The 72089-nt window shown below is 44.9% G+C and overlaps 1 protein-coding gene across 1 annotated transcript; it reads right to left on the bottom strand.

Annotated features, from left to right (window-relative positions):
• Window positions 1-65971: 65971 nt before the first annotated feature.
• LOC137504841 (oocyte zinc finger protein XlCOF6.1-like) lies at window positions 65972-68756 on the bottom strand. The gene is made up of 2 exons (XM_068233433.1): window positions 68721-68756; window positions 65972-66358 (listed from the first exon to the last, which is right to left on the bottom strand). The coding sequence occupies exons 1-2, from the start codon at window positions 68754-68756 to the stop codon at window positions 65972-65974; spliced, it is 423 nt and encodes a 140-aa protein (XP_068089534.1).
• Between the last annotated feature and the right edge of the window lie 3333 nt (window positions 68757-72089).

Genomic DNA, 72089 nt, shown 5'->3' with positions numbered 1-72089 from the left:
CTGGGAACAGTAGTACACCGCTCGCTCAGCCACACTATATAGCATTGTGTTTACTGCCACTCTGTGTACCTCATTCTGGACAACACCAATTACTGGGTTTATACCCTTCTGGATCCACGGTACAAACACAATGTTCCAAAACTGCTTGAAGAAAGAGTCAGACAGGTCAAAATGGAAGAATACCAGCAGGCCCATGTGGAGACTTTAGAGAGGAGATTGACATCCTCCCCCTCCTCTAGCCAGTTGTACGCCGACAGACTGACTTCCGCAAACCCAGGACGACCAGGAGGGCAGCAAACAACACAAGCCGCAGCTAGTGCCCAAAAGGGAATGGTATCGGCAGTGGGAAAATTTTCTGACACCCATGCAGCAGCAGCCCACAGAACAGCAAGCGTGCAGATCCACCTCCAACACCGATCGCCTGGAGAAGATGGTCAAGGACTACATGTCAGATGGCGTAGCTGTGTTGAACAATCCATCTGCACCCTTCAACTATTGGGTATCGAAGCTAGACACCTGGCACGAACTGGCAATGTACGCAATAGAGGTGCTGGCTTGCCCGGCAGCCAGCGTTATGTCGGAACGCTGTTTCAGTGCTGCCGGAGGCATCGTCACAGATCGGCGTATCCGCCTCTCCACAGAAAATGCAGACCGTCTGACTCAAATTAAAATGAATCAATCCTGGATTGGAAACAACTATGCAACACTCCTGGACCCCAACCAAGTAACATGAACAATGACCATCTGTGATGGGTTAGCGTTGCCGGTCCCTGTTTATTGAACCTCTCATCTTTATTACATTTATGACTGCATGGCGGCAAAAAGCATTGCTATATCCGCACGCTTTTTGTCCTCATGCAAGGCCTGGGTTGCGTCTCAAAAAGCGTGGCCTTCTCCTCCTGCGCCTCCTCCTGTTCCATCACGTGTGCTGCTGCTGCTGCTGCTGCTGGGTTAGCGTTGCCGGTCCCTGTTTATTGAACCTCTCATCTTTATTACATTTATGACTGCATGGCGGCAAAAAGCATTGCTATATCCGCACGCTATTTGTCCTCATGCAAGGCCTGGGATGTTGTGTCTCAAAAAGCGTGGCCTTCTCCTCCTGCGCCTCCTCCTGTTCCATCACGTGTGCTGCTGCTTGTGCTGGGTTAGCGTTACTGGTCCCTTTTCCTGGAACCTCTTCTCTGTATTACATTTATGACTGCATGGCGACAAAAAGCATGTTACCTGTGCAAAGAAACATGACATTTTCCACATTTAAAAGACAGTTTTTCCTTTGAAACTTTACAATCAATTTTCTCAAAAACTATAAGCTCTTTTTCAAATATGTTTTTTCCTTTTGTACCCACTCCCAAGGTGCACATACCCTGCAAATTTGGGGTATGTAGCATGTAAGGAAGCTTTACAAAGCACGAAAGTTCGGGTCCCCATTGGCTTCCATTATGTTCGGAGTTCGGCGCGAACACCCGAACATCGCGGCGATGTTTGGCGAACGTTCATGAACCCGAACATCTAGGTGTTCGCCCAACACTATTGCCCACTGACACTGCATTATATAGCCCTATCTGTTGCAGCTGGACCTTGGTAATCGCTATACTGTGATTAGCACTTGAGAAAGGGCATGTAGCCCGAAACGTTGTGCTTTTTTGTCTGCTGTATAACCGCATACATTATTACAATAAATTCTGAAGATTATTTGTGCAAGGGTTGAGTCCAGAATCGATTGATTGTGTATGGAGTAATCGCTATACTGTGCCAGGCCCTGTCTAACTATCTTTACTGGGACACCTACCTATGCCTAGCAAACTACTGGGGCACGCACCTACCTATACAAGAACACCTACTTATGCCTAGCTAACTACTGGGGCACCACCTACCTATACGGGAATACCTACCTATCCCTAGCTTACTACTGGGGCACCTACCTACCTATACAGGAACAACTACCTATGCCTAGCTAACTACTGGGGCACCCACCTACCTATACGGGAACACCTACCTATGCCTAGCTAACTACTGGGGCACCTACCTACCTATATGGGAACACCTACCTATGCCTAGCTAACTACTGGGGCACCTACCTATGCCTAGCTAACTACTGGGGCACCCAGCTACCTATACGGGAACACCTACCTATGCCTAGCTAACTACTGGGGCACCTACCTACCTATACAGGAACACCTACCTATGCCTAGCTAACTACTGGGGCCCCCACCTACCTATACGGGAACACCTACCTATGCCTAGCTAACTACTGGGGCACCTACCTACCTATACGGGAACACCTACCTATGCCTAGCTAACTACTGTGACACCTACCTACTTATATGGGAACACCTACCTATGCCTAGCTAACTACTGGGACACCTACCTATGCCTAGCTAACTACTGGGGCACCCACCTACCTATACGGGAACCCCTAGCTATGCCCAGCTAACTACTGGGGCACCCACCTACCTATACGGGAACACCTACCTATGCCTAGCAAAATACTCGGGCACCTACCTACCTATACAGGAACACCTACCTATGCCTAGCTAACTACTGGGGCACCTACCTACCTAAAGGGGAGGCACCTACCTACCTAAAGGGGAACACCTACCTATGCCTAGCTAACTACTGGGGCACCCACCTACCTATACGGGAACACCTACCTATGCCTAGCTAACTACTGGGACACCTACCTACCTATACGGGAGCACCTACCAATGCCTAGCTAACTACTGGGGCACCTACCTACCTATACGGGAACACCTACCTATGCCTAGCTAACTACTGGGGCACCTACCTATGCCTAGCTAACTACTGTGACACCTACCTATGCCCAACTACCATATGGGATTGAAAACCGCTATCACCTGCACTCTGTCCATGCTGCGCACCAGTCCAGCACGGCCGTCACTACACAAACAGCTGTTTTCAGTGCGTTACACAGTGAGTTTGGTGTGTCAGTGTAAAGCAGTACACTAATTACACTCCCTGATTGATGTATACACATGCAAGACGTTTTAAAGCACTTTAGGCCTGCAATTTAGCATGCAATGTGATTTCTGCCCTTTAAACACTGCTTCGCATCCAATCTTGATTTTCCCGGGGACTTTTGGCGTGTATCCCACTCCGCCATGTCCCCCTCCAGGTGTCAAACCCCTTGAAACATCTTTTCCATCACTTTTGTGGCCAGCATACGTTGTGCTTTTTTGTCTGCTGTATAACCGCATACATTATTACAATAAATTCTGAAGATTATTTGTGCAAGGGTTGAGTCCAGAATCGATTGATTGTGTATGGACTAATCGCTATACTGTGCCAGGCCCTGTCTAACTATCTATACTGGGACACCTACCTATGCCTAGCAAACTACTGGGGCACGCACCTACCTATACGAGAACACCTACCTATGCCTAGATAACTACTGGGGCACCACCTACCTATACGGGAATACCTACCTATCCCTAGCTTACTACTGGGGCACCTACCTACCTATACGGGAATACCTACCTATCCCTAGCTTACTACTGGGGCACCTACCTACCTATACAGGAACACCTACCTATGCCTAGCTAACTACTGGGGCACCCACCTACCTATACGGGAACACCTACCTATGCCTAGCTAACTACTGGGGCACCTACCTATGCCTAGCTAACTACTGGGGCACCCAGCTACCTATACGGGAACACCTACCTATGCCTAGCTAACTACTGGGGCACCTACCTACCTATACAGGAACACCTACCTATGCCTAGCTAACTACTGGGTCCCCCACCTACCTATACGGGAACACCTACCTATGCCTAGCTAACTACTGGGGAACCTACCTACCTATACGGGAACACCTACCTATGCCTAGCTAACTACTGTGACACCTACCTACTTATAAGAGAACACCTACCTATGCCTAGCTAACTACTGGGACACCTACCTATGCCTAGCTAACTACTGGGGCACCCACCTACCTATACGGGAACCCCTAGCTATGCCTAGCTAACTACTGGGGCACCCACCTACCTATACGGGAACACCTACCTATGCCTAGCAAAATACTCGGGCACCTACCTACCTATACGGGAACACTTACCTATGCCTAGCTAACTACTGGGGCACCTACCTACCTAAAGGGGAGGCACCTACCTACCTAAAGGGGAACACCTACCTATGCCTAGCTAACTACTGGGGCACCCACCTACCTATACGGGAACACCTACCTATGCCTAGCTAACTACTGGGACACCTACCTACCTATACGGGAACACCTACCTATGCCTAGCTAACTACTGGGGCACCTACCTACCTATACGGGAACCCCTACCTATGCCTAGCTAACTACTGGGGCACCTACCTATGCCTAGCTAACTACTGTGACACCTACCTATGCCTAACTACCATATGGGATCGAAAACCGCTATCACCTGCACTCTGTCCATGCTGCGCACCAGTCCAGCACGGCCGTCACTACACAAACAGCTGTTTGCGGTGCGTTACACAGTGAGTTTGGTGTGTCAGTGTGAAGTAGTACACTAATTACACTCCCTGATTGATGTATACACATGCAAGACGTTTTAAAGCACTTTAGGCCTGCAATTTAGCATGCAGTGTGATTTCTGCCCTTTAAACGCTGCTTTGCATCCAATCTTGATTTTCCCGGGGACTTTTGGAGTGTATCCCACTCCGCCATGTCCCCCTCCAGGTGTTAGACCTCTTGAAACATCTTTTCCATCACTTTTGTGGCCAGCATAATTTTTTCTATTTTTCAAAGTTCGCCTCCGCATTGAAGTCTACTGTTGTTCGCAAAAGTTCGCACGGTTCACGAACCGATCTAATTTTCAATCATTGCCCAGAACTGTAGGTGCTAACTTCACAGAAAAGTGACAAAGGAAGTGTGACCTCATTAGAAGTCGCCGATATCTGCAGAACCTTATCTTCATTTTTGGTCCATGGATGATACTGTGTGGCGGTATCATCCATGGACCAAAAATGAAGATAAGGTTCTGTAAACAGTTTATTAAATCTGAATTTATTTTCTTATCACTTCCAGGAATTTAAAAAATGAAAATTAAGCGCTAATTATATTATTCAAAAAGGCAGTGAATGTGATGATGAAGCAATTTGCATCTACTGATGCTTTGACACAGGAGAGTGATTGCTAGTTATGATTTAACCACTTCTGCTGTTCAATTTTCCTTTCATTATATTTGTGAACCTGTGCATAGAGTCTGAAAAAAACTCATTACTCAGAAAGGTTCCCTTTTTTCAGACAAAGCCAGTGATTTTTAAAGGCTGAACTCTAGGGATGCGGTTTAAAAATAATGATAAACATCAACCCATTTTACACACATAATGAGGGTTGATTTACTGAAGCTGGGGAACAATGGAAACCTAAATGCTAAAGCCAACTCAGCTTGGTTGTTTTATGTCTTGTCTATTAAATTTGCAATTAAAGAATTGTATTTCTTGGGGATGGCTGGTACATTGATGATTTAATAATGATTTGGAAGGGTCCCTGACATGAACTATAGGAGCTTTTCTTGTATAAAGGGCTGTACAGCAATCATTAGTAAAAGGTCACCTGAGACGATGAACAATAACTTTAGACAGCCCTGGTTTTAGGCGGTATAGGACCAGCCTTAGGTCTCTAATGACTGTATGAGGACTGTCACCTGTATAAGAATAAGAGGATAGGTATCATAAGAAACCACAATGAAGAATATTAGTTTCCAACTTTATTGTATCAAAAATTACAAAATATTTCTGGTATAAACATTTTGTCAAAACTTCGAAGACAAGAGGTTAAACATTCCAAGAGACGTACAATTTAACAATTTTGGTGGGAAGTAATGTATACTTTGTTTGTACAGTAATTCAGGCAATGGCACTAGTCCATTTTGGGTTTAAAAAACAAAGAATCTCAAAAGATAATAAGAGAGAAAGAGAGAGAAACACCAGTGCAAATTGCAACAATTGGGCCTTCAAAAAACATAGGACATCTTAGCTGACCAAATGCACCACTGCACCATCTTGTGGACCTATGGACTGTTGAGTGAGCTGCAAACAAGGAGTGAGCTCTGCACTCCTCGCTTGCAGCCCACTCAGGATGATGCAACCCACAGGATGGTGCAGTGAAGACTCTTGTTGTGCAATAGATTGGGCAATAGATTCTACATAGATGCAATCAGAGTTATTGAGCCTGCCAGGAATGAAAGAGGAAAATCTATGTATATCAGAGGGTAACAAGAAACTGATGCCCCTCCTATCCCTCCCCCCCCCCCCCCCAGCAAAAATTGTGCCAACCAGGCCCTCCAACAAGATTGCCAATCTGACATATTCCATCCATTGCCACTCTCCCTCGAAGTAACTTGTGTGCATATTCCTCTTCTCCTCCCAGAAGAAGGCCATGTGCTGTGCACATTCCCCCCTCCCCACACCCATAAGCAGTCAGTGTGCATAATTCCCATGACCCCCAGATATAACAGAGTAGTGGCACACAGAGCTTTATACTTTACCTACTGCCAGTGGTGAGACAGCTCCTCACTTCTCTCTTCATCGCAGCCATGTGATGTACAGCCTAACAGCCTATCTTCTTGCTGCTCCTGTCTCTGCTTGTCACATGACATGCATCAGGAGCCACAAGGAGATAGGCTGCATGGTGTGTGGCTACGATAAAGAGAGGAGTGAGGACCTGCAAATAGGTAAAGTATGACACCCCACTGCTGCTACTCTGCAAATCACTGCAGGAGCCAGCCTTGAGTCATGCCCCTGGTGTGTATGGCCTTGATTAATTATTGTCTTGTCTTCAAAGAATGCATGAGCAGAGATTAACAAGTCTGTATGAAAGTCACTCTCTCAGCAAGCAACGCAGCAGTGCTGGAGATTTCGGCACAGCCAGCACCACCATAGGCCATAATAGGGATTACGCCTAAAGCAGTACTCAGACAGTAATTTGGGCGCTGTCAAAAGACGGAGCCTAAATTACTATAAAAACAGCGTAATTCGGCCAACAGCAGTACCTGGCAGCCAAATTACATCTTACCCCTGAGTCCACGGCGACCTTGAGGGGGAATAGTAACGCTGCTGGGACTTTTGCCGAAGCAGGTTTAGACGTTTTTCGGCTTTACCCTACACCCAAATTTCTCGGCGGCTTAATTATAGGTAAGCGTCACTCTGTGCTATCCTCACTTTTAGCCTTTATCAGGTGGTAAGAGGCACAGTTTGAAAGACAGAGGACCATAAACAAAATTCTAGATAACATTAGAAACCGTAACTGATGGAAAGATTGATGCAGCTAATTTAGTGGACAGTTGTGTTGAATTCTAAATAAACGTAAGTCATTCAATTAAAGGGATGCAAAACTATTTGTCTGAGCGATCTTTTAACTTTACTCTGCAATTAACATAAAACTCTTGTTTTGACCATGCAAAGCTCTCTTAATACAACATATCGCATCCGCTTCGGTTTTCAGGGTTGAAAAGGTCACGAAGTACAACAAAAACAACCTTATCAGAGAATTGCAGCGATAATGAACATGATGTAGAGGGTGAAGGTGAAAATTCATATAATTACATGTGAGATGACTCACATATTGAAAACCTTTTTTTTTTTCCTGACTTTAAACTTTGCTACAACGGCTAGGAATGAGCACAAAGAATACTAAATAACATTGCACAAAGTGATCAGCTTCAATCAACATGGGAGTCCTGGAGGTGACACTAGCTTCTGCATTCTGGAGACAGTGCTCATCCCTTTACAGCACAGAATTACCTGTCAGGCGTTGCTGAGGAGGGATGCAGGCTGTGTCAAAAAGATGTGTCATTAATCACCATTTACATTCAATTAGTTGCACTTGGTGTGACAGGAAGCATCTTGGGTAAACAGACTTTCATTTAAAGATGAACCAGAAGGTGAAATCAGGCTCCTCTATAAAATTGTGGGGCTAGAAAATAAGGAAACAGAAGCAATATTCTTTTACTAGTAGACCCAAGCCCATTTAAAAATGGGCTCTAGGTCTTTTTTCTGCCGCCGCCAGTACACATGCGCCCTCGCCCGCCCACCTTGCTCGCCCGCCTCGCTCCCTGGTCCCCTCCAGCTGTCCGGGACAGATACAGCTGGACGCAGCGACACAGGGATTTTATTGTATAGGATTGAGGACCGGTTAAATTGTTTTAATTTGAAAAAAAAAGTATTGCCACTTTTCTGCTGCTTGGATTTCCGCCATAGTGTAGCGAGACTGCGGCGCCCACCATAGCCGCTATTTTATCTCCCATCAAAAATTACCACCCTGACACCCTAGCTGCAATTTCTATGGCGATGCCTACATTATCAGGCGTAATTTGAAGTACCTGCTTTCTGCCCCAGACCAAAATGATTGAAGTCAACTAGCTTTCCTGAACATGGAACTACAGGGAAGTGGACCCTTGCAGGGGGATCTAGAGCTGTGGAGCCCCCAACTACTAACCTTCCCTCCTTCAAATACAGAGGTCCATCCTCCAAATCAAGTATTTTTCTGGCTACACTTGTTGTGAGTATGAGGACCATGATGACCACACTTGATTTATGATCATTGGAAGATTGGCCTAAAGACTGTAAGGGTAACCAAGGTGAGGCAAGGGAAGGAGTGTGAACATTTTAGGCCCATCAAAGTTTTACTGAGAGGGGCCATGATTTGTACTCCTCTAGACTGTGGTAGATACAGTGAGGCTTGTTTCACACTGCTAACCGGTGGTGTTAAAGCGTTGCTAACGATTCACACCCCAATGCTAAAAATAGCCATCAGGCATTACTGCTGCAATGTACGGTAATCCCCCTTCTTGCTGCAAGCCAAGCAGGAAGTGATGCTCTCTAGCGCTTACTTCATGTGGCAGAAAATGGAATTGCAGGGAAGTGTTATAAAAAATATGCTTCCACGCATGCATGCCACAATGCTAATGCCGTACAATTAAAAAAAAATATATGCGTTGACAATTTATTTACATGACTTTCGGTTCGCCTCACGTTGCCCAGCAACACCCTGTTGCTTTTGCGGTGGATCGGGCACTTCCGTCATAGCACATGACACTGCATGAGGTATGAAAATCCCCATAGACTTATTGGCGTAGCGTTGGCCTGTGGCAAAATAGGCCAACGTAACGCGCCAGTGTGAAAGGGGGTCTCAGGGAAATCATTTTTCTGATTTCAGTATTTGCTAGTTTGCCCTCTGACCAAGAAATGACCAGTCTATAATTGTAATGGTAGGTTTATTGTAGCTGTGAGATGCAAAGTAACAACAAAAGAACTCTCAAAACCCCATTGCCCCAAAGTCAGAGCTTCATTTAATGGCATCACATTCTTTTTTTGTTTGTTCCTATACAAATTTGTCTTCAAGATTTGTCTGCATTTTAAATTCATACAGCAGGTTTGCTTTTTTCTTGTGTGATTCGTGTTCCACTGTAAGTCAATATGAATGCAGGAAATCTGCCTTAAAATGCCCATTTTGAAAATGAAAATGCCCATAAAAATGTGCACAGGATTTTGAAGTTGATTATATAGATTTTCATGTAAATTAACTTAATTTGGATTTACAGAAAAATCACAATTCAAAATCTTGCGCATAAGCGCAAATAAAAATTGCAAAAACACGCATAAAAGTTTGCACAAAAAAGAATTAAAAGATCACAAACACAAAATCATGTAGTGTATGTGGAAAATTGTGTGCATAAGACCTAAAAGACAATTGTGAACGCTCCCTGAGTGGTATGAACTGTTTAGCTAATGTGAATCTAGAAAAACAAATCAGCCAGATACCTACCTAAGGAGAGGGAAGGCTCTGGGTCCTATAGAGCCTCCCCTCTCCTCTCACGGTCCCCTCGTTCCAGCACTGGCTCTCCTGTTTGAATCACCCACCGCAGGAGGCTTCAGAAATCTTCGGAAGCCCAAGTGCTCCCAAAGACAGGCGGCTCTGTACTAAGCATGCGGGAGCGTCCAAGAGAGGGCAATCGCATGTGTGCAGTATGGAGAAGCCTTTTTCGGGAGCACTAGGGCTCCTGAAGACTTCAGAAGCCTCCGTCGGTGGCAGAGAGCATTATTTGACCAATTGGTTAAAGTGTACCCGAGGTGACATGTGACATGATGAGATAAACATGTGTTTGTACAGTACTAAACATATTAATAACCAGGGAGTTTTACTTTTTTTATTTAGCTGCCTGAAATAGTTAATTTTTAAGGCTGGAAATGACAGCTTCTGTCTTGTCAGGAGCTTGTCAGGAATATAGTAAACATCACTGATAAGCAAATTACAGCCATAAAAGTTTTTTGTAACAAAATACATTTTCTACATATTTCTGAGAGCAGATGGAGAGAGAAAGGGTCAATATAGTTCATGTATTTTCATTTAGGGACACTTAATAGACTGCAACTGAGCAGAGACAACAAAACATTCAATTGACTTTCTAAATGTTTAAATATAAAATAAAATCCTGGGATGTCTTAAAAAGTCATTTTTAGAAGTAGGAGGATAAATATAATTGTTTATCTCATCAGTTTATTTTCACCTCGGGTTCACTTTAAATACTGCTCCCAGGGGGATCCATTGCTGGAATGTGGGAGGAACAGGAAGGCTCTATAGGACCCATGCCTTCCCTTTCCTTCGAATTAGGTTATTTCGGCACGTGGCGCTGAGCGCCGTGCGCAGAAGATGGGCGCAGTCATAGCAGCAATGCTATGGTGCACCCCATGTATCGGTAATTCAGGGTTATGGTGGCTGCCAGACCCCAAATTACATCTACCTCTGAGTTGCGACAACTTGGAGGGGGAATAGTATTTAACGCCTCCTCTGAGTTTAGCAGCAGCAGGGAGAGCCGTCATTCGGCTCTCGCTGCGCTAAACTGACTGGCGCCGAGATGCCATGTACTCCCTCCCCTTAGCCTTAAATAAGTATCTGGTAAAGTATCTGGTTTATTTATATATAATTTAAAAGTTCTTCATAATATGTCGGGGAAACAAAATGCAAGAAATAAATAGATAAATGAACAATGGGCTATAAACACGTGTATTTTAAATTTTACAATATGTTTCTTTTCACTGGTAATGGAGGTATAAAACAATGGATGCACTTTCCCTACATTTGCTTTTCGAACTATAGAAATAAATTTGTGTTTTGCTCCTGCACACACTAAAATTATTTGTTTAGGCGAATGCTAATTAAAGGTCAAATGCTTATATTTGTTTTCTCAGCGCTGCGTAACAATATCACCTTTTTAATGTAATTCCTTTCTTTAAAAGGTTAACTGTCTTAAAGGCTGAGACTCTATTTAAACTTACATGAATTCTCACAATGAACACAATATAAATAATCACTGATGGATTTAAATATAGTTTGGTATTCGATACTTGAGATCAGAAAGAGCACAATAAAATGTTTGGGAATTGGGATAATGATTAGAGATGGACAATAATATGCTAATGATTCCGACTTGATTTGGCCCAATTTTAAGCTACATGCTACTCACAAATTCCAACACCACACGGACTATCTCTATTCATGATGTTGGCGATGAGGAGGGTCTCTGGGCACAAACAAGATCGGATTTCTGGAAAAGTCACAAAGGCCCGGATCAGGATAGCCAGGCAATTGGTATTGTTAAAAGGAAATAAATGTAGCAGGCTCCATATCTCTCTCATTATGGTTGTCCTTTAAGTAGCTAGAGGTGCCTCTCTGAAGGGACATCTTGCTAGTTGAATGCTTAGACCTGGGTGAGTAACCTCTCATTTAAGCTCCGTTTTGGACTCTGCGTAGAAAGGAAGGCACTCAAGGGAGGGGAGTGAGCCACCTTTCCATCATCAGACGCCTGTACGCATAAGCCTACAGTGCCTTATGGAAAATCTGGCCCTAAGTATGGTTGTTATAACAAGACTGGGTGCACTGTGAATCATGTACTTGGAACAGTGGAATGTACTTATACCGTGAATGACCTTGTAGGCTCAAGAAATAGTTAAGATAAGCATTGCTTGCTTTTACGTGTAGTAATTCTGTATGCAGGAAACAAGTGTGAAGATGCTGTGTCGAAATAATGTCTAACCTTCTTGAAACGTTATTGAGTGTTTGAAATTGTTGCAGAAGGTGTACAACCATAATATGTCACATGCACAAGTGTTCAAAGGGCAATTTTACCAGTATTTATGCACCTGACATATAGTGTGCCGCACATCTAGCAAAACTTGCATTACCTAGGTTATGCAAACTAATGTAACATGCGATACTAGCAAGTGGGGCCGGTTAAAGGGGCCGGGTCACACGTAAGAGGGACCCCCCCTAACTCCTTAAGAGACCGCAACACAGAGATGTGCTGTCTGCAATAACCAGCAGGAACGTGCAAAATCGCCCTTGTATAAAAACCCCTATAGTCTTGAGACTGTTTTGTACATGGTAATCTCTTGCCAGTGATGGGGTTTATATGGGGTGTATATGCAGGGTATATATACTGTATATATATATATATATATATATATATATATATATATATATATATATATATATATATATATTTCAGTGTTTCTGGTTGGGGGGGTGGCACATCCTCCAAAGTCCTTCCAGAGGTGACCTTTATTACCTCAGGGGCGTCAGCTTTGTATATTGCTCTATACCTATAAGAGCGTTCAGGATAAATATTTACAATGTTTGGAATGTTGGCGATTCATTTGCTATAGAAGTGAGGAAATATGTGTTGTACAGATACAGGTATACGTTCTGCTTCAGCTGTGTCCTTATTATACGCCAGCATCCCGTTCATAACTCTTTCCTGCGCTGTCACCAGCCACGCTCCAGACAGTCCTCTGTGAATTCATTTGCTATAGTTTACAGCCTCTTTGACAGCCATTTCTTTTCTCATAAATATAAAGTGCATCTGTGAGTGGACAACAAAATAAGAAAAGTTTCCAAGTAGTTGTTTATTCAGTCCAGCGCACAACAAAGCATCATCAATCAGACTGCGCTGCGCCGAGAGGCAGGAGACCCCTGCTGCAAGTTACAGGATAATAATAGTATTGCTTCATTGTGAAATAGTGATTCTTACACCAGTTCCTAATAAAGATAAGTTTTATTTACAAAAAAAAATCTACAGTGACTAGTTGGAGTCAGGGGAGTAACTATAGGAGAGCAGCCCGTGAAATCGCAGGGGGACCAAGAGCTGTAAGTGGGCCTCAAGTACTACAACACTCCCTCTGATAAAGAGGTCAGTCCACCAGATAAGATGTTGCTGTGGCTACACTTGTTATGGGTGTTAAGATTACGATGTCCATACTTGTTTTATGACCCCTGTAATCCAGGCTGGGAAAGGAGTAGGCAAGGGAAGGGGTGTAAACATTGGGGGCCCCTTCAAAGTTTTGTTGAGGGGGGGGGGCATGATTTGTAGTTACGCCACTGGTTGAAGGCTCCTTTACCTCCGATTAAAAGTAAATACCAATAGTGGTTTATCAGTGCTCCATGGAGTAAATTTAAATGGAAGGGGTTGAGCAAGTATGCTACATCACAGTCTGAAGCATAAGTACAAATTACGAAGCCCCCAACAAAAATTCTGATCTGCCACCCAGTGGTCACCTCCATCACTAACCCACTTCCCTGTAGTGAACCCAAAGCCAAGTTTAATTTTGTCATACAAGAGTGGCCACCATGTCTTTCTCCACTCACAAGTGTGGGCCGGTTCTAGACTTTTTGCACCCTGAGGCAAACTTGTGAGGCTGCACCCCCCCCCCCCTCAAATTTGGAATGATTGACCAGCAGCAACAATTTGCACTGCACATAATAGCTGTGGTGCAACCCTACCCCCCCCCCCCAAAAAAAAAAAACACTCTCAGTATAGGTAGGCAGCCAGGTATAGGTGCCCCCTATATAGGGAGCCAGGTGTAGATGCCCGCACTATAGGATAGCCAGGTAGGTTCCCCAGTATAGGTTAGCCAGGTAGGTTCCCCCAGTATAGGTTAGCCAGGTAGGTTCCTCCAAAATAGGCAGCCTGCCGGCTCCTGCAACCCCCACTCCCTCCCGGCTGAGGTAAGCAGGCAGGCGAGGGGGACCCGTCGACCCTGTCCTGCTGCAGGACTCAGGAGGTGACCGTCTGAAACCAGCAGTGGCCGGGAGGGAGGGGGGTGGGCAGGATGTCGCCTGACGCTGCCTGAGAAAGGGGCATCACCCTGATGCCCTTCCTCCACTCAAAGCCTTGACCATTTAATCTCTTGACCCCTAAATATAACCATGTCCCTCCACTCAAAGCCTTGACCATTTAATCTCTTGACCCCTAAATATAACCATAGTCCCTCCTATAGAGCTATGTCTCTCCCAGTCCCCCTGTATAGTCATGCATCCCCCGCATCCAAAGTATTGCAAAGAAGCAATTATAGCTACCGGTTTCAATCATTGCAGGAGTGTCTGCCTCACCCTTCTAGTGACTGACTCCCTTCTCATTGTGTCTCCATCTCAGTCCTTGCAGGAGTGTCTGCCTCACCCTCCAGTGACTCCCGTCCCATTGTGTCTACATCTCAGTTCTTGTGGGAGTGTGTGCCTCACCCTCCTAGTGACTTCATTCTCATTGTGTCTCCATCTCAGTCTTTGCAGGAGTGTCTGCCTCACCCTCCTAATGACTCCCGTTTCATTGTGTCTACATCTCAGTCCTTGTGGGAGTGTGTGCCTCACCCTCCTAGTGACTCCCTTCCCATTGCGTCTCCATCTCAGTCCTTGTGGGATTGTCTGCCTCACCCTCCTAGTGACTCCCTTCCCATTGCGTCTCCATCTCAGTCCTTGTGGGATTGTCTGCCTCACCCTCCTAGTGACTCCATTCTCATTGTGTCTCCATCTCAGTCCTTGCGGGAGTGTCTGCCTCACCCTCCTAGTGACTCCATTCTCATTGTGTCTCCATCTCAGTCCTTGCAGGAGTGTCTGCCTCACCCTCCTAGTGACTCCCTTCCCATTGTGTTTCCATCTCATGCAAGTGACACATGTGTGATGTCAAAGGGGAGAGATCAAGGGAAATGTCTGCCTCCAAGAGCATGAGGAAGCATCATAAGACAAGGTGCAGCTTTCACCAAGGCAGGTAGCTAAGAAAAACCACCTGATTCTCTGTGCCACTCTTTATGACTGTCATTGGAGGCTACTGGGCTCCAGAGAGAGGGCTCTTGTATCAGAGGGAGGACAAGGGATATCTAACGGACTTGCCTAGGGATCTGTCTGATTTGCCTATGCCTAAAAACGCCCCTGCCCTCACCCATTACAATACAGAACCACCCCTCCAGAGAAGGTGTTTTGGTGACACTTGTTATGGTTGGGCAGTCATGGTCAAAGCTCACTGCCAAACTGCGCCTGACCAGAGCACCACCATAGACATGTTATTACATCTGTAGTGGCGGACCATGGTTTAACCACTTCAGGACCACAGTGCTAAACCCCCCTAAAGACCAGGCTATGTTTAGTTAAATTGGCCACTGCAGCTAAAAGGCCAAGCTGCAGGGCTGCACAACATAGCACACTAGTGATTCCCCCCCCCCCCCTTTCTCCCCACCTGTCTGTTGGTGGGGTCTATCTTTTTTTTCTTTCTAGCCCTGCTCCCTCCCTCCCCCCTCCAGCCAATCAGCGTGATCAGCTGTCATAGGCTTCAGCCTATGACAGCCAATCACTCCTCAGCCTCAGGAGGGGACAGCCGTGTCACAAGGCTGTCCCTAGTACAGCGTTGCTGCTGATCTCAGCCATGTACATGTTAATTAGATGGCGGTTTCACCGTCTGTAAGTCTCCCGAGCGGTGATCGCCGCTCAGAGACTGAAGGCGGGGCGGTGCTCCGATCCACGAGCAGGAGATGCTGAGATGGGAGGCTTTAGTTTGTAGGGAGGCTTTAGTTTGTAGTTATGCACCCAGGCAGCTCCTGAAACTGTTTAGAACTGATTTATTTACTGGTTGGGCATGCAACTCCAAAAATAAGGTTCTCACTGTGCTTCAGTGATTTTCTTTTAACATTCTGATGATCTATTTGATTGCAGCTGTGACTGAATGTATTATCTTTGTTTTCTAACAATCCAATCAAGGCTATGCAAAGCAGTCACACATGACAGAAAGCGCTTAGAAGTACTCAAGGCAGCCATTGAGGCTCTGCTTACTTCAGGCTCAACTGTACCAGAAAACAATTTATTGATCTTTTATGAGCAAACAATGAATCATTAAATCACTCCAAGGGCTCATTTATCATCCATTAATTAAAGCCTTTTAATACCCGAGGGGAGGATTATTGTTTGAGGAATGAAAGCTGCTTCTACATATTTTCAAACGAGATACAAAACAGATGATCTTAAAAATCACTTGCTTGCGATTATATTTTTTTATTATAGTTATTGATTTAAATTGAATATTTTGACTTAATTTGGCCAGCTTAATTAAATAAATTCTAAAAAACAAAGCGAGAGAGAGAAAAGACTATGGGCCTGATTCACTAAGACAAATAGCATGCCTTATCTGAGTTAACACACCATATCAGAGATAGCACGCTTTATCAAAGTTAACAAAGTTATCAGAGTAGCATAGCGAGCGCTACAAACATATGCATGCTAAATGGCAATGACGAGAGCTCCACTCGTCCTGCCCTGAGCCCCTGCGGGTTCGTAGCACTAGCTATGCTACTCTGATAAGGCTTGTTAACTTTGATAAGGCGTGTTATCTCTGATAAGGCGCGTTATCTCCGATAAGGCATGCTATTTGTCTTAGTTAATCAAGCTCTTTGTCTTGAACGGGACAAATGCAGTCTGAGTTTGCTGACCAAGGCGGGATTTCTGCATAGACCACTTAGGACCGAGGCAGGTCATTTTCGGCGCACGGCTTGTGCTGCTTAGTGCCTGAATTGGGTGCCACTATAACCACACTGCTATAGTGCACGGCCTGCATAGTCATAATTCAGGGTTCCGGCGATTGCTGGACCCCAAATGACTTCTCCTTCCAAGTTGTTATGACTCGGAGGTGGAATACACTGCCCAGAATTTCACTAGCAGCGGAGTGAGCCATCATTCGACTCACCGTGTGCCAAGGTGACCGGGCAGCAAACTAACATGTACGCAGTTAGGACACAGTCCTGTCTAGGGTGTCTGCTTTACAAAATAGCAGCTGGGCATAGAAGGGGGTTGCTACTAAAGAGGGAGACTACAAACTGGAAAGGGAGGCTGCAGAGGAACACATTGAACAGGGACAAATGACAAACACAGAGGCACCAACAAAGATTAAGATACGCTCAAACAAATTAAAAGGGAGGAAATGGTGGACTTACCTCCAAGTATTTCAGACACAAATATGCTAATAACTTCTTCTCCTGAGTTTTCTCAGAGGAGATAATTCTTCATCCTTTATTTAAAATAACTTTTCAGCATTTTACAATTGAAAAAGTACCAAAAAGGAAAGGTAATATGAAAATTATGCCGAGTGTTTACTTGCTTACTGGTGGCTTAAAATGCATTTTATTGACAAGCTGTGAAATATCACCTGGGAGGAAACTTAGGAGGAAAAGTGAATTGCATATGGGCCAAGGGCAAATAGCTCTTCAGTACTTTGCAACTGAAAAAGTACCAAAAAGTAAAGTAGCAAAGTACTAGCAAAATTATTTTTTTTCTTGCTTGCTGGTAGTATGAAAGGCATTTTATTGACAAGGTGTAAACATAAGACCTAGAAGAAAACTCATGAGATCAATGTAATTGCATTTGGGCCAATGGTTATAGTTTCAAAACATAAAAAAAAATCCTTGGCCCATGTGCTATGAACTTTTTCTCCTGAGTTTTCTCCTAAGAGATAATTTTTCAACTTCTTTTTAGATTAACTTTTCAGCACTTTGCAATTGAAAAAAGATACCGCCAAAAAAAGGTGAAAACACACTATCAAAATTATTTCGAGTATCTTGTTGTTTGCTGGTGGTGTAAAAGCCATTCTATTGTCAAATTTGTAAACATCACCTTGGAGAAAACTCAGGAGTAAAAGTGAATTGCATATGCGTTTCACAAGTCAACCTGCTTCCTCAGGCTAAAAAAATTGAAGTATCTGTTTTCCAAGGTTAATGAGCTCATACGGAGGCGTCAAGCTCATAATACAGAGTTTTTCATATGCTAAGGCCCTTGAAAGCCAGGGATTGATATGGCTCTATGGGATAGGGCTTGGACCATGTAGGGGCCATCGGGGCTGGGTAGTAGATGGGAGGTACATTTCCCCGGTATTTGGATTATGGTCACTTTAAAACCCTGTGTTTTCCTAGGAAGGGAGTCCGGATTTTAGCAGCAAGCAGTTGCTGCTTGGTTTTTTTCTTCTCAGGGCCGGACTCCTGGGATGGGAGGGAAGGAAGGGCGGGCCTTCCCATCCCACCTAGGTACACACCTGGTTGTCAGTGAGGCTGAGAGCCTCCCTAATTATGGTATTGATGAGATGCAAATTTATGCTTAAGAAGCAGCCTCAGAGGCAGTCTGAGGAGAGGTGTTGAAGGAGTAGCATGTATGCTGTGGAATCTCCTGACAAGAAATATTGGAGTATTTGATGGAAGCCAAACCCTACCCTGCTCTGTTGTTTGTATGGTATTGGCCTGATGAAAACTGAACTTTGTTTGATCCTGCTGGACTTTATATTACCAAGCTGAAGTAAGCTGAACTGTTATTTTCCACTTATTACTGCTGAACTGAAGCTGTTTTCTTCTACTGCACAATAAACGGACTTTGTTTTATACATCTGTGTACTGCGTGCTGGCTGCGACCCCCTCTAAACTTCACAACTGGTGCTCGGATGCGGGCAGCGCAGCACTGCAGGAAAAGAAAAAGTTCCGTTTATAAAAAGTGACATTTAAAGGGCCAGTCTCCTTGTATGCATGATGGAGGAATTGCTGAAACAAATGGCCTTAGCAACTGTGCAGCTACAGCAGAGTATGGTGTCTCAGCAGGCGAGTATGGTGACTCAACAGCAAGCCACGGAAGCCCTGCGAGAGGCCTCAGAGGCGCAAGCCAAATTCCTGCTTGAGGCGGTGCAGAAGCTGGCCCAGGGGAGAGAGACAGCAGGAGCTGCCCCTAGCAACCAGGCGATGGTGAGAGCCAGCCATTTTCTGCAGAAACTAACCCCCACAGATGATGTGGAAGCCTTTCTGAAAACGTTCGAAAGGACAGCAGAGCGGGAAGGATGGCCGAAAGACAAATGGGCTGGTATCCTTGCACCGTTCCTGACGGGAGAACCCCAGAAGGCCTACTACGATCTCAACTCTGCAGACGCCCTCGACTATGATCGACTACAGGCAGAGATCCTGGCCCGACTAGGTGTAACAACAGCGGTCCGGGCACAGAGGGTGTACAGCTGGCAATACCGGATGGATCATCCAGCCAGATCGCAGATGTATGACCTCATCCAACTGGCGACAAAGTGGCTGCAACCAGAGGTACTGACCGGGCCTGAGATGGTGGAGCGATTCGTGCTGGATCGTTTTCTGCGTGCCCTGCCGGTGGGACTACAGCGATGGGTCAGTCATGCGGACCCCAAAAAAGCGGAGCAGCTGGTGAAGTTGGTGGAGAGATATACCGTAGTGGAGGATCTACTCTCTCCAAAGGGCCAGGCGGGCCCCCTCTTACCCCGTGTTGCAAGGTTCCCTGACTCTGGAAAGGGTGCTTCACGGAACCCCGCAACCAGCATCACCAGAAATAGGGAAGTATTCCCAAAAGCCGCTCCGGGGTTGCCACCTGCTATGGCGACACCTCGGAAGGGAGGTGCGATCCAGTGTTGGAGATGTTCTGCTTGGGGCCATACCAGAGCCCAGTGTCCACTGCAGGAGGAACCCATGCAGTGTGACGTGCTACAGAGGGTGTCATTTTTTGCCCAGGTGGTATGCCTGGCAGAGTGCCAGGAGAGCTTTGTGTGTCCCGTTAGTGTGAACCAGGTACCTGCTAAAGCCTTGCTGGACTCAGGCAGTATGGTAACCATAGTGCACGCTGACCTGATTGGAACAATTGACACTGTGCTAAAGCCGCTTAAGGTGGTGTGTATCCATGGAGACACAAAGACTTATCCTGTGGGGCCAGTGTCGATTTCAACTGACTGTGGGACAATCACTCACGACGTCGGAGTGGTAAGAAACCTAATGTGTCAAGTTATATTGGGTCGAGACTTTCCACTGTTTTGGGTACTATGGGAGAATGTCAAAGGGAAGTTATTTAAGGACTCTGATAATAACTTAGCCCCTCCTCCCCCTACCAGAGAACTTGATGCACCAAGTCTGGATACAAATGTTGCAGAAAATGTATTGCCAAATGATCATGTATTATTGCATAATGATGATGTAATGTTGCCAATGGATGAAAATGGGACTGACCATCCTTGTCGGGACCCTGAGCAGGTTACTGAGGGGGGGGGATGATTCCCCATTACAAATTATGTTGGGCGAGGATGATGAGGAATCTTCCCCCCAATCTATGCTCCCTGACCTGGATGTGTCAAAAGGGATTTTTATCACTGCACAGATGCGGGATCCAACCTTATCCCATGCTAGAGAACAGGCATCTGTGGTAAATGGAGTTCCCCAGGAACCTGGGGCAGAGGAGAGATTTCCTCATTTTTCAGTTCATGGGGATATGTTATATCGGGTTGCAAAAATCAGAGAAGAGGTTGTTGAGCAGCTGCTAGTGCCTCAGGAGTTTCGGAGGATGGTACTAGACTTAGCTCACAATGAAGCATTGGGAGGTCACCTGGGTGCCGAGAAAATGGAGGCGCGGATAACTGACAGGTTTTACTGGCCTGGGTTAAAGGCCGAAGTAAAGAATTACTGCGTTTCTTGCCCCACCTGTCAGTTAACCGCGCCAGTGGCCCATTTTCGAAGCCCTTTGGTGCCCTTGCCAATAATCGAGGTGCCATTCGAGCGCATTGCCATGGATATAGTGGGGCCACTGGTAAAGTCTGCCAGGGGGCACCAATATATCCTTGTCATACTCGACTATGCCACTCGCTACCCGGAAGCCTTTCCGTTAAGAAAACCTACGTCCAAAGCTATCGCCCGAGAATTGTTTAATATGTTCACTCGGACGGGTTTTCCTAAGGAAATTCTTACGGACCAAGGAACCCCGTTTATGTCTAAAGTGATGGCTGATGTATGTAAACTGTTCCAGATTAAGCAGATGAGAACCTCTGTTTATCACCCTCAGACCGATGGCCTGGTTGAACGGTTTAATAAGACTTTGAAAATGATGTTAAAAAGAGTGGTTCAAAGGGACGGAAAAGATTGGGATTGTTTATTGCCTGCGGTGATGTTTGCTGTTCGGGAGGTACCTCAAGCCTCCACAGGTTTTTCACCATTTGAACTGGTATATGGGCGCAGACCTCGAGGGTTGCTTGACTTGGTAAAAGAAACCTGGGAAAGTGAGTCCAGTCCCCACAAAAGTGTGGTGGAACACGTTTCCCAGTTGCAAGAACGCATTGCCAAGGTGATGCCCCTTGTCAAGGAACATTTACTGGCAGCCCAAGAAGCGCAGAGTCGGGTATACAACCGCTCCGCGAAAATCAGGCAGTTCCAGGTGGGGGATAGAGTGGCAGTATTGATCCCAACCGTGGAGAGTAAATTCTTGGCCAGGTGGCACGGTCCCTTCGAGATCGTTGAAAAAGTGGGGGAAGTGAATTATAAGGTACATCAGCCAGGGAGACGGAAACCCTATCAACTGTATCACGTCAATTTGTTAAAGCCCTGGAAAGAGAGAGAGACCGCTCCGGTTAGGGTGGGTGTGAGTGTTGTACCCCCACTCTGTCCAAATCCCAGGTCCAACAAGTAAAAGAGTTTCTTCAGAGAAACAAGGGAATATTTTCGGATTTGCCTGGACTCACGGGGATGGTTGAGCACAACATTATTACTGAGCCCCGGGCTAAAGTGTTTGTCAGGCCCTATCGCATCCCGGAGGCCCGCAGAAAGGCGGTGTCAGAGGAAGTAAAACGCATGTTAGAATTGGACGTCATTGAAGAATCGCAGAGTGAATGGTCAAGCCCGATTGTGTTGGTACCCAAGCCAAACGGAACTCTGCGATTCTGTAACGATTTTCGGAAATTAAATGAAATTTCCAAATTTGATGGTTATCCCATGCCCCGTGTGGATGAACTGATAGAGAGGTTAGGCCCAGCCCGCTACATCACCACGTTAGACCTGACCAAAGGATATTGGCAAATACCCTTGGCCAAAGAAGCCAGAGAGAAAACGGCATTTTCTACACCTGAGGGCCACTTTCAGTACAAAAGAATGCCGTTTGGGTTACAGACCGCCCCGGCCACATTTCAGAGAGTTATGGACAGAATGTTGCGTCCACACCAAAGATACGCGTCGGTCTATTTAGACGACATTGTAATCTTCAGTTCAGACTGGGAGTCTCACCTTCCCAAGGTTCAAGCAGGATGCATTAAGGAAGGCGGGTTTTACAGTGAACCCTGAGAAATGTGCCCTAGGTATGGAGGAAGCAAAATACTTGGGGTACATTGTCGGAAGGGGGTTGGTAAAACCCCAAATTAACAAAATTGAGGCAATCCAGGAATGGCCCCGCCCCATCAGTAAGAAACAGGTTCGAGCTTTCTTGGGGATAGTGGGCTACTACAGACGGTTCATTCCCAATTTTTCTACCCTAGCAGCTCCCTTGACTGACTTGACCAAGGGCCGGAAGTCAGTGATGATACAGTGGACGGCAGAGACAGAAAAAGCGTTTTTGGAGCTGAAATCGGCATTGTGTAGTCACCCTGTCCTGGTAGCCCCCGATTTCACTCGAGAATTCGTAGTGCAGACAGATGCCTCAGATGTTGGGTTGGGGGCGGTTCTGTCACAGGTGATTGATGGAGAAGAACATCCCATAGTTTTTCTCAGTCGGAAACTGACGGCCGCTGAGAGAAACTATGCGGTAGTGGAGAGGGAATGCTTGGCCATAAAATGGGCCCTGGACTCCCTGCGCTACTATTTATTGGGTAGGAAGTTCAGGTTGATCTCTGACCATGCCCCGCTAGCGTGGATGAAAAGGAACAAAGGAACGAATGCAAGAGTGTCCCGGTGGTTTCTCTCTCTCCAGGAGTTCAACTATGTGGTGGAACATAGGCCGGGTAAAGTGCACCAGAACGCTGATGCCCTTTCCCGAGTCCACTGTTTAGTGGGTCTATGTGCCTCCACCGCCTCGGGGTTGAGGCAGAGGGGGGGGATATGTAGGGGCCATCGGGGCTGGGTAGTAGATGGGAGGTACATTTCCCCGGTATTTGGATTATGGTCACTTTAAAACCCTGTATGGTCCTAGGAAGGGAGTCCGGATTTTAGCAGCAAGCAGTTGCTGCTTGTTTTTTTTCTTCTCAGGGCCGGACTCCTGGGATGGGAGGGAAGGAAGGGCGGGCCTTCCCATCCCACCTAGGTACACACCTGGTTGTCAGTGAGGCTGAGAGCCTCCCTAATTATGGTATTGATGAGATGCAAATTTATGCTTAAGAAGCAGCCTCAGAGGCAGTCTGAGGAGAGGTGTTGAAGGAGTAGCATGTATGCTGTGGAATCTCCTGACAAGAAATATTGGAGTATTTGATGGAAGCCAAACCATACCCTGCTCTGTTGTTTGAATGGCATTGGCCTGATGAAAACTGAACTTTGTTTGATCCTGCTGGACTTTATATTACCAAGCTGAAGTAAGCTGAACTGTTATTTTCCACTTATTACTGCTGAACTGAAGCTGTTTTCTTCTACTGCACAATAAACGGACTTTGTTTTATACATCTGTGTACTGCGTGCTGGCTGCGACCCCCTCTAAACTTCACAACCAGTACTAATACCCAGATAGCTCATGGAACCACTAGGAACACTAAATTTAGTTTTGCCTTCTGGGTTTCAGGTGCATAAAGAGATGAATTGCCTATTCAGGAGAAATGCATCATGGGAAGCCACAGTTGCTCATTTAAAGGAATCCTGAGCAGTAAAAAAAAATGAAACTGTTATTTACCTGTAGATTTCTCCAGCCAACCGGAGGCTGCGTTGTCCCCTGGTGTCCTCCTGGCTCTTCTCCCGGTCCCACTGGTGGCTCCATTACCAGCGACTTTCTGGCTAAAGGTCGGCCGGATCTTCCTGAATGGGGACGCTCCACATCATCAATCTGGCCACTACACACCATTGCTCCCGCCGGCGTGACAGTCCTGCGCATGCGTGGTTCAAAGTTAGAAAACCGCAATCACAGGATTATTATAGTTAGGTGTTCATAAATGTCAGACTTCAGGTGGCTTTTCAGTTTGGACTTAAATGCTTCCAGGGAGGATAGAGATGTCCTGACTGGGTGTGGCAGGGAGTTCCAAAGTGTAGGGTCAGCATGACATAAGGCTCTGTCTCGAAAGGTCTTGAGGTCGACTCTAGGGGTGACTAAGTTATTAAATCCTTTTGATCTAAGATTGCCGGGGGTGGGGGGGGGGGGGTGTTAGCAAGTCCTTTATGTATCCAAGGCCCAGATTGTGCAAGGATTTTGATGTCAATAAGCCATGTAGATATCAACTATGACCTATGTAATGGCACCTTTTTTCACACAAAGTTCCACTTTAACATATCCTTTAATCTTGCTGTACAATTGTAACGATCGGTGTCAGCAGCCAGAGAGAGAATCTGATCCTTGGCGATCCGCAGTATCCCCAAGAATACAGATATACCCGATTATTGAGGATCTGCGGAATCGTCAATAATCAGATATGTCTAACCTCTAGACACCAGGGAGAGTGTAAGTGTTTGGTGCAACAGTAACAACTCTGAGTAAAGACCACCAGAGGAGCTGGTGGCCTATACTCCCGAGGAATTCACCCCTGAGCGGTGGGTGAGATTCCTGTAGCCTGTGGACCCCTGAGCGAGGGACCAAGGCTGGGGCGCAGGAAGCCCTGCTGCTAATATGTAAGGCTTTGCCCTGAACTGGGCTAACGTAACACAGTAATAACACAACCTAGTCTGGGTGTGAGGTCCGTATTCACAACACCCTGGAACTAGTCTGGAGTATAACATAAATGATAATACAGTTCCCCAGTCTTGGGTGTGAGGTCCGTATTCACAACACCCTGGAACTAGTCTGGAGCATAACATAAAAGATAATACAGTTCCCTAGTCTTGGGTGTGAGGTCCGTATTCACAACACCCTGGAACTAGTCTAGAGCATAACATAAAAGATAATACAGTTCCCTAGTCTTGGGTGTGAGGTCCGTATTCACAACACCCTGGAACTAGTCTAGAGAATACACAGAGGATACACAGTATTCCTAGTCTGGGGTGTGAGGGCCTTGATCTCAACACCCTGGAACTGGTCTAAGAAATAATACCATACAATTAGTACTTAAAGCTATCAAGAATCTGACTCAGTGTGGATTCCCAGCTCCAGCCGGTTCTAGCACACTGTCGGGTCTAGCTAAGGTCTGAGTGCCTTCACGCAAGTGTTAGCAATGGCAGACAACCAGCAACTGACAAGCAGCAGAATATATAGTTGCTGGACTCTGCTGCCCCGCCCGAACCATTCAGCCAATCAAGAGTCCTACAGGAGTCAGCTGACCTTCCTGATCAGCTGACACTTCCCCTGCTGGTATAAAGGTCCTGCATTCAGGCCCGCGCGTGCATAGCTCTCCATCTGTCTAGGTGCACTAACAGACCCAGCCACACCAAGCACACGCCGCCGCATGCAAGCAGCCGCTTTGCTGTCAGGACATGCGGCGGCCTTTCCGCATTCCGCCATACTACCAGACGCGTGTCCATGCGTGCAAACCGCCACTTTGGACGCGGAATCAGCCGCCTCGTTCTTGGCATATGCGGCGGCTTTTCCGCGTTTTCTCACAGTACCCCCCCCTGAGGAGTGGACTCCGGACATCTCCTTCCTGGCTTTCCAGGACGTAAGTTAGAGAATTTTCCTTTTATCTCATACTCAGGCCGGCCATCAATCCACCCAGGGAGGGAGGGAGTGGAATCCACCTGCAGCGCTGCCCCGGGCGGGGACACAGGAAATGATTTTTTGTCAGCCTGTTTTTTTGGTGGTAGAATGGTTTTGGGCCAAAAACCCCTGTCTAAAGTGTCTGCTTTGGGGCTTTTGCTATCAGATTTATGCATGAGAGGAAACCGTGAGGAACAGGAACCATTAGAAATAACTGTACACTGTCCTGCCTTTCCTGCGACCTGTATCCTGGTTTTATCCACCTCACCCTTCTTTAAACAGTGCTCATGACAATGAGCTGACCAGTTCAGTAACTGTCCTGAAGCCCAGTCAATCAGTGGAGAGTGGAGTTGCAACCAGGGCATACCGAGAACAACAGCAGACCCTTTCATCGGCAGGACCAGGAACTGTAAACTCTCTTCATGCACTGTCCCTAAACAACATGACAGTAGGGGGGTTTGGGAAAGAAATTGGGCACTGCGCAATGGAGAGTTGTCCACTGCAGTGACCGAAATCTGCCGGTCGGGTGCAGATAACGGTATCCCCAGACTTTTGGCAAAATCGTAATCGATGAGGTTCGCTGACGAACCCGAGTCCACCATGGCTTCTGCGGACTTGGTCTGACCTTCCCACGTAACCGAACAAGGAAGGATCAGCCGACCATCGTTCAGGGATGAACCCTGCTCACCTATGATTTTGACTAATCCTAGGCGATAGCTTTTGTCTGGCCTAGTGGAACCATGTAAAGCGTTCTTCTTTGGGCTCCTGCAACTCTTTTCCCCCAGATTCAACCTTGTGTACCCAATTTGCATAGGTTCGCCTGGAGGTGAGGGAGACCGAGAAGAGTCGTGTAAGATAGACCTTCTGGCTGTTATAAACTGTTCTTATCACCTTGCTTCGACACCATCGTCTCACAGACTGTGAGATCACTTGACTCTCCACACAGCAAACAGGAAATAGACTTTCTCAGGCTTCTCCAATGTTTACGTTATTTATTCAGGAAACAGGAATACAGATAGATACATTCATCTCCTGGCCAAGCAGACTTCCATGTTGCGTTACAGCTGCTTGAGTATCTTCCTACTGAAGATACCCAGGTCTTCTTGTATCTACTCTATGTTACAGCTAGACTACCTATGTACAGCATACATTATATCAGATTACAGAAAGGAATAACATGCTTAGAGGTCCAAGTCGGCCTTGCGAGCTAGTGCAGAAGGAAGAAGCAGAAGTGCGTTCTCCATTGCTCGCTCCAGATTTAATACCGACTAGGAAAGAGTTAAATATGACATCATCTTCGCCACCCCCTATATCAGTCTATTGGTGGACCCACTCATGGTGTCATCATACCCGCCTACTCGATTAATAATCAATGAGGCACTTGACCCAGATGCAGGCATGTAGATGTTTAGTAAACATGGCCAATGTTTACTGTTCCTGTCCTGTAAGTGGAGGTCAGAGTAAACCGATGGCCTTCTTTAGGAACATGTTCTCAGTATCTGCGTGTATCTTCTGCTACACGCAGACCCTGAGATGCCTCTGCCTGCATCACCAAACCTCTATCTATTTTAAAGGCATACACTGCGGACAAGCCTTTTACATAAAACTCAGGCCAAGTAACTGAGGCCTACTTAAATTATAACAATCCCCCCTAAAACGGCTTGACCCGCAGATCCCAGCGTCTGAACCTCCTAGTACCTGGTTTCTTTCTTGTATGTTTCACTTTTCGATGTTCGTGCTCACACAACTTCTCTGCTCTAGGCGGTTACCCCTGGAAGAGAGAGAGCAAGACCTCTTGGTCTTCCTGTAACCAGGCTCTCTGGGGAGGCCCTACTTCTAAGTCCCTCAATACCACATGCTCAGCATTTGCGTCACTTGCGTATCACTCACAAACTTGCATGACCACAGAAAAGTGAAACTCGTTTGTTTGTTACTCGATGGAGCAGTGCCAGGTGCCTTCTAAAAGAGCGCCTTTATACAATCAGCTCCATCACAGGTACTACTAAACCTATACCCGTAACCCTGTAGATCCCTTAATTTAAACTATTGGTTCAGTAGATTGTTTATGAGGCACCAATCTCTGGACCAGGTTAATTTATTTTACGTAATTTTAACCCGCAACCTCACCTGGACAATGATGCCTAAAGTTGTCATCCCCATCCAGACGACCAGTGGGTGTAGAAAGAACTTTGGAACTGCAGATGCCCCGTCCGAGTGTCCCTGGAACATCACCGGAACCTTTGTCCACCAGGGCAGACTGGAACTCACCTGCTCATTTTTGTGTTCTACCTCGTTAAGATCACCTGTATCATGGTGAAATCTTACCTCTAACTTAGTGTACTGTTTGTTTAACCTTTGTAACAAAATGTGGTCGTCTTGGATCAAACCCTGTTCCCCTTTGTCCCATGTCGGGTTCTCTTTCAGGACGGGAACTACCCGTGAAACTTTGACCTTTAGAGTTCTCTTAACAATTTGAGAAACAACGTCATCAAACCTGGATGACAGGATCCATACGGGATCTCCACTCACACAATATGTTCCCCTTGGAAACTCCCCCTTATCGGAACAATTATTAGAATATACCTTGAATGTATCATTAGACCTTATGTTAAAAAACCAAACCTTTCCTTCAGCCACCGGAACTATCGGTTGGGCTTCAGGGTGGATCTTTTGAATGGTAGCCTCGCACTCTGCGTTATTGAGCCTGCAGGCATCTTCACTAAATTTGACTTGCCCCGGCCAACGCAGGTACTTCTGCAAGAATTGCCCACATGAGGACAACTCTACTTGCTTCACCTTCCCGTCTAGCACCAAAAAAGGTTGACCTCTCAGGTCCTGGTGTAAGACCCGGGTTGAGGTGGGAACTAAGGAAGTGGCGGTGCCTACAGGAATGTTGCACCGTTTCCATTTGTTCACCCAAACATCTCGAAGCTGCCATGCAAAAGATCCTTCTCCAGAAAAATTAATATACCTCCCCTTGTCCAATCTCTCGCTGACAAAATATGTCCCCAGCTGTCCTGATTGGACCTCTTCCCCCCTTATGTCCAGAGGCACACTATGTACCTGAGGTCGGGAAGACGGTACTCTCTGCAACCGTTCGATTAAGAGTACCTCTTCACTTACCCAATTATCATGAGGATAAGCTGCTGCATATGGACTGTGTAATATCGTCCCCTGTTGTGACCCGTGTGGTGTGGATGGGGTTCCCTGTGTGGGCTTTCCCTCCCCCGGGACCGCTCTCTCCACCCTCTTTGTCACCTGGAAATGTGGCTTGATCTCGATTTTTACTTCTTGTTTCGAGAACCACCCACCCTTGGCTTTCCAGCCTTTACGTGTGTATAGTTGTTTCAGAGGCACTCTCTGTTGGTAGCTCCAGAGTGTGATGTTGTCCCCTGCGTCTCTCTGGTAAGAGAATTGACGCCTCCTGCTCGTTCCTCTCCAATCTGGAACCATCTCACTCTGCATAACCAAGACAAGGTACCCCTGAATCACACACTCCACCTTTTGCATGTACCCATTGTACTGCAATGTACCTTTTAACAAACCTTTGGATCGGTGCATCGATTCTGGGAGTGTGGCATTCAATAGCAGATTTACACTGCCATTAAATTCCCACTGCCCGCACACTTGACCCTTCAGACCTTTCACCCACCTTGTGCCATGAAATTTGCTTTCTCCTGGCACAAGTGCTCTTTTCCTCCGTCCCTGCATGGTCCGTCTGTGCCAAGCGGAGGGAGGTGTGAAAGGATTAGTACCTTTGTCACCAAACATTAACATGCTTGGGCCTTGCATTCTCATTAACCCCTTATTATACATGAGAATGTCCTCTCTTCGTTCTCCTAGGACGAAATGGCAACCTAGGATCACCATCAGCACGGTACTCCTCATTATAAAAGCACCACCTTGGGAAAGAAAAACATTAGCAATTTGCACTATGCTTTGCTCCGACAGTTTTGTTAGTCTCTTTCCGATCTCCGAAATCTCGTGTTTTAGTCTCTTTCCGATTTCAGGAATCTCGTGTTTTAGTCTCTTTCCAATTTCCGGAATCTCGTGTTCCTCCAAACTTAGATTGGCATCTGGAACCTTTCGCTTATCCGACTGACATCTCCATCTTTGCTGCCAGCACTGCAGCTGTCTCAATTCCATATTGCCAAACACCTGAAATCGAAATACAAACAAATCAATTCTTATTAATGATTTGGGATTCGCCCTGCGGCTTGTACTCTTTACACTTTAAATTGATCAATATATACCGTAATTGATCTCGTTGCTTTATGGTTCTCATGAACTCTGTTTACTCTTATTGGTAGATTGGAGTTAAACTTCACCCCCCCTACCTCAGTACTATCCTCAGTACTTACCTGTTTACAATATGCTCCCGCGGACTTCACCTATGGAAGCTCGCTTCACCTTTGGAAGCTCTCACCCCATTGCAGCTCACTCCACATCCCCCCTTATCTGTCCATGCGCGGCCGTCGCATGCACAGATTACGGATGCCACACCTGATGCTGCTTTGCAGGTGAGCCTGCAATGCTCTTACTCATTATCGCATTTACTTATCTAGAACTTCATCGCGATACCAGCTCTGCTAGAAGTTCTGTGTGTTGTACCCTCTGACCAATGTTTGCCGTGCCACCACCCCCAGACTTCACAAAAAAACGGCTGCCTCCCTGTAGGAAGGAGCACTTTGCACTTAAACTACACAGGGTGCAGGGCTAAGCATACCAGCGTCGCATGCCTGTATGCAGATCCCTGAATGCCCACATGGTAGGTAGTCACATGGCAAACAGCGTACTGATACACTGTCACTCTGTAAACGGCAATTCTATCATCTGTATAATTGCCCCATGAACTGCTGTCAGTCCTAGTTCATTGTGCTACAAATGATAGGAGCTGGAAAAAACATATTTGACCAATCAGTGGACGAAAAAAAACGCACAAAAAAACCGCTCCGGCCCAGCATAGACCTCCCAGTCCAGCTCTGGCTCTGTCCACGACAAAACCGGAAAAAACGTTACCGCTCTGCAACAGCGGCGACGGAAACCCGTATTGGTCAACTCCCTTTTTTCCACCTCCGGCACCCCCCCCTGATGCGCTGTCCCCCCTTTTCTATTGAGAACTTATGCTGCACCACCCATTAAGGTGCCCCACTTACAGGAATAATCCCATAAGGAACCCAGTACAGACCCTTTCCTGATCTGCACTGCTACGTGTGTCCCTGCACCTAGCTGGGAAACACTTCCTATTCTGGCATTCCTGTCCATGGACCCAGGGAAAATCTCTGGGGAAATACTTTGAGAACCGAGACACACAGGAGAATGTCTCTGTATTTCTACCCCCCTCCCTTTTAGCTGCTCTGCCCGGAGCCGCGAGCACAGCCTGACGGGACGTGGATCCCCCAGCCCCTCCTCCCCCCCCTGCCATGACGTGTGGGGGCCATGACTCTCGGGGGCGGGCTCTCTCCACTGCCGCCATTTTGAGTCCTGGACTGCCAGCTAAGATGGCTGCTCCCATAACAGCCTCTCGTTCCTATACCTTAGGAAAGAAAACAAACTCAAATAGAACATGCATTTTTTTTATGCATAGTTACACACAGCATCTATCCACAGTGCACAAAAATCAGCCTCAGCATTCCTTCACGTCTCAGCTGTAATCCGAACTGCAATCAGACATACGGATCCCCAGAGACGTAGGAATCTTTCTCACTCTATCACAGACATAACTAAGAACCGCCCGAGCGAGCTATACGACTCCAAACCACTGTAACTGTTTTAACTGTTAACATCCCAGCTCGAACTTCAACACAATACAGACATTGAAAAAACATGTTAGCAGCAGCACCTACTGGAAATGCGAGAAACGTGCAGAACATCTCACAAACAGAAAGACACTCGCTTTCCTCCTCTCTCCCTCTATCCCCTCTCTCCACAACTCATCTGCAGCTTATCTCAGCCATAACTCAGAACTATTACAGCGCTATTACTGAGACGAACAACAGACGAGCTGGCTGAACAACATAACAGATGCAGATATTTACAAGCATGTTAGCAACTCTGACTGGAAACGCGCGGAGGAAAGACAAACAAAAACCTCACCCATTATCTCAGCTGTCCCTCTGCGAACTTCCACAGCTACCCAGAGACAAGGGCTGTCCACCCAGCTCTCCGAGAAAAACTTACTTCTAAGTTTTACAACTGTTCTCTCCTGTCTACTCTGCTACCTCTCCCCCCCGTCCACCACCAACACTGTTGGTTTCCCTCTGCCGCGGGGGACCACCCCCCTTATCTATCATCCTGCCCAGTCTCTGGACAGGGAGAGAAAAACAAAACAAAACACAGAGAGAGAGAAAACAAAACATCTGCCACACAGGAACATCGAATCCTAAGAAACAATCAAAGCGCATAAACTCTGAAAACACGTTCTGTATTTACATCGGAGCTGCACCTCTCCTCACCCCTCCCTTCACGCACAGGAGAGATGAGAAGCCCGCAGCCTCCACTCTGCAATTAACACAGAATGTACACATTAACACAGATAACGCCATATAACAACGTAAAACATACTTGCCTGAGCAGAAGACTTTGTAAGCCTGCGAATTCGACCAGCTTTTGGCAACTTTCCACGACACTGAGTGGATCTCTGGAACTACTGAGCGTCAGCTCTGTGTACCCACACTGGCTCAGCGGATCAATCTCCAGCAGCAGCTGCCAGCCGGCCTCGGAGCCTTCCAGTCACCTGTGATCCGGTTTAGGCTGTGACTGATGTGCACTGTCAGTCAAAGTTTAACATCCACGAGTGTCGCCGCTGGTGTCCCCGAATTGCAGCCCGTGCCCGTGTGTGCTCGGCTCCCACACACTACTCACACCAGCTTATCAGTCTCAGCTTGATAAGCTTTACAGTCCGTGTCCGTCTATTCCGCTTGTTTTGCTGTGGAATATCTTGAAACCATTTTCCTTCGGCCCCGGCCCCGTCTGCCTGTTTTGCTAGGCAGGGAAGGATTTCAGGCACCACTGTTATAAACTGTTCTTATCACCTTGCTTCGACACCATCGTCTCACAGACTGTGAGATCACTTGACTCTCCACACAGCAAACAGGAAATAGACTTTCTCAGGCTTCTCCAATGTTTACGTTATTTATTCAGGAAACAGGAATACAGATAGATACATTCATCTCCTGGCCAAGCAGACTTCCATGTTGCGTTACAGCTGCTTGAGTATCTTCCTACTGAAGATACCCAGGTCTTCTTGTATCTACTCTATGTTACAGCTAGACTACCTATGTACAGCATACATTATATCAGATTACAGAAAGGAATAACATGCTTAGAGGTCCAAGTCGGCCTTGCGAGCTAGTGCAGAAGGAAGAAGCAGAAGTGCGTTCTCCATTGCTCGCTCCAGATTTAATACCGACTAGGAAAGAGTTAAATATGACATCATCTTCGCCACCCCCTATATCAGTCTATTGGTGGACCCACTCATGGTGTCATCATACCCGCCTACTCGATTAATAATCAATGAGGCACTTGACCCAGATGCAGGCATGTAGATGTTTAGTAAACATGGCCAATGTTTACTGTTCCTGTCCTGTAAGTGGAGGTCAGAGTAAACCGATGGCCTTCTTTAGGAACATGTTCTCAGTATCTGCGTGTATCTTCTGCTACACGCAGACCCTGAGATGCCTCTGCCTGCATCACCAAACCTCTATCTATTTTAAAGGCATACACTGCGGACAAGCCTTTTACATAAAACTCAGGCCAAGTAACTGAGGCCTACTTAAATTATAACACTGGCCACTCTACCATGAATCTGTCTCTGGTGGCGCAAACGGCGATCTATCTGTATGGCCAAAGAGATTGCCTCATCCAATGATTCGGGCTCAGGATGGCCTATCATTACCTCATGAATATTATCTGACAATCCGGCCAAAAAACAGTCTAGGAGGGCGAATGCGTCCCATCTAGCCGAGACTGCCCACCTCCTAAACTCCGCAGCATAATTTTCCACCGGACCTTTGCCCTGACGCAGAAGCTTGAGCTTCCGTTCAGAAGTCGAGGCGATGTCTGGGTCATCGTAAATCATAGCCATAGCCTCAAAAAATTCATCGACCGAGGTCAGGGCCTGATGCCCAATAGGAAGACCATATGCCCAGGTCTGGGAATCCCCTGACAACAGAGTCTTAATGAACGTAATTCTCTGTGCCTCAGTTCCAGACGAATTAGGCCTTAACTCAAAGTATGATAACACTCTATTTCTAAAGTTCCGAAAATCAGATCTGTCGCCAGAAAATTTTTCAGGTACAGGCATACGTATGTCTGTGCTAAGAGGAGATCGCACTGATTGAAGTCCTGAAATAGCCCCAAATATCTGACATATCTGGGTCTGTTGGTTCAAAACTGCCGCGGAAAGTTGGTTTACCGTGGTGGTCAGGACTTCAACATGGCTATACAGTGCGTCCATTTGGGTTCGGTCTGCCATTCTGTAACGATCGGTGTCAGCAGCCAGAGAGAGAATCTGATCCTTGGCGATCCGCAGTATCCCCAAGAATACAGATATACCCGATTATTGAGGATCTGCGGAATCGTCAATAATCAGATATGTCTAACCTCTAGACACCAGGGAGAGTGTAAGTGTTTGGTGCAACAGTAACAACTCTGAGTAAAGACCACCAGAGGAGCTGGTGGCCTATACTCCCGAGGAATTCACCCCTGAGCGGTGGGTGAGATTCCTGTAGCCTGTGGACCCCTGAGCGAGGGACCAAGGCTGGGGCGCAGGAAGCCCTGCTGCTAATATGTAAGGCTTTGCCCTGAACTGGGCTAACATAACACAGTAATAACACAACCTAGTCTGGGTGTGAGGTCCGTATTCACAACACCCTGGAACTAGTCTGGAGTATAACATAAATGATAATACAGTTCCCCAGTCTTGGGTGTGAGGTCCGTATTCACAACACCCTGGAACTAGTCTGGAGCATAACATAAAAGATAATGCAGTTCCCTAGTCTTGGGTGTGAGGTCCGTATTCACAACACCCTGGAACTAGTCTAGAGCATAACATAAAAGATAATACAGTTCCCTAGTCTTGGATGTGAGGTCCGTATTCACAACACCCGAACTAGTCTAGAGAATACACAGAGGATACACAGTATTCCTAGTCTGGGGTGTGAGGGCCTTGATCTCAACACCCTGGAACTGGTCTAAGAAATAATACCATACAATTAGTACTTAAAGCTATCAAGAATCTGACTCAGTGTGGATTCCCAGCTCCAGCCGGTTCTAGCACACTGTCGGGTCTAGCTAAGGTCTGAGTGCCTTCACGCAAGTGTTAGCAATGGCAGACAACCAGCAACTGACAAGCAGCAGAATATATAGTTGCTGGACTCTGCTGCCCCGCCCGAACCATTCAGCCAATCAAGAGTCCTACAGGAGTCAGCTGACCTTCCTGATCAGCTGACACTTCCCCTGCTGGTATAAAGGTCCTGCATTCAGGCCCGCGCGTGCATAGCTCTCCATCTGTCTAGGTGCACTAACAGACCCAGCCACACCAAGCACACGCCGCCGCATGCAAGCAGCCGCTTTGCTGTCAGGACATGCGGCGGCCTTTCTGCATTCCGCCATACTACCAGACGCGTGTCCATGCGTGCAAACCGCCACTTTGGACGCGGAATCAGCCGCCTCGTTCTTGGCATATGCGGCGGCTTTTCCGCGTTTTCTCACAACAATCCATTTTTTTTCTCTCTCTCTCTTTTATAAGTTCTTTCTGAAATGTAGGAAGCAGGTGGAAATGCACTCCACTTGCATGTCAGTTCTTGACTTCCTGAACCTATTTACAAAGGGCAAGAGCACTAAAGGGCTCCCAGCCATAAAACATTTTGCTGCCAGCAATTTTCTTGTCAGGACGTATGAACTGTAAAAATTGTGTGCTTTTAAAGTCATATATTTATCTTTTTTTTTTTTTTTTTCAATTCATCTCATCTCAAGCCGTTGTTTAAAAAAACAAAAGCAAACAACAAAAAACGAACACAGACCTCTATTGGTCTGCCGTAGGCTGTTGTAATGAGCAGTCCTGAAAGCGAAATGCCAATACAGGGCCAGAGATTCTACAAGAGAAATAAATGTGTAGTGCAGAAGGAGAAAATCAATTTAATTGTATTTTATTTTTTTTCCTGCAGTGTTATAATGAGTTTGATTTACAGTTCAGCTCTGCAATGCGGCGATTTATGAGCGTTTTGGGCCTTTGGGGAGGGAAATGAACATTTTGCAAGTGCTAAATGTGTAGCGGTACCTTTTTACCATCTATTATAAAATATTGCTGCCCAGAACAGATCTTATTCCAAATGCTCTGACATGCCGGGAGAGGGAGAGAGAAATCAGAGGCATGATTCACGGCAGCAGACTCCAAAGCAAGACATCCTATTCAAACCATATTTTTTTGTTAGTGCAAACGTTTTCTCCATATTTTTCAGCAGAATCAAAATTATCATTTGCAGAGGTTTTTTTTTTTTCCTTCCTGAACATATTCTGCGCTTCTACCATCCAAAAAATAACCGTGTCTTAAAGTGGACCTGAGCTTTTGCACAGGACACAAGGGGCCATATGCAATTCACTTTTTCACCTGAATTTTCTGCTAGGAGATAATTTTTCATCTTCGATTTATAATACCTTCTTAGCATTTTGCAATGGAAAAAGTACTGAAAAGTACATGAAAAAGTACTATCAAAATTATTTTGAACATTTGTTTGCTTTCTGGTGGTATAAAGTGCATTATATTGACAAGTTTGAAAATATCACCTAGGAGAAAACTCAGGTGAAAAAGTGAATTGCATATCTCCTAGGTGATATTTTTACAACTTCTCATAAAATGCCTTTTGAGCCCCCAACAAGCAAGAAAATATGAAAAATAAATTTGTTGGTGCCTTTTTGCCAACTTTTGGGTACTTTTTCAATTGTAAAATGCTGAAACTTAAGTTTAAAGAAAATATGAAAATTATCTCCTAGGAGATAACTCAGGTGAAAAAATGAATTGCATATGGGACAAGGAGAGAAAAAACTTTCTGCTCTCTGCACAATTGTTCTAATGAGTGCATCTGCTCAGCCACTGATTAGGAATCATACAAAGTTTTGCAGACAAAGATTTGTAGACAGTCCCTATTCAGAGTTCAGCCGGGTCTTGTGTATAGCACTGTTGTACTCCGAGCCTTTCTATCGCTCTCCAAGTGCTGTGTCCTGTAGTAATGCTTGAGGAGTCTGGGCACAGAGAGAAAACACTTTCTGTTCTCTGCACAATTGTTCTAATGACTGCATCTCAGTTTAACTGTGCATTGGTTCTCAGATTACCTGTGCTGAAGGTGTATGTGTGTGTGTGTGTGTGTGTGTGTGAGGGGGGGTTGGAGATATTAGGGGCCCCATTCAAAGTTTCGCAGGGGGCCCAGTGATTTCTAGTTACGCCCCTGCCTGTATGTATTTAGAGAATTTAGCCTGTCTAATTCCCCCTCATCTGTGACTAATCACCACTGTACTTTGATCTCTCAGCTGTGTCAGCTCAGGAATCCCCTCTGCCACAGTCGAGCAGCTAATTGCTAAACAAAGGATGGTAACAATATTCCTGCTTCCATGAAAGCAGGAAGTAGACACATTGCAGATTGTATTGCAGGATTTATATCAGCTGTAACAAAGAAAAAGGCGTGTGACACCACCATGCTCCCTAGGGGACTAGAGAAGCAGTCCCCCATAGGTAAGTAATGCCTAAGTAATCATCTCAACTAATGACACACACACACACAAATACACACACACACACACACACACACACACACACACACACACACACACACACACACACACACACACACACACACACACACACACACACACACACACACACACCTAACTTATGGGGGAGGTTAATTTTATATGTTTTAATGTACAGGCGCTTGGGACCCTTTAAATGTTCTATACTTGCATTACTGATTTTAGCCCTATTTTATAATACTAGCATGTCACCGACAGCATGTACAGGATAAGCTAACTGTGTTTACATTGATGGATACAGTGCACTCTAGTATTTTCACTTCCCCTCCACTGTTTATCATGCTTGTGCAGATGTCATATCAGCACTTCAGCATGCACCGAGTATGGAGGAGTAAGGGCCAGTGATGAGTAGAGAGGGTCAGTGAGATGCAAATAATTCAATTCTTGCAGGCAAATGTATTGCAAATTGTATACGGCATTGGACTGGGCCAAGCAAGACTAAATTCTAAGTGACTAAATGGCTAAATTCCAAGCTGCATACAATTAAGGGCCCATTCACACTAGAGCGTTTTGCCACGATTTTGGCAAAACGCTAGCGCTTTTTAAAAGCGCTAGTGTAATGAAACCCTATGGGCCCGTTCTTACTTGGGCGATTTGCGCTAATCGCCGCAAATCGGCCAAAAACGCTAAACACAAACTCGTAGCCTGCACCATTTTCAGGCCATTTTCTGACGATCGCGTTTCAGTGCTATAGAACCACTAAACGCGATTGTGGGAAAAATCGCAGTGTTCAGTGATTTTTCTGCATGAAATCGCGGGAAAATCACTCCTGCAAAACGCCCGCAACAATCGCCGTCGTTTTGCGTTTCTAAGTGTGAATGGGCCATCAATGTGCAAGAAGGCTGGTATTCTTAGCATCTCATTCACCATCCCCATAGGTACCCATTAATAATGGCGAAGGAGGTGGTTATAGCGCACGGCCAAGCACCAAAACTAGGTGTTATACAGTAATGTTATACTGGGCGGGGCACAAAGGGTAATGTGGGGCTCCAGCGACCACCAGAACCTGATTTACATCTCACTCTGACTCAGAGGGGGAAAGTATTTTACGCCGCTGGGGATTTGAGCGGCAGCAGAGTAAGCTGCTATTTGGCTCACCCTGCACCCAGCCCGCCATATATATATGTACGTCATTCATATATCACACTGCGGAGAGACCTGCAGCAGCTCCTGCACTTACTCACTTCCCTGGGATCCAGCGCTGCAGTTCTCCCTCTGTCCTCCGAGTGGCACTGTAACACTGGAGTGAGATCGCTGTCTATCGTCATGACGCATAGACTCAGGGACGGGAAGGAGAATGGCTGCCGGTGCTTGGATCCCCCACTTAAGATTGGAGCTCCCCCTCTGGTCAGGACACTAACTGCATGAAAACTGTCGGGGGGCTGCAGGGGGTTAGTTCAAACTAGAGGGTGACAGGCAAGTGGAGAGGAATGCACCCTCCAGCTTACTCATGATCGAGCTCCAGCAGACACAATTCAGCGGGGGGGTCGAACTTTGGAACTCTTCAGAACTTGTCCCGGCACTGCTCCCGAGTCCCGGCAGCTACCATGAGTCAGGCTCGGGATAACCACTCCTGGCTGTTTTTTTCCACCCGAGCCTGACTCGTAATAACCACCAAGGAGGTTAATCAATAGACAGCATTAACTGCTTTGGGAAAGCCCATAGTAAAATCTACACTGCATTTGTGGCTGATTAAGATTGATGAGGCATTGATTTTACTACCCCAGCTCTGTCACATCGAACACAATAAAGCTTACGACAGCTGAGCTCTGTACCATGGCCAGGAGCCAACTTCATTGGCTCCTGACCCTGTGATCACTGTGAGCCAAACATCGTGATCACAAAGGAAAAAAAAAAGGCCGTAGTCTTGAGCCAGATTCACATGGTCTCCAATTAGTTTAAGATTCCAAACTATTCACAAATATCTAAAGTTTAAACCGGGTTGTGATTGTACCTATGAAGAAATCCACTATGCCGATCAACTAGTTTTCTAAAGTAACAATCGATAATACGATCATTCAGGATCGATGGGCCCACCAGCTTCTCAGTTTTCATACAATATGATCTGAATAACCTGATTGATAATGCAATTGTTCACCAAAATTATACTGTTAATGGGCACGTTATTCTGTACTCTGTTCTGCACAGTAGATTACCAGCACAGTGACTGATCAAGCTTCAGAGGAAAATGAAAGTAAGTCCATTAACCCTTTCAGTTCCTATTCTTCAAGAAGGAGTTGGCTCGCAGAAAAGATAATGGTGTTGCCGCTAACCTGTTGGTGCAGATGGGAAAATTTTGACTTAAATTTCACTTTAAACTGGGAGAGCTAGTAAATAAATAACGCATGTTCTGTACTCTCCCCTGTCACAGGTACTGTAGGCTGCTACACCTGCTACACCTTGCATTTAGTCAGACAACCAACAATCCTACAACACAAGCATTATAAAAATGGCTTTTTTCGGGCTAGTTCTTAAATGTTAGAACTACTTCAATATTTGTTTTTTCTGCTGCTGGAAATCCCTGGCTACTCTATTGGCCACTAGTGAGAAATGACTGTGGCAGAGATTACAATTGGCCCTGCCCCCATAGCCTCAGTGCCATTGTCATGTGACTCATGGAGGGCTGGGGTTTTTCTGAAAGGAGCATGCAAGCTGTTCACAGATGTACATGCAAGATGGACGCCACAAAAATGTGATCCCCAAAAATAGGTGCTAACAGAATATCAGTAAAATTACCAATGTTCTACTATTGGGCAGTGGTAATTTCAATAGTAAAATATCAGTAACATTTACAAATATTTGACTATAACTCAACCTAACACTATTCTCACCATACATGAGCCCTCCCTCTTTCCATGCCTAACCCTAACTGACCACCCCCCACCAATGCCTAACCATAACCAATCCCCACATCGATACCCAACTGTAACTGACACCCCTACTGATGCCTTACCCTAACCGACCCACCGGTGCCTAGCCCTAACCTACCCCATCGATGCCTGACCCTAGCCACCTCCCCCCAACCGCTAACCATCCAATAACCATGACGTTGGCACCAATGTACGTGATGGGCCAACCAAACGTACGCGGCTCCTCTGCCATTGAAATTTCCCATCACCTTTCACAGAGTGGGCCTGTCCAATGCTTCCAGCCTGGTTTATATTGCAAGAACTAAATGTTTATTAATATTTATATTTAAATTATATTTTTAAAATATAATTTTAATGCACACAACACATATTATTATTGCATTTCTGTGAAATTATAAAAAGACAATTTGAACTGAGGCTTTATCTGTTTTCGGTGGCAGGCTGAAGTAACACATAGAGCAACTGGCTAAAATGTCTTGTATTCTCCCTGTTCTGTGCATTGTATTGACATCACTAGCAAAGCTAGCAAAGCAACGGTTCCCATGCATGGAACTATGGCCTAGTAGACAAAACAAATAACATTTATATTGGGCTTTTCTCCTGGCCGACTCAAAGTGCTAGATCTGCAGCCACTAGAGCACACTCAGTAGGCAGGAGCAGTCTAGCCCAAGGACTTACTGAACAGGTGCTGGCTTACTGAACAGGAACATTTGAAGCCATGTTCCCTATGTCAGAAGCAGAGCTCTTAACCATTATGGCCCATACTCACGAGGGACTTTTGTCGCCTCAACACGCGGCACGCGCGTGTTGCGGCGACAGGTCGCCCGTGAGTATGGGCCGTTGCACGCGCGCGCACCCCGAACTGTAGCCCGTCGCTCTTGTCGCCATGCGATTGAAAGTTTCAATCGCAGCGCAACAGTCGCCGCCGCAACTGTCGCTAGGCCGCGTGAGTACGCGGACTAGCGACAGCAACCTCCATAGAGGTAAATGGAGCTTCCGGCGGGGGGAGGAGGAACGTCGGCAACAGCTTCCGTCTCGCCGCTGGTCCCTCTTCCGCGTGTGTACGCGGAGGGACCTGGAGAGAAGCTGTCGCCGGCCTGTCGCTAGCACGCTCACGTGTGCTGGCGACAGGCCACTTCTGCAGCCCGTGAGTACGGGCCATTACACTATCCAGCCACTGCTATTAGTAGTGTGAGTGAGATTCTGGTCTGTCTCACCCCTACATTTCAATGAGTAATATGGAATGCCTAAATTACCAAATAAATAACACATATACTCATCAGCACGCAGCTAGTACACACATAAAATTCAGAAAAGTTATGTCAACAGAAGGGAAGCTTATGTGAACAGATGGAACTGTTTATACTACTTTACATTTCAAACTTCAAGGCAGCTGACTGATCCAAAGCAGTGGGAGGCTGTTAAAAGGGAAAAAAATTAAAATGCATTTTTCATTGCCCATAAAGAGTGAAGAAAATAGTTTTATATGAGGATTTAGCAGCTAGATGTTTTAATGTGATCTCACTGAACAGTATGTGGTTAGTCTTTAGTCTGGATATGCATGTACACAGGCAGCGTTATACGTCACTATAAATACCGCTACTATAATGTTATGTTTAACATTTATCTTTTATCTTTACATCTGTGTCTAACATTCATCTTTTTATAGCAACTTCCTGTAATCCAGGCCATAACACATTGGGTGGTGATAAAAACCCAATATACCACTATGATTAAGGACACAGTCATTGACGAAAGGAGACCACTAACAATTTGCAATCAAACGATTGTTCACAAACTATTTGTATTACCAATCGGATATGATCATTTGGGACCACTAATGGACAAAAATCCCATAACCAATCCAATCAGATTCATTAAATCAATCTGATTTTCAACTCTGTTTAACCACTCTGCGACCACCTAACGCCGATTGGCGGCTGCAGAGTGGCTCCCTCAGGAAAGGTACTGGGGGAAGAGATTAGCGGGGATCAGGCATCCCCACTTGAGTGACAGAGCGGTGCAGACTATAAAAAAAAGAAACTGCCATTGTTTTCTATTGTACAGCGCTGTGGTCTATTGCAGCGCTGTACTGGGGCCAGCCCTGTCACTTGGCTGTCCCCTGGAGTGGCTCCGAACGTGATCCCCTCTCATTGGCTGATGCCTATGAGAGAGGATCGCCCTGATTGGTCATTGGGGGAGAGAAAAAAACTAGACACATTTATTTAAAATTAAATAAGAAATAAATTAATAAAAAAAACAGCCTGCAGCAGCGATCAGAGCCCACCAACAGAAAGCTCTGTTGATGGGCAAAAAAGGAGCCAAGATTAATTTGTGTTCTAAGTTGTATTAAGGTCTTTTAGGGTTAAGCATAGGTGGGCTTTTTTTTAAAGGTTAGGTATTGGGAGTGGGGTGGTTGGGGTTATACACTGGCAGAAAGAGGGTTCTGTGTGAGATTAGGAATAAGCAAAATAGTAGAATATCGCTAAATTTACTGATATTCTATTAGCCTTTTTTTTGGGGTGCCTAAATTTCAGAAGGTGCTGAATGGGCAGAGAAAAGAAGCGGCATCCTGACGAGTCATCACTGTGATCCCTCCTGTTCACAGTGTAAAAGTTGCATCGCTACTTTAGATCTTCCTGTACGAAAACAACCATTCCTTATTGCATCTTCTGGAAAGCTGATGTGCGCACAGATGTCTTCCGACGCTGCTGGCCTTCCATCCTGCCTGGTTGTATATCTCTCTCCCAATACCAATTTAATCAAGTTTTTTCTATTACACAGCTTGAATAGGAACTCCACTAAAACAGCAACAGGAACTCCACTAGAAGCTGCAAAATGCATACAAATTGACTTTACCTCCAGGTACAGGCAGGTCTTAAACTGATCGGTAAATTATGTGCTAACATCCCCACTAATTTCCATGAGAATAGCTATTTTCGGTAAATTACCTCATGAATTACCTCATAATTTACCTCATGAGGTAAAACATGACTAAAACCTACCAAATTGCTAAATGTCATTACCTCATGAGGTAAATCACCTCTCATGAGTTAATTTGTTTGATAACCCTACCAGAAGTGAGGCCATTTAATGTCATTTCTTTCAGCAGCAGGGCAGGGCTACATGAAGGTAATGGAGCAGAGTGGTCTGTACACGCAGATAGGCACTCAGTATAACAAGTTAGAAATCTTTACTGAAGAAAAACATGAGGAGATAAAACATACACAACCATCAGGTAATGCAGCTTACTTAGAACAGAGAAGATCCCAGAGTGAGTATACAGGAAATAACAGTCCCATAAAGATCATCATCATCACATTTTACACACAGTGACATATTAGGGGTTGTTTTACTATACTGCAGTTTAAGGTAATAATGTTAAATCTCTAACAGAAGGCAGCCGGTGGCAATGTGGCTCAGGGAGGTTTTGGGAGTAACAGAGCCTGCAGGTGATTAGTTTTATGTGACAATAGGATAAGACATGAAAATGTCATTTCAGGCTCTACAGTCTCTTTAAACACTAAAAATAAATATAGGCTTTTGACATTTTCTTTGGCTTTGCACGGCTTTATTAGAACTAACAGAAATAAATAAAATATGGGGGCACACGTTATTCCCTGTGATGTTCTGTCATTAGACGCAGATGCTCATGAAACATTAAGCAGCCTTGGTTATTCAATTACCTATGAAATGCTCAATAATCAACCTTATAAAAACCTAATCTGCTCTGACTTTTACTGCACTTATAAACACTTTTATATGACATAATGATACCAGTCCTTTTTACCTTGGAAAATTACTCCGAGCCGGTTTATGTATCTAAAATGTCACAGTAACTTAAAGGGTAAGTGCATTTATAAATTAAAGTGCACTTATCCATTGCTCTCAGTGCACTTATCCATTGCCCTCTACCCCAAAGCCTGTTAAAATGTAATTTGGCTGTGCTGATAATATGCTAAGCTCTGTGGTGCCCCCTCCTTCAGCTGTCGTCCTAAGCATGTGCTTGCTTTGTCTACGCCTAAAAATGGCCCAGTGTACATCCCTGGTGGGAAGTGCCACAGTCATCTTTTGAAAAATAGGGAAACAAATTGATAAGTGCAATTAAGTTTATGAGTGAACTGTTTTGTTTTTTAAACTAAACACTTTTTTTTTTACAGCAAACCTGAACTGAAAATTAATAGTCAAAATCAACATACACACATCCTACTTACCTCCTGTCTAGTCTACTCATCAATCTCTGTCTCCTCTGCCTTGTCCTGTTTGTCCACTGATCAACGGAATTCTTCTTCCTCCATTTTTAAAATGGCCATTACCCTGTAACAGCTTTCAGGTCAGCACACTGTTATCAAACTACTTTTGTTCTTGAAACAAACCAAAAAAGTTGTTTGCTACTGTTCAAACAACTGATAAGACGCAGATCAAGTCAATCCAACTGTTGAACAATAGCAAACTACTTTTTTTGGTTTGTTTCGACAACAAAAGTTGTTTGATAATTGTGCATTTAAAAGACTTTTGTTGAGCGTGTGTATGAGCCTTTAAACTGTAATGTCGCCAACTTGAGCCATAGGGAAACATGACATTACCTTGCTTATCAGTTGTCCTTCCAGATATAACTGACAGCAACTGATATATAACTGACTGCAACTGATATATTTCAGTTCTGACAAAATTTTGCAGTACTGGAAGGAATCGTTGTAAGAAGAAAATGGTGAGCTACTGAGAGGAACTGACGGCAAGCTAAGTTTGTAATATTCATTTGCAGGTACGTCATGTGTTTATTTTAAATAATTGTGTTCAGTTCCGGTTCCCTTTAAAAAAAAACTCCCAGATCAGAAGTTTTTGTAGCTACACTTGTTATGGGTGTGAAAATCCTGATGGCCTTGTAAGATGGGCCCCAAGGCCATGAGGGTCATGAACAAGAGGCAAAGAAAGGGTTGTGAACATTAAGAGTCCCCCGCGTGACAGGCCGTTCGGGCCATCTCTAGTGGCAAGTAAAACAGCAAATTCAAAAATGAACTTCCGCACACTCTTGCAAATCCTCATGCAAATCCATTCATAAAAATTATGCAGCAATCAATGCTGTCCCTGCAGCTAAGTTAAAAGCTGGGATCTTCGTTACAAGAATAAAATCTATTGCGTAATCACATACACCGTGTAGGAGCCTGGATTTTGTGTGTTTTTTTAACTGTATTTGATCCTTTGTGGCTAGGATTTTATCTAGTGCTCTGCCTCTTCCCCTATTAGTGATCTTAACACACACACAGCTTACTGGTGTGTTCGCATGGTACATATGTAGGTACTAGCAGCTCCCTTGCATTATTAGTTAGATGCACTATCTGTCTCAGGGAGGACGTTATGGATATGTGCTCCTATTCCCTAGATAGCTTTTGATGCACTGAATGCGTGCATGTTTGTGCTATGCATGTTACAGGGCCAGAGTTAGGACACATACACATTCTTGTAACGAAGATCCCAGCTTTTAACTTTAGCTTGCTGCATAATTTTTATGAATGGATTCGCATGGGGATTAGCATGAGTGTGCGGAAGTTCATTTTTGAATTTGCAGTCCCAGAATTAAGTCTCCTTTCAGTAGGAAGACACTCTCGCTAGGGATCGTCAGAAAACCCCATTTCCGACTCCGTGGAGATTCCGATTTTCGCCAATGCCGATTTTCTGATTTCCAGGAAGTATTTTATTTGTCATTTTTTGCATCAGAGAGTGCAAAAAAAAAAAAAATGGAAATTGGAAATCCAGAAAATCTTGAAATCTTGTGATTGTTCTAAAATTACTGCAGTAATCCGATTTTTGTGATACAATTCTGCATTCTCAGATTGGTCCAATGCTTGTGAGTTCTGTGATTGGGCTAAATATACAGAGTTGCGGTAATTCGGATGTCCGATGAATTCCGATTTCTGATCGGAAATGTGTACATTTCAATTCCGCGGAACCCAAAGGAGCATCCCTAACTCTCGCATACTATACGGAGATGGCATTGGAAGAATGCTACATTCCGATCATATTTACTTCCCCTTGTGGGATAATTTATTGGATTTTCCTGCCGAGTGCCTTTAACTCAGGAATGGAGACATAATATATACATCCTCGCTCTGCATCATCACATTTCCCTGACTATTGAAATAAAAAATGTTCTGTAGCTAAAAGTTGAGAACAGCATTTCCTTCTAAAGCTGCCAGATTCAACGTTCGGCCTTGAAGGAATACAAAAGCTAAACTTCAAAAATCTCATTTATTTTACTACTGGTCCCAGCACTCTCGTTCTTGGGGGAAAAAATATATAAAATAAAAAGATTTTATCAGGATCTAGAAAGCTGATTCTGCTTTTCTTTTCATGGGTGATACATCAAGATCAGACGCTGAAAGGACTCTAAAGTTGAACAGGAGATCTATAAAGCGTTCCGCTCATTGCCAGAGTCAATGAAGCTATTTCTTTGTACCATTGTCGTCTACAGATTTTATCCTCCTAAAAAATTTGAATCGGTAATAGGCAAGTCTGTCCCCACAGCTTACGGGAGACAGTAATGTCGGAAACAATGGCCTTTATTCATCGAATTTCTTTTATGTGCTACAGTATCTCACCTTATCCTTTTGTCTCTTTATCTGTTTAATACCTTTATAAGCATCTAGACAGTAGAAGCGTTCTTACAGTGGAATTTAATATTAAATATATTAACACATAGGGTAACGCAATGGCAAGGCAATGAGACCTAGCAAACTTACCGTGTTGCATTGCAAAGGAAGTGGCCGGTCCGCCACTAAATCAACAGCACATTATCGGTGGACCTCCACAGTAAAGTAAGTCAATGAGCAATGCATACCTTTTAAAAAGGTTGGTGGCTGTGTTGCGGTGTGCATGACAACGCAAACACACACCTTAAGTGTTCAAGTGTAAAGCCGCATGGTTGGTGCCCTCTGGCCTGGATATACAGTATATCCTCTTGGGTGCCTTGTGGCCGCGCTAGACTGGGACCCAGAGTGCTGTACACATGCACTCCTGCACCGAGACGTACCCGGCACACGCAAGCTCCACCCTAGACCGCTGTGCATGTGTGGAGTCGCACGGCCTGGAGGACAACAGGACTAGGCAGCATTATTTGTCAGCACAGGAGCTGGCAGGTATGTCTGGCTCAGAGGGCACCGACTGTGCCGACCAGGACCCTCACAACGAGAGACAGAACTTGAGAATGGAGTCAGACGCTGGGCCATGGAAGGTGCAGTAAGCCTATGCACACCTTCCCACACACACAGGCCTTCAATTAGAGGATTGATTTAGGACCAAGCTATCCTTTAACCACTTCCATATCAGCAGTCTCTGCCCCCTTAAGTACCAGAGACTGCTGGTACGATAAAAATCCGCCTAACGAAGAATCGTCGCACATACGCTCTCGCCGGTCATGCCGCTGCCCCATCACCGCAGGCTCCTCTCTCTGGCGTCTCTATGATGGCAGTGTGTTGACAGCTGGTCAGGAACCACTTTCGTTGGCTCCTGACGCTGTCTATCAATGGGAGCCAATGTGATTGGCTATATGTGATCACGCAGCCAAGAGCCAATGAAAGCGGCCCCTGACCTGCTTACAGAGCTCTGCCGTAAACGAATTGCAGCGAGTGCAGAGAAGCAAGATCGGCGGTAACAGGGGAGACACACAATTCATTGTGACGTTGAATCTACGTCCAGTCAGAGCCGCAGCACCACCTGCTGGATGTAGTACTGTGTTGGTTAAAGAACCTGCTGCTAATTTCACACATCACCCTCAAAGTTCTTGTGAATTCCATGCCTTGATGGGTCAGAGCTATTCTGTTGTCCTGGTGGCAGAAGGAGGACCCACAGTATCAAGCTGGCTGTAAAAAAATAAAATAATATAACATATACTATATATATATATATATATATATATATATATATATATATATATATATATATATATATATATATATATGTACTGTATGAACTCAGTGTAGGTGTAAGTGGAGGTGATTATCCTGGGCTGTTGCTAGGAGCGTGGCATGTCAGTGTGGTACTTTTTCGGTATTTATCAGCTCTCCAGAAATCTTTGAAATGTCAATGATAATGATCATGTATTTTGTAGAAGTTATGCACGAGGCATGTGAGCCATCAAATTATCATGTGTGGAACATTTCCGTACAATGCCCTGCATGCTTGTTGTTATGCTTCAGCTTTTTCTAATTATGTTCCAGCTTCTCTGACAGATGGGAGAAAAGCATCAGAGATGCTACAACATCCAAGAACCAATTTGCATCGTCTGTCCTCCCACTCTTCATCAGGTTGGATGGCTGAACCTCGGTCACTTTGCTAGAAAGAAATTCCCAGCACTATGCATTATTAGATTTAGACTGGAAAAGAATTAAATCTCCTTTGATTGCATGTATTGATCTGAATCTCTCAACAAGAGCAATGCCATGATTAAAGGTGTTGACCAAAGTGCTGGTGCTAATTGAAGTTCTCTGAAAAGTTCTGTTTGCACAGGAGAGTGGAGAGATTAATTAGAAGTGCAGATAGACAGGACAATTCAAAGACTAAAAAAAAAGGAAAATACAAGTTAATTACAAAGTATTCTAAACTTTAAGGCTCACAACTACCATACACCCCCCAAGTGTTGTTGGACTACAAATCAGAGAATAGAATGCTTAGAACTTTACCTTATTTGTTCATTGGCATTAAAGATGGATTAACCATTTCATCCCGCGGGGATTTTTCACCTTATGCATCAGAGCAATTTTCACCTCCCATTCATTCGCTAATAACTTTATCACTACTTAGCACAATGTATTGATCTATATCTTGTTTCTTCCACCACTAATTAGGCTTTCTTTGGGTGGTACATGTTGCTAAGAATTATTTTTTTTATAAATGCATTTTAACAGAATTAATAAGAATAAAATGGAAAAAAATTCACGATTTCTCAGTTTTCACCCATTATAGCTCTAAAATAATCCATGCTACCATAATTAAAACCTATGTATTTTATTTGCCCATTTGTCTCGGTTATGACACCATTTAAATTTTGTCCCTATCACAATTAGAGTTGGGCCGAACGGTTCGCCGGCGAACGTGGTTCGCGCGAACGTAGGTGGTTCGCGTGCGGGTACCGCACGCGAACCTTTTGCGGAAGAAGTTCGGTTCGCCCCATAATGCACTGAGGGTCAACTTTGACCCTCTACATCACAGTCAGCAGGCCCAGTGTAGCCAATTAGGCTACACTAGCCCCTGGAGCCCCACCCCCCCTTATATAAGGCAGGCAGCGGCGGCCATTACGGCCACTCGTGTGCCTGCATTAGTGAGAGTAGGGCGAGCTGCTGCAGTCTCTCATATAGGGAAAGATTAGTTAGGCTTAACTTCTTCCTGGCTGCATACCTGTTCTGTTCAGTGAGCCCTCAGCCCACTGCATACCTGTACTGTGATCCTGCCACTGCATACCTGTTCAGTGATCCTGCCACTGCGTACCTGTTCAGTGATCCTGCCACTGCATACCTGTTCTGTTCAGTGAGCCCTCAGCCCACTGCATACCTGTACTGTGATCCTGCCACTCCATACCTGTTCAGTGATCCTGCCACTGCATACCTGTTCTGTTCAGTGAGCCCTCAGCCCACTGCATACCTGTACTGTGATCCTGCCACTGCATACCTGTTCAGTGATCCTGCCACTGCATACCTGTTCAGTGATCCTGCCACTGCATACCTGTTCTGTTCAGTGAGCCCTCAGCCCACTGCATACCTGTACTGTGATCCTGCCACTCCATACCTGTTCAGTGATCCTGCCACTGCATACCTGTTCTGTTCAGTGAGCCCTCAGCCCACTGCATACCTGTACTGTGATCCTGCCACTCCATACCTGTTCAGTGATCCTGCCACTGCATACCTGTTCAGTGATCCTGCCACTGCATACCTGTTCTGTGAACCCGCCACTGTATACCTGTTCTGTTCAGTGGACCCGCCACTGTATACCTGTTCTGTGAACCCGCCACTGTATACCTGTTCTGTTCAGTGGACCCGCCACTGTATACCTGTTCTGTTCAGTGGACCCGCCACTGTATACCTGTTCTGTTCAGTGGACCCGCCACTGTATACCTGTTCAGTGAACCCGCCACTGCATACCTGTTGTGTTCAGTGAACCTGCCACTGCATACCTGTTGTGTTCAGTGAACCTGCCACTGCATACCTGTTCTGTGAACCCGCCACTGTATACCTGTTCTGTTCAGTGGACCCGCCACTGTATACCTGTTCAGTGAACCCGCCACTGCATACCTGTTCTGTTCAGTGGACCCGCCACTGTATACCTGTTCAGTGAACCCGCCACTGCATACCTGTTGTGTTCAGTGAACCTGCCACTGCATACCTGTTGTGTTCAGTGAACCTGCCACTGCATACCTGTTCTGTGAACCCGCCACTGTATACCTGTTCTGTTCAGTGGACCCGCCACTGTATACCTGTTCAGTGAACCCGCCACTGTATACCTGTTCTGTTCAGTGGACCCGCCACTGTATACCTGTTTAGTGAACACGCCACTGCATACCTATTGTGTTCAGTGATCCTGCCACTGCATACCTGTTCTGTGAACCCGCCACTGTATACCTGTTCTGTTCAGTGGACCCGCCACTGTATACCTGTTCTGTGAACCCGCCACTGTATACCTGTTCTGTTCAGTGGACCCGCCACTGTATACCTGTTCTGTTCAGTGGACCCGCCACTGTATACCTGTTCTGTTCAGTGGACCCGCCACTGTATACCTGTTCTGTTCAGTGGACCCGCCACTGTATACCTGCTCTGTTCAGTGGACCCGCCACTGTATACCTGTTCTGTTCAGTGGACCCGCCACTGTATACCTGTTTAGTGAACACGCCGCTGCATACCTGTTCTGTTCAGTGATCCTGCCACTGCATACCTGTTCTGTGAACCCGCCACTGTATACCTGTTCTGTTCAGTGGACCCGCCACTGTATACCTGTTCTGTGAACCCGCCACTGTATACCTGTTCTGTTCAGTGGACCCGCCACTGTATACCTGTTCTGTTCAGTGGACCCGCCACTGTATACCTGTTCTGTTCAGTGGACCCGCCACTGTATACCTGTTCTGTTCAGTGGACCCGCCACTGTATACCTGTTCTGTGAACCCGCCACTGTATACCTGTTCTGTTCAGTGGACCCGCCACTGTATACCTGTTTAGTGAACACGCCACTGCATACCTATTGTGTTCAGTGATCCTGCCACTGCATACCTGTTCTGTGAACCCGCCACTGTATACCTGTTCTGTTCAGTGAACCCACCGCATCAGTGCGCATACCTGTGCAGTTAAGTGAACCCACCTACCTACGTGAGTGCACGCAGTGTGATATACCACTCCGTGCATACCCAATATGGACAAAACAGGTAGAGGAAGAGGAAGAGGTAGTGGCAGAGGCAGAGGAAGGCCACCCGGCAGGTCTGCGCGAGGTCGTGTAAATGTAATTTCGTGTGGACCTGGCCCACAGTACAGTGCTCGGAAGAAGGCACGTCCCATCACCTCCCAAGATTGTCAGGACGTGGTTGAGTATTTAGCGACACAGAACACCTCATCTTGCTCAGCCACCAGCGCTACTACTAGCACCACTTCCGCTGCATTTGACACTTCGCAAGAATTATTTAGTGTTGAAATCACTGATGCACAGCCATTGTTGTTACAGCCAGATGAATTTTCACCAGCTAATATGTCTGAGTTACGCGGCAACACTATGGATGTAACGTGTCAGGAGGATGAAGGACCTACTGATGGTGCAAGTTTGGATTTGTCTGAGGCAAGCGAAGCTGGGCAGGATGACTACGATGATGACGGTAATAGGGATCCTCTGTATGTTCCCAATAGAGGAGATGAAGAGGGGGACAGTTCAGAGGGGGAGTCAGAGAGTAGTAGGAGGAGAGAAGTTGCTGAAAGAAGCTGGGGCAGCTCTTCGTCAGAAACAGCTGGTGGCAGAGTCCGGCACCATGTATCACCACCTATGTACAGCCAGCCAACTTGCCCTTCAGCATCAGCTGCTGAGGTCCCCATAGTGCCCACATCCCAGGGTGGCTCAGCGGTGTGGAAATTTTTTAATGTGTGTGCCTCAGATCGGACCAAAGCCATCTGTTCGCTCTGCCAACAAAAATTGAGCCGTGGAAAGGCCAACACTCACGTAGGGACAAGTGCCTTACGAAGGCACCTGGAGAAAAGGCACAAACAGCAATGGGATGGCCACCTGAGCAAAAGCAGCAGCAGCACACAAAAGAAAAGTCACCCTCCTTCTCCTCTTCCTCCTTCAGGTGCATCATCTGCTTCTGCCGCTTTCTCCCTTGCACCTTCACAGGCACCCTCCTCCACTCCGCCTCTGCCCTTGAGCGGTTCCTGCTCCTCTGCCCACAGCAGCAGTCAGGTGTCCGTGAAGGAAATGTTTGAGCGGAAGAAGCCACTTTTGGCCAGTCACCCCCTTGCCCGGCATCTGACAGCTGGCGTGGCGGAACTGTTAGCTCGCCAGCTGTTACCATACCGGCTGGTGGACTCTGAGGCCTTCCGTAAATTTGTGGCCATCGGAACACCGCAGTGGAAGATGCCAGGCCGCACTTATTTTTCGAGAAAGGCCATACCCCAACTGCACCGTGAAGTTGAGAGGCAAGTGGTGTCATCTCTTGCGAAGAGCGTTGGGTCAAGGGTACACCTGACCACGGATGGCTGGTCTGCCAAGCACGGGCAGGGCCGCTACATTACCTACACAGCCCATTGGGTGAACCTGGTGGTGAACGATGGCAAGCAGAAAGCGGCGGACCAAATTGTGACACCTCCACGGCTTGCAGGCAGGCCTCCTGCCACCTCCTCTCCTCCTGCTACATGCTCTTCGCTGTCCTCCTCCTCCTCCTTGGCTGAGTGGCAGTTCTCCTCTCCAGCTACACAGCCCCAGCTCCGCAGGGCCTATGCTGCATGCCAGGTACGACGGTGTCACGCCATCTTAGACATGGCTTGTCTCAAAGCGGAGAGTCACACTGGAGCAGCTCTCCTGGCTGCTCTTAAGAAACAGGTGGATGAGTGGCTGACCCCGCACCACCTGGAGATAGGCAACGTGGTGTGCGACAACGGCAGCAATCTGCTTGCCGCTTTGCATATGGGGAAGCTGACACACATACCCTGCATGGCACATGTCATGAATCTAGTGGTTCAAAGATTTGTGGCAAAGTACCCTGGCTTAGCGGATGTCCTGAAGCAGGCCAGGAAGTTCTGTGGGCATTTGAGGCGCTCTTACACAGCCATGGCACGATTTGCAGAAATTCAGCGTAAAAACAACATGCCGGTGAGACGCCTCATTTGCGATAGCCCCACTCGCTGGAACTCGACCCTGCTCATGTTCTCCCGCCTGCTAGAACAGAAGAAAGCCGTCACCCAGTACCTCTACAACTGGAGTAGAACGAAACAGTCTGGGAAGATGGGGATGTTCTGGCCCGACAACTGGACACTGATGAAAAATGCATGCAGGCTCATGCGGCCGTTTGAGGAGGTGACCAACCTGGTGAGCCGCAGCGAGGGCACCATCAGCGACTTAATTCCCTACGCGTACTTCTTGGAGCGTGCTGTGCGTAGAGTGGCGGATGAAGCTGCAAATGAGCGTGACCAGGAACCGTTACGGCAGGAACAGGCATGGGACCAATTTTCATCAGACCCAGCTGTTTCCTCAACACCTGCGGCAGCACAGAGGGGGGAGGAGGAGGAAGAAGAGAGGTCGTGTGCAGAAGACGAGTCAGACTCAGCGGATGATGAGCAAGGTGTTTCTTTGGGGGAGGAGGAGGAGGAGGAGGAGGGGACAGCGGCAGGAGAACAACCGCAGCAGGCGTCGCAGGGGGCTTGTGCTGCTCAACCTTCCCGTGGTATTGTTCGCGGCTGGGGGGAGGAGGTTGACTTACCTGACGTCACTGAGGAAGAGCAAGAGGAGATGGAGGGTACTGGATCCGACTTTGTGCAGATGTCGTCTTTTATGCTGTCCTGCCTGTTGAGGGACCCCCGTATAAAAAACCTCAAGGGGAATGAGCTGTACTGGGTGGCCACACTACTAGACCCTCGGTACAGGCACAAAGTGGCGGACCTGTTACCAACTCACCGGAAGGTGGAAAGGATGCAGCACATGCAGAACCAGCTGTCAACTATGCTTTACAATGCCTTTAAGGGTGATGTGACGGCACAACGCCAGCAAGGTACCACTGCCACTAATCCTCCTCCCGTGTCCACGCAGTCAAAGACAGGACGCTCCAGCGATCTCATGGTGATGTCGGACATGCGGACGTTCTTTAGTCCAACGCCTCGCCGTAGCCCTTCCGGATCCACCCTCCACCAACGCCTCGACCGGCAGGTAGCCGACTACCTGGCCTTAAGTGTGGATGTAGACACTGCTGTGAACAGCGATGAGGAACCCTTGAACTACTGGGTGCGCAGGCTTGACCTGTGGCCAGAGCTGTCCCAATTTGCCATCCAACTTCTCTCCTGCCCTGCCGCAAGCGTCCTCTCAGAAAGGACCTTCAGCGCAGCTGGAGGCATTGTCACAGAGAAGAGAAGTCGCCTAAGTCACAAAAGTGTTAAGTACCTCACCTTTATCAAAATGAATGAGGCATGGATCCCGGAGGGCTGCTGCCCGCCCCAAGACTAAGTCAGTCCCCGCACACACAGCATCTCTGCCTGCACGCCGTGTGACTGGCTGCCTGGCCTGCCCCAAAAAGACTAAGTCGCTCCCAGTCCCTCCACACAGCATGTCTGCCTGCAGGCCGCTTGACTACCTTCTCCGCCACCACCAACAGGGTCCGGGACTCCAGGCGGATTGCTGAATTTTTTAGGCCGCTGCTAGCAGCGGCCGCTGTAATAATTTTTATGGTGCGTGTACATGACTGCCTAATTTTTCTGGCTGCACTGAGGGCAGCTGCAACAACAAAAGAAAAGGCATGTACATGCGCCCATTCCCCTTCGTGATCATTACCTTGCCGTGGTGAAGGGGCTTGCGTATCACAATGAAGCAATGACCGGCGCCTAGATGAGTGTCTCGGGGGGCACACAAAAGATAATAAGGTCGTTGCTTCATTGTGGTCAGACCAAATTTGATCAGCTGGACAGTCACTGGTCTGTCATTCAGCTACATCAGCCAGGCCGACCATATGGGCTGTAAAGCCACCAAAACCTGCACTCTCGCCATGGTGCGCACCAGTCCAGCACGGCCGTCACTAGTACAAACAGCTGTTTGCGGTGCGTTACACGGTGAGTTTGGTGTGTCAGTGTGAAGCAGTACCTTAATTACACTACCTGATTGATGTATACACATGCAAGATGTTTTAAAGCACTTTAGGCCTGTCATTTAGCATTCAATGTGATTTCTGCCCTTAAAACGCTGCTTTGCGTCAAATCCAGATTTTTCCCGGGGACTTTTGGCGTGTATCCCACTCCGCCATGCCCCCCTCCAGGTGTTAGACCCCTTGAAACATCTTTTCCATCACTTTTGTGGCCAGCATAATTATTTTTTTTTTTCAAAGTTCGCATCCCCATTGAAGTCTATTGCGGTTCGCGAACTTTAACGCGAACCGAACGTTCCGCGAAAGTTCGCGAACCCGGTTCGCGAACCTAAAATCGGAGGTTCGGCCCAACTCTAATCACAATGTATGGCACCAATATTTTATTTGGAAATAAAGGTGCATTTTTTCCATTTTGTGTCCATCACTATTTACAAGCTTATAATTTAAAAAATGTTCGTAGTATACCCCCTTCAAATGCATATTTAAAAAGTCCAGACCCTTAGGTAACTATTTATGTCTTTTTTTTTGTATTGTAATTTTTTTTTCCATTAAACATTTTATTTGGGTAATATTTTGGTGTGGGAAATAAACAGTTAATTTTTAATGTTATTATATGTGTAAATTGTAATGTAAAAAATATGTAGATGTACTTTTACTATTTGGCCACAAGATGGCCACCTTGAATTTTTTTCCCTCCTTGTGCTTCTCGCTAAGCGGAAGCACAAGGGGTATGCAGAAATTTTTACGGGCAGAAAGACTGAAGCCTCTTGTAAGAGCGCTTCGGTTTTTCTGCTGGAGAGACGGATCGGTGATCGGGAACCATGTTCCCATTCACTGATCCCAGGGCTACCAGGTGACAACACGGGGGCATGGGGGCGCACCAGCGATCGCAGGCGGGAGCGCACCGAAGTGCGGCACAGCAGCAGAGCAGCCGCCCGGACGTGAGCTTCACGTCCGGGCGGCAGAAATAGTTAAAGGAAACCAGAGATGAACGCTTTGGCACAAAATAAACATATCCCCCGATAGATTTTACAAAATAAATACTATACCTGCTCCCTAATATATACCTCCTCCCATCTCATCACAGCTCTCTGTGATGTTGCAAGTATACAGAAAGGGGAAAGCAGAGCCAGAAGGGGGCAGGCTTGGGATTGAAAAGACATCATAGAAGACAGACTCAGCTATAATGATTCCTGAGCAAAGCCACACTGAATGCTCAGTGGGGGATTTTATCAGGGCTGATAACAAGCAGACTGAGCAGTGAAGAATGAAACAGAGAGCAGGGTAGGTGTTTTCTCTAATGTTCCCACTGATATATATGGTAAAATGCATGAGGGTGCTTTGTCTCTGGTTCACTTTAAGGTCCGGTTCACATCTGCGTTTGCCAATGGAACCGGCCGTACGGTTCCATGGTCCGTTTCTCTGAACGGACAAAAAAATGCTGCAGGTCTTAATTTTCCGGACCGTTTTGCTCAAGAGAATGGAAATGGAAGGTTTTGCAGCTACATAGTAACAAATAGAAAACTGACAGTTTACAGCACACTGGTTGTAAAAACGGACAGTTTTTCCTGATCCTGATGGCCAGATCCGTATGGCCGGCTCTGCAAAAAAATGCTAATGTGCACCGCACCGAAGTTGGAATGGGGCCCTAGGCAAGGTAGTGGCTTTGGTTCATTCTTATGGTTCTTTTGGTAACCTGAGGTGGAAGAGGGGTCAGAGAAAGTGGCACCTGGGCCGCGTGACACCCAGTAGGCCCCGGGCACCTTTTTGCTTTCAAAACTGTCATTATAAAGGGTCCAAGACATTTGTACTGCTTTAGCAGTGTGCACACAGAGTGCTGTGTGTGTATTTTATCATGATTCCCATTATTGTGTACTGACATCTTCCGTAGAACGTACATAGTGTATACAGTATAGTCATGTCACTAAATGTCCCTCAAATATGCAACAATGGAGTGGAGATGGCATTAGACACACTTTGGAGTTATGCACATAGTAGTGTTACTATAAAGCTGTTTGAATGATGCTAAAGTCATTAATGCAAATGTGTTTCAAGCAGCAGGGACAGCCATTTTATTCCAGGAAAAAAACACATATATAAGTAGATAAATACTTCTTCTACTTACACAAACACTTCTGACTGAAGCCAATCCTGATGTAATTTCCTCCCTTTTTGTTTTTCTCCTAGAAACTGCACTGTCATATCTAGCTTGCTTTGTAAACACATGCGAGCACGGCATAGATCATATTTCAGCAGATTCTCCCTTCTCAGCCTTGTGTCACACTGAACTGCCCTCAGTCAATCAGTGAGGAGCAGGAATGTGGGAGGGGAAATAACACGCTTCCCTCTCTTGGGCAATGTATTAAATAAAGCCAGGCTGACTGAGTTAAGATTTATCACAGCAGAAACATGTATGATTAGATTGGAATGCTCACAATGCAGGGTCAGGTTGCAATCTGCATAATAAACACAGAGCAGTGAGTAAATGGAATTTGATTCTGTGGCTGACAATCCCACTTTAAGTAATTTGATCCAGGTTTATGTGTAATTGCAGCTATACTTCACTCCGTATTGAAAAAAATACATCAGAGTTCAGAAAGATGAGTTTTCTGCTGGATGATCCAGGGGCGTAACTACAGAGGAGCAGCCCCTGTGACCGCAGGGGGTCCAGAGCTGTTAAGGGGGCCCCAACTATTACTTCACTCCCTCTGATAAAGGGGTCCAGCCTTCAGATCAAGTGTTTAGTGGCTATACTTGTTATGGGTGGGAAAATTACAAAGCCCACACTTGTTTTTAAAGTGGCACTATGGAAAAAAAATTAAAATTTTAAATATGTGCAAACATATACAAATAAAAAGTACATTTTTCCAGAGTAAAATGAGCCATAAAGTAGGTAGTTGAGATCTGACAGAAGCGACAGGTTTTGGACTAGTCCATCTCTTCATGGGGGATTCTCAGGGATTTATTTATTTTCAAAAGTACTTAGTGAATGGCAGTTGCTCTGTCCAACTACCAAAAAAAAAACTGTGTAGCGAGCAGGGAAGCTGGCCAGCATCATTGTTTAAATCCTTTTTGGGGAATATCTTTATAAAGAATAAAAGCCTTGCAGAGAATCCCCTATGAAGAGATGGACTAGTCCAAAACCTGTCGCTTCTGCCAGATTTCTACTACCTACTGTAAGTGACAGCAACATAAGAAAAAAAATCATGTATGGCTCATTTTACTCTGGAAAAAACATACTTTTTATTTGCCTGTGTTTGGACATATTTTAAATTTATTTTTAATTTCTTCGCAATGGTGCCCCTTTAAGGCATCGTAATGGCATGTATTTATGTTTACTAAAAATTCATGTACCCCATAGCCAATAAATGGTATCATCCTGATTCAAAACTAGAAGAAGAGAATTAAATAAAATGGCAACCTTTCATATTTTCCACTTTAACAGAAAATCTGTTTGAAATAATTTCAAAGCAACAGCAGCAGCAGCAAAGCCCAGGCATATTTTCATGTGAATTCAGGAAGAATCACACGGATGAATGGAGGATTTAACTAGATTATTACTTCGCTGTATCAAAGGGAGAGCGTCAGCCCTGGCTAGAGTATCAGGAAAGCCCAGAGCAGGTTACAGAGGTGAAGCTGTCGGAACATTCTGTTCAAGATCTCTGTGTGGAAGTAAACTTTGTTAGAACTGAACTGTGTATATTGATTTCTCTGTGGCGCTTTCTTGCGGCTTGTGATAATGCTGCCAGACCTTAAAGAACACCCGTCACAGGATTTTAAAACAATCAAATTGGGTGTAAGGCGAGATAATATGTATACCTCTGATGCCTGGATATCTATATTGGGGGCACCTATGCCTGGATACCTATACGGGGGGAACCTATACCTGGATACCTACAGTAGGGGCACCTATACCTGGCTAGGACAGGTCAGGGGGACAAGAGGTGACACCGGGGGACATAGAAAGGGACAAAAGAGGCACAAGGGGAACAGCCCAAAAAGCAACATCGAGTTCCTAAACACCCTAGCAGCCACTGGCATAGGGCCTGCAGTCGCTACTGGGCCCCTGCTCTTAAGGGGGCCTCTGCGTGCCCAAGACACTATAATTACTATGCCTCCTCCTTCCTCCCAATTTTACAATGGGCAAACACTGACTAAATAATTTATAAACAAATACTGTAAAAAAAAAAAATAAAAAAAAAAAAAATGTTATTTTATCAATTACATCTTTTTAACTATAGTGCCCCTTTAATCGCGCATCTTAACCCTTTCCAATCATAGGTCCAATGTCGGACATAAGAAAAATGGCTGCCGAAAGGGGGCATTGTTGCCCAATAAAATCTGGTACAGTATCAGCCCCTTTAGCTATTATGCAATACTATGGTGTACCCGCGTAATAGCGTTATTAAGCGTGCAGTAGGGGTGGAGCATGTGAACTTGTGCTCACCTCCGCCCTTTCCCCCTACAGATGCTGGGTTGCCTCCTCATTCTAATATGAGGCTATAGAGACCTGGCTGGCTCCACATGCAGCAGCACTTTCACGGTTGTTTATGTTCATTTGGTAGGGATGTAGTAACATATAATTGTTATTTATAAAATTCTGAGGGGCCCAGTGATAAATTTGCTCTGGTGCCTGTGGCTCTGAAGCTACCTCTGGCTATATGGAAGAGTTTAGTTGGTGACAGGGACAGATTTACTATAAGGCACTTTAGGCAAGTACCTACAGGTGCCTGATGAGGGAAAGGCTGCTCACTCCCCTCCCCGAGTGCTTTTCTACCTCCTTTCCAGAGTCCCAAGCTGAGTGTAATGAAAGGTTACTAACCCAGGTATCGGCATTCCACCGACGAGATCTCCCCTCAGTTAGGGGGTCCTCTAGCTACTTAATACTGATGTTTCTCAAGCTACCTAATACTAAGGGACACCTATGTCAGGCAAGGGAAGTAAGGGACAAGTGACATCTGGACTAGTCTGCACACATACGGTGCGGTTCTGCATCTGCAGGGGGTTGTAGGTTCATGGAGGGTGGAGTCTAGGGTGCCAGGACATCTGTGCCTATAGGCTCCTGTGATGGAAATCCGGGCCTGGTTGGGGGCATGCTGAGACTTCCACTACTCAAAGGTCTTTATACATTCTGGACTCCGCTGAATCCTCCTGGAGCCGTAAGGAAATCTGCAGTTTCCTGTTTATCTGCTGTTTTCATTGTGATTCAGCACAAGATTGGATGTGGATCCACTGGGCACCAGCTCTTGTCTCTTTGCAGTTCCTGGTGCATAATTAAGCTTAGTCTGCTACCAATCATTGGAAGGCCTTATTTTCCAACAAAAGCCTCTAAGGTGTCCATTAACGTTACAATATTTTCCTTAGATCAGTCAGATTTTTACAATCGAATTGTACAAAACACCATGTAGTAAGTGGAGAAAAAAAATCGACGTGAAATGATTCTATGGGTGATTGGAATACAGAAATGAGTTAATCCACATGTTGGATTTTGCAATCATATCTAAACAGAGAAAGTACCCTAATCGAACCATGGGAACAATCGATAATTACCGATTACTTACGAGAAATATGTTTGAATTATTGCAGCTGAGAAAAATATTGTACCATTAATGGGCATCTTTTTATGTTGTCTTAGCATTCAGTTTGTTCATCTGTTACTTTGCTACACTCTTTCTTGCTAGTCTAGCTTTAGTCCTGGTCCCGCTCAAAAGGGATGACAAGAACAGTTAGCCAGGTGAACAGTTCCTGACAGTCACCGTTCGCCTGTTCCCATTTAAAGAGAATCTGTATTGTTAAAATCGCACAAAAGCAAACATACACATTGCTTAGATGACAGAGGCCTATATTGATGTATAATTATCAATATGTACCGATTTTTCTGTTTCTTTCTCTCTTTTGTTTTTGTTTTAGGTATATACAAAAATGTTATGCACTCCTAGTATTTGTATTATATAACAAACACTAATAAGGAATTTTAGCTTTACATATATTGTCATTTCTGTATATTAAGCGTCCTCTAGCACACCTTTTCCTTTGTGTTTTTTTTTCCCTCAGTGTTTCTCCTATCTGATTGCCTGATGAAGCGGGAGTTTTGCCCGTGAAACGCGTTGCATTTTTGGAGAATCCCCAATAAATTTTACTGTTATTTATTAATGGCTTATTGGCTGGTCTATTTTTACCTGAGTGGTGTATCCACCTGCACCCCTCCTTTTAAGCGGGTTTTAATCATTTTATACTTGTTGGCGCCTCTGTCACCCTTGCTTTATCACTGAACAGTCCACCCCAGGTGGAGGGGGTTTTCCCCATTTTTCCGTCTACAGAGAGCGACATTTTTAAACACCTGAGTGGGGTCAGGTTCTAATCGTCCCCACCTGCAGTTACAGTGGTTGCCTTTGAGGTAACCCAGACTTGTGAGTACATCCATCATTTACTTTCATTTTGTCTCCATCTGATTGTTGACATACTACACCATATTTGGCTCTCGGTCTCTGTGTTCTTTCTTTTAAAGCTATACCAGTGTGTTAGGGGACATCTCCTATTACCCTCTGTCACAATTTCACCGCTCCTCGCCGCATTAAAAGTGGTTAAAAACAGTTTTAAAAAGTTTATTTATAAACAAACAAAATGGCCACCAAAACAGGAAGTAGGTTGATGTACAGTATGTCCACACATAGAAAATACATCCATACACAAGCAGGCTGTATACAGCCTTCCTTTTGAATCTCAAGAGATCATTTGTGTGTTTCTTTCCCACTGTAGCTATCTTCCACTGAAGTGTCAGGCTGTTTCTTCCTGCAGAGTGCAGACAGCTGTGCCTGTATGTAATTCCTCAGTATGTGAAAGCCCAGCCAGCTCAGAGGAGGATTTATCCAGCTTGTAAAAGATAAGAGAGAAGAGAGAAGCTGCCCTTATCTAAATAATACACAGGCAGTGTGCAGAGAGGGGCCTGGAGGGGGGAGATGCATCACAGAACCACAACACTGAAGAACTTGGCAGCCTTCCAGACACAGGCTGACAAGTCTGACAAGAGAGAGATAAGTTGATTTATTACAGAGATGGTTATAGTAGAACGTGCTGCAGTAAGCCAGAACACATTAGAATAGCTTTTGGAACTTGTAGGATGATAAAAAACAGGATGCAATTTTTGTTACGGAGTCTCTTTAACACAAATGTACGCGTCAAAAGTTTGCGTTTGCATTTAACATTAAAGTCAATAGTTGATGACTTTAGCGGTTAATAGCAAAGCCCTGATACATGCTAGAATCACTACATTTTCAGAGTATGTAAAGGAGAAGTGTGGGTGCAAGTGTTTTTTGTTTTTTTTTCAAAAAGACCTTGTAGTTTTTGAGAAAATTGATTTTGAATACTTCAAAGAAATGTTCAGACTGTGGGAAATATTTTGAAGATAAAGGGCATTTGTGCAGCCACAATTTCTTTAAAAAGGTGTACAAAGTGCCTAAAAACTTGGACAGCGGCATGGCGGAGGGGGATCAATGCAAAATGTTCTGCAAAAAATATGTATGTTAGGCAAACGCCTTTCAAGTGGTTTTTAAAGGAATGCCAAAGGCAGCAAAATTTAGCAGCTAATTGCAAAGCCCCCATATATGTCAGAATCACCCAATTTGCATGGTTTGTTACGAAGTAATTTGGAAACAAGAAGAATTTTTTTTTTCAAAAAGACCTTGTAGTTTTTGAGAAAAGTCAGCAAAATGACATTTTTTAACAGAATTCAAAGTATGTTGGTACTTTATAAATCAATAATAATAATAATGCTCTGGGGCTTGCTATATTTAGTATAACAAGTCTAAAAAAGGGAATGGGATCGACATGTGTGGCGCTGATCGTTGGTCATCAAGGCAGAGATTGAAGCATGTGGCATTCTCCATCGAGAATATATGGTGCTGGATCATTTCCAAGGACTCAGTCGTGGGAGTAACAAAAAGGTAAGTACTTTATTTATGGTTAATTAAGATCATTAAAGGACTTTTTCTTGGCTGTGTTTTTATTTAGTTTTAGGACTTTGTGGAAATGTTCAGACTGTGGGAAGTATGACGATTAAGGAAACCTTGTCAAACATGAGTGAATCTGAAGGATTCCCATTAGTCTCTTAATGGACCAATAGGGTTTCCTGGTGGGTAGAGATGGCTGAACTGTTCGACCATCGGACCTGTTCACCAGTGGTGGGCCAAAATTTCGCATGTGCAATATTTCGCATCGAAATTCGCAATTACGCATCGTAATTGTAATGCGAAATTTCAGAGGAAAATCGTAATTAATTTCATATATAATAGTAGTATTTCAAAATTTTGCGTAATTTTCACGAAATTTCACATAGTTTTATGCCGACTTTCTCGAGAAAGCCCTAATCGAGGGGCGAAACGGCTGTCGACTCTCCTCCGCTCCTCATACTACGCATGTGCCTGATAAGTATCACAATTATTATTGCTACAATTGTATGTCAGCATTTTTATAATGGGTTTCAGAACTTTGCCCTGCCATTAAAGTCAATAGGGCTCGCCGGTTTGTGTTCGATCCGCTAATGTTTATGTTGAAATTTGCGTACCCCAAATTTTGATATTCAGCCATGCCTCCTGGTAGGACTTTTAAATATGCTTAAAGAGACACTGAAGCGAGAAAAAAAATTATGATATTAGGATTTGTATGTGTAGTACAGCTAAGAAATAAAACATTAAGATCAGATACATCAGTCTAACTGTTTCCAGTACAGGAAGAGTTAAGAAACTCCAGTTGTTATCTATATGCAAAAAAGCAATTAAGCTCTGCGACTTTCAAAGTCGTGGAAAGGGCTGTTATCTGACTTTTATTATCTCAAGTGTTATTGAACTATTTACTTTTTCTCTTCCAGAAGAGAGGTCATTAGTTCACAGACTGCTCTGAAAGAATAATTTTGAATGCTGAGTGTTGTGTAATCTACACATATTATAGAATGATGCAATGTTAGAAAAAACACTATGTACCTGAAAATAAAAATATGAGAATATTTTCTTTGCTGCTAAACTTCTAGTAATTATTCATAGTACACAACCAATTCATTATATCATATTTTTTTTCCGCTTCAGTGTCTCTTTAAGGCTCTCAGTTGTACTAAGTATATCTGAGAGCTCGGTCCATCACTGCTGTCACCATGGCTTTTGCTATTCCTCCGCCCACCCACACCTATTGCACTCACCCACACTGGTGCCCTAGGGCACCCAAAGCGCCAGAGATCTCACACTGGTGAGAAGCCCTTTTTCATGTATGGTACATCAAAATAAACCAGGCAACTGTATCCTTGTTCCGCTTTCTTATTTATTGTATCTTGATGCCAAACATATTACAAGCATACATACAGTCTTGATCCGTCAAACCTGTTGCAGATGTCAGCGCTGAGGTGTGCCAGGGTGTGGGTGACCAGGGTAAGGGGACTGCACAACGCCGTTTCTCGCCTGACTGGCGCTTGTTCACGTGCTGGTATCCTGTGTTCACGTGCTGGTATCTAGCCCTTTTTCATGTGCTGAGTGTGGGAAATGTTTTGCATACAAATCAGAGCTTGTTTCACATGGCGGCTTTCACCAGGAAAATAAGCCCTATTCATGTCCTGTGTGTGGGAAATGTGTTGGGCATAAATGGCTGCTTGTCAGACATGAGAGTGGTCTCACACATGAGCACATGCCTAGGGTTTCTCACCAGTGAATGACATCTCATGTGTGACAAGAACTGATTTCTGTGCCCACACTCACCACATAAATAGGATTTCTCACTGTTTGTCACGTCTGACAAGCAGTGATTTAGGCCCAACACATTTCCCACACTCAGAACATGAACAGAGCTTATTTACAGTGTGAAACCTGCCATGTAAAACCAGCTCTGAATGATGTGCAAACCATTTCCCACACTCAGCACATGAAAAGAGCTTCTCACCAGTGTGAGATCTCTGATGTGTGATAAGTTGTGATTTCTGTGCAAAACATTTCTCCCACTCAGCACGTGAATACAAATTTTCACAAGTGTGAGATCGCTTAGGCCTGACAAGAAGTGAACAAAACATTTCCCACACTCAGCACACGAACATGGATCATCACCAGTGCGAGATCTTTCATTTTTACCAAGCTATAATTTCTGTACAAAACATTTCCCACATTCAGCACATGAATATGGCTTCTCACCAGTGTGAGATCTTTCATTTCTAACTAGCTGTAATTTCTGTACAAACCATTTCCCACACTCAGTACATGAATATGGCTTCTCACCAGTGTGAGATCTTTCATTTCTAACAAGCTGTAATGTATGTACAAAACATTTCCCACACTCAGCACATAAATATGGATTCTCATCAGTGTGAGATCTTTCATTTCTAACAAGCTGTAATTTCTGTATAAAACATTTCCCACACTCAGCACATGAATGTTGTTTCACACCAGCATGAGTTCTTTCACATTTGACAAGGTTTCCTTTATTGCTAAAATATTTCCCACAGTCTGAACATTTCCACGAAGACTTAAAATGAAATAAAAATGTGACCATGAAAAAAATCCTTTATTGATCTTAATTAACCATAAATGATTACCTTATGTTACTCCCACAGCTGTATCTTCAGAAATCAACCAGCACCATATCTTCTCGATACCCGATGAACAACGCAGAATGCCAAGCGTGTCGATCCCTGCCCTGACGTGCAATGAACAGTTCCACACACGTGAATCCCATTCACAGCCCTGGACTTGCTATACTAAGTACAGCAAGGCCCAAAGCAATGATCATGCGTTCTGATGCAGAATGTCATTTTGCTGACTATAAAAAACATTTTTTTTCTTTGAAATATTTAAAATCCATTTTCGCAAAGACTACAAGGTCTTTTTGAAAAATGTTTTTCCTCTTGTTCCCACAGTTCATACCATGCAAATTGGGTGATTCTAGTATGTACGGTGGCTTTGCTATTAACCGCTATAGTCAGCGGTCATTGACATATCTTTTATAAAAACTTTTAAAAAGCGTTTGCATAAATTACGTATTTTTTGCAGAACATTTCAACACTGATTCCCCTCCGCCATGCCACTGTCTGGATTTTTGGACACTTTGCACACCATTTTTAAAGAAATTATGGCTACAGAGATGCCCTTTATTGTCAAAATTATTCCCACATTCTGAACATTTCTTTGAAGTATTCAAAATCGATTTTCTCAAAAAATACAAGCTATTTTTAAAAAAAAAAATAACCCTTGTACCCACTCTTTTCCTTTACATACTCTGAAAATATGCCAATTCTAGCTTGTATCAGGGCTTTGCTAAAGTCGGTGGTCATTGACTACTCTTTAAAAACCATTTGCGGTAAATATGTACATTTTGCCCTTGAACTTCCACTGGGCCACTGTCTGGGTTTATGTACACTTTGTACACCTTTTTTTTTTAAATAAATTGTGGCTGTAGAGATGCCCTAAAGGTCTTGGAAGCTTGCATGCCATTAAAGTCAATGGAGCTCGCTACGAACAATCAGTGTGTGATTTTTTGCGGTAAAATTTAGAACGCATTCACAAACATGAAATTGTAATGTTCACCTATCCCTGCCACTCAACCTTTTACAGTTATTCCTTGGTTGCAGCATAATATTTTTTTCTAAATGCACTTTATGTCTGCGTCGGCTGGTGGAAGTGGTGTTTCCATGTCGAAGTGGTGTTTTCATTCGAGCGGCCGTTCCATGTCAGTTCACAGAGGGTGTCTCCATGAACAGCCTGCGAGCCTCCGATCGTGGCTCACAGGCTAATTGTAAACACGCGGGGAAGAAATCCCCTGTGTTTACATCATACGGCGCTGCTGTCGCAGCAGCGCCGTAAAGGAGATCGGCCTCTGATTGGCCGGGGATCGCTGCCGTCTGATAGGCTAAAGCCTATTAGAGGTGGTACAGGATGGATCACCGTCCTGTGCCGCCCATAGCCAGAGGGAGGGAAAGAGAGGGAGGGAGGAATATCGCTCGGCCACACAGAGCGGCGGCGATCAGTCTTCCCCAGCGGGACATCCCCCTAGTGGGGAAAAAAGGGGGGAAGTCTGATCGCCCTGCCACAATCATGATCTGTGCTGTGGGCTGGAGAGCCCACCCAGCACAGATCAACCAAAAATAGCGTGGTCCTTAAGTGGTTAATGTCTTTAGTTAAACTCTATTATGAACATTCTCCAAACACTGATGGCATTACCTAGCATGAGGCAAGCAATGTGGGAATGAGCTGCCAGACTAATTACTAGAACCGCCTAATTACCATCACTCATGTCAGTTAATTTCAGCTGATCTGGCTATCATTTGTACACCTGTGTCTTTGGCCACCTCCAATTTCCATTAATTTCTCCTGGTCCAAGTTTAATTATCAGAGTAAGTCTCATTGACAATTTGCTCTTCAGTTTCTGAGAGAGTCTTGGATGCTACTCAAGGCACTTGTCAACTGATATTGCAAGCAATGATTGGATTATGTATAGTTATGTGCACTGTCACCTGGGGGCAATCCCTGTATGTGACTATACTATGGACTAAGCCTTTGGCTCAGTGCACGAGCCTTGGACTGCATTTGTTCTGATCCAGACCTTGTTGCTATTATTATACAGTCCTTGAATAATGTTGTAGGATACTCATTGCTTTTATATATGGCTTTATGCATGCCATCATGAGTTCTAGTGTATTTGTATGTATATATTAGATATAGCCATTCTGAATGACTATATCTAATATATACACACAAAGGTCCATGTGTTGTATTTCCTTTGGCTTGTGTGTCATTTTATTACTATTGTAATGTTATGGGACTTTGAATTCCCTTTTTGGACATTGCACTCCCTTCTATGCTTATTGTAGATTGCCTGTGGGAGTGCATACCTTTGTATTTTTATTGCCAGCTGCTGATTTGCCCATCTTGGCTGTTTAGCTGTTGTTAGCAGTATAAAATACACATTCCTTCTTATGAGTAATACTTACAGTATAGCAGACTTAAAGTCAAAATGCAGTGAGATTGATTACATTGCCTAAAATTTGATTCATTTCAGTATTTTCCTTTCTTAAAAAAAAGTCATTTTCAGTGCATTAGGTAATAAAATCCATAGAAATGATCATTTCATTTCCCCCCCTTCGTCTTGGTTGAGTACAGTCTTGTATCCATTCACTATTTGGTACAGGTCAATTTTTTTGAATTTTGTTTTCTCTCTTTACCCTTTTTCTTCTTCTTTTACTAGCCTCAGTATTTAGCTTTTGAAAAGCGACATGATTTTGGATGTCCTATCGGCTGGCCTATCGAAACACTGACATTTATTTTGTCTTTATTTCTTTGTCTTTATTTATTTATTTTTTTATTTTTTGATACTTTAATCTAGATCAGTGCTGTCCAATTTCAAATTTGGGCGTAAAGGGCCAAATCTTTTTCAGACTACATGGTGGAGGGCCGAGTACAATAAGGCCTCTTTCACAGTGCGACGTTAAAGTCGCATGTTAGAAAATACTTTAACGCAGAGTAACGCACAGCAATGCAAAGTCTGTGCGACATTTACAGTGCACACGTTAGTGTGTAACGTGTAGCATTATTAACCACTTCAGCCTACAGGGTTGAAATTTTTTTGCATCTGAGCAACTTTCACCTCCCATTCATTTGCTAATAACTTTATCACTACTCATCACAATGAATGGATCTACATCTTGTTTTTTCCGCCACCAATTAGGCTTTCTGTGGGTGATACATTTTGCTAAAAATTTATTTATTGTAAATCCATTTTAACAGGAATGTTAAGAAAGAAAGGGAAAAAAATCATTATTCCTCAGCTTTTGGCCATTATAGTTTGAAATTAATACATGCTACTATAATTAAAACCTATGTACTTTATTTACCAATTTGTCCCGCTTATTACACCATTTAAATTATGTCCCTATCACAATGTATAGCGCGATATTCAATTTGGAAATAAAGGTGCATTTTTTTCAATTTGCATCACTATTTAGAAGCCCATAATTTAATAAACCATATTGATATACTCCTTTGACATGAATATTTAAAAAAAGTTCAGACCCTTAGGTAACTATTTATGTTTTATTATTATTATTATTATTATTATTATTATTATTATTATTATTATTATTATTATTGTACTTTTTTTTTTTTTTGGTTAAAGGGAAAGAAAGCCCATATATACAGCACTACTCATGATAGATTCCAAAAATATAACAATTTTATTTAATTCCAAAAACTTCATATATTATGACATAATGGGGAGTTCAAATATCTAAAAACAATTAAAAAGACCACATTGTCCTAAAATACCAGCTGCAATGATTCATATACTCTAAACATATGTTAGTAGATACACACACATGTAAATAATTGGAGTGATTCCTATGTAAATATACCAACTTGGTGGGCTACAAATAAGAGCCCACCAGTGGTAGAACCCAGGTTCAGTACCTAAATACAAGTGCTCAGTGAAAATGACAATTCATTAATAACACAAAGTGCTTAGTGCATAGCAATGACGGTGTCCTCTCCTCCTGTCAAAGCGGGGTGACGCCCGCGAACCTGGTGGAATGTCTGAGGGGACCCCAGTCTTTTCCAGCTGCTCTTCACATTAGCGACCTGGGCTAAGTATCTTCTCTTTTCACTGTCACTCTTTGCCTTTATGCACTTTATCTATCAGGCTGCTCCTGTCATTGTAGTTGTCATTTATGCAGTCCATGTTTTGGTTCACATATATTGCTATGCACTAAGCACTTTGTGTTATTAATGAATTGTCATTTTCACTGAGCACTTTTATTTATTTATTTACCCGGGTTCTACCACTGGTGGGCTCTTATTTGTAGCCCACCAAGTTGGTATATTTACATAGGAATCACTCCAATTATTTACATGTGTGTGTATCTACTAACATATGTTTAGAGTATATGAATCATTGCAGCTGGTATTTTAGGACAATGTGGTCTTTTTAATTGTTTTTAGATATTTGAACTCCCCATTATGTCATAATATATGAAGTTTTTGGAATTAAATAAAATTGTTATATTTTTGGAATCTATCATGAGTAGTGCTGTATATATGGGCTTTCTTTCCCTTTAACCAATTGCTCTCCTAGTTGAGCCCCTAGCACACTCTTACTTTTGCCAGTGTATGCGGACATTTGCTTTGGTACTTTTTTTTTTTTATTAAAACTTGTATGTGGGTATTTTTTGGTGTGGGAGGTAAACAGGGGATTTTTAATGTTTAAAAATGTATTTATTTAATTCAAAGTGTGTTTTTGGTGCAGTTTGCTATTTGGCCACAAGATGGCCACAGTCAAAAAGTCCTGGAAGCGATCGATCTCGCTCCCAGGAAGAAGAAAGAAGACCAGAGCTCAGAAAAGCCGCAGCGTCTGAAGAGACGCTGTCGCCTTTTCTCCAGGGGGGTCTGATCAGTGAAAGGGATTTATAATCCCTTTTGATTGATCGATGGGCTAGCGGCCAGCAGCGGGGGCGTGCACGGGGGGCCCGCGGGAGCGTGCGACCTGCGGGAGTGCGCGCAGCCTAACTGGAAGAAAATTTTCGTCCAGTTAGGCTGAAGTGGTTAAAAAGTGCTGCATGCTGTGCGTTTAGCAATGTATCTGCTACGTTATGTGTGTTGCACATGCTCAGCAATGTTTTTTTTTTTTTAAATGTATCGCATGAGCCATTTTCGTTCCATGAGTATGCAACAAAAGCGGCGCACCAAGAGACACATAACGCAGTGCAAAATAACATCCAATTTCATAACCTACATGTGCTGCGTTAGGGGCACGTTGTGCGACTTTAACATCGCATCAAACGCAACGTCCCACTGTTAAAGAAGCCTAAATAGGGTTCCTGTGGTACCAATAGTGGGATAAAATGTATAGATCAAATGGACTGATATGACAAGTGGATTTTGCTAGCCCCTAACAGAAAAAAAAGAAACATAATTTGGCAGCATCCTATCCCTGAGGCTGAGGCCTTAGCTGCCAGGAAATCTGTGACTATAGGCTCCTGGGAGGAAAATCCAGGCCTGGGGACAAGAAGCCACAAACACAGCCCACGTTGGCCGCTAAATGTAGCGTTCAAGTAGAGATTAGATAATGGGATCTATCGCAACGTTTACATGATGCCAACTGTTGTCACCATTGTTTGAAAAAACACTTCCATTCATTTGAATGTATATCCCATTTAAACTATGTTTTCAATGAGTGGCAAAAATGTTGCGTTCACCACCCGTGTGAACCAGCT

This window comes from Hyperolius riggenbachi, chromosome 4 (assembly GCF_040937935.1).
Source record: "Hyperolius riggenbachi isolate aHypRig1 chromosome 4, aHypRig1.pri, whole genome shotgun sequence".
Classification (NCBI taxonomy): Eukaryota; Metazoa; Chordata; class Amphibia; order Anura; family Hyperoliidae; genus Hyperolius; species Hyperolius riggenbachi.
This window is presented reverse-complemented; position numbering and strand designations above follow the sequence as displayed.

Excerpts from the sequence above, each read along its gene's own strand:
- LOC137504841 (XM_068233433.1), bottom strand. The coding sequence starts at position 68,756 with ATGGGCAAATCAGCAGCTGGCAATAAAAATACAAAG. Across the intron at positions 66,359-68,720 it reads CTGGCAATAAAAATACAAAG|TCTTCGTGGAAATGTTCAGA; the intron begins GTATGCACTCCC and ends TTTCATTTTAAG.